The sequence below is a fragment of the Macaca mulatta genome, chromosome X, assembly GCF_049350105.2.
Source record: "Macaca mulatta isolate MMU2019108-1 chromosome X, T2T-MMU8v2.0, whole genome shotgun sequence".
Classification (NCBI taxonomy): Eukaryota; Metazoa; Chordata; class Mammalia; order Primates; family Cercopithecidae; genus Macaca; species Macaca mulatta.
The window spans coordinates 85,231,241-85,303,329 of record NC_133426.1 but is presented as its reverse complement, the minus strand read 5'-3'; the positions used below and the strand labels follow the sequence as shown (position 1 = coordinate 85,303,329).

General features: G+C 37.4%; 1 protein-coding gene and 1 long non-coding RNA gene across 6 annotated transcripts; one reads left to right on the top strand and one right to left on the bottom strand.

Moving 5' to 3' along the window:
* The first annotated feature begins 43,469 nt into the window (after positions 1–43,469).
* On the top strand, positions 43,470–47,736 carry LOC144338778 (uncharacterized). The gene is made up of 2 exons (XR_013413157.1): positions 43,470–43,765; positions 44,195–47,736. It is a non-coding gene; the product is annotated as an uncharacterized LOC144338778 (long non-coding RNA).
* Positions 46,671–66,885, bottom strand: P2RY10 (P2Y receptor family member 10). 5 transcript variants are annotated; one of them, XM_077987841.1, is made up of 4 exons: positions 66,735–66,885; positions 66,435–66,512; positions 64,357–64,405; positions 46,671–49,479 (listed from the first exon to the last, which is right to left on the bottom strand). In XM_077987841.1, exons 2-4 carry the CDS (start codon positions 66,478–66,480, stop codon positions 48,447–48,449), a joined length of 1,128 nt encoding a protein of 375 aa, XP_077843967.1. In that variant the 5' UTR covers positions 66,481–66,512; positions 66,735–66,885; the 3' UTR covers positions 46,671–48,446.
* Positions 66,886–72,089: the final 5,204 nt, after the last annotated feature.

Below are 72,089 nucleotides of genomic sequence, written 5' to 3'. Positions count from 1 at the left end.
TCTGTCTAATGTTGACAGTGGGGAGTTGAAGTCTCCCATTATTATTGTGTGGGAGTCTAAGTCTCTTTGTAAGTCTTTAAGGACTTGCTTTCTGAATCTGGGTGCTCCTGTATTGGGTGCATATATATTTAGGAGAGTTAGCTCTTCCTGTTGAATTGATCCCTTTACCATTATGTAATGCCCTTCTTTGTCTCTTTTGATCTTTGATGGTTTAAAGTCTGTTTTATCAGAGACTAGGATTGCAACCCCTGCTTTTTTTTGTTCTCCATTTGCTTGGTAGACCTTCCTCCATCCCTTTATTTTGAGTCTATGTATGTCTCTGCATGTGAGATGGGTCTCCTGAATACAGCAAACTGATGGGTCTTGACTCTTTATCCAGTTTGCCAGTCTGTGTCTTTTAATTGGAGCTTTTAGTCCATTTACATTTAAGGTTAATATTGTTATGTGTGAACTTGATCCTGCCATTATGATATTAACTGGTTATTTTGCTCGTTAGTTGATGCAGTTTCTTCCTAGCCTAAGTGGTCTTTACATTGTGGCATGTTTTTGCAATGGCTGGTACCGGTTGTTCCTTTCCATGTTGAGTGCTTCCTTCAGGGTCTCTTGTAAGGCAGTCCTAGTGGTGACAAAATCTCTAAACGTTTGCTTATCTGTAAAGGATTTTATTTCTCCTTCACTTATGAAACTTAGTTTGGTTGGATATGAAATTCTGGGTTTAAAATTCTTTCCTTTAAGAATGTTGAATATTGGCCCCCACTCTCTTCTGGCTTGGAGAGTTTCTGCCGAGAGATCTGCTGTTAGTCTGATGGGCTTCCCTTTGTGGGTAACCCGACCTTTCTCTCTGGCTGCCCTTAAGATTTTTTCCTTCATTTCAACTTTGGTGAATCTGGCAATTATGTGTCTTGGAGTTGCTCTTCTCGAGGAGTATCTTTGTGGCATTCTCTGTATTTCATGAATTTGAATGCTGGCCTGCCCTACTAGTTTGGGAAAGTTCTCCTGGATGATATCCTGAAGAGTGTTTTCCAACTTGGTTCCATTTTCCCCCTCACTTTCAGGCACCCCAATCAGATGTAGATTTGATCTTTTTACGTAATCTCATAGTTCTTGCAGGCTTTGTTCATTTCTTTTTCTTCTTTTTTCTTTAGGTTTCTCTTCTCGCTTCATTTCATTCATTTGATCCTCAATCGCTGATACTCTTTCTTCCAGTTGATCGAGTCGGTTCTGAAACTTGTGCATTTGTCACGTATTTTGTGTGTCATGGTTTTCATCTCTGTCCGTTCATTTATGGCCTTCTCTGCATTAATTATTCTAGTTATCAATTATTCCACTTTTTTTTCAAGATTTTTAGTTTCTTTGTGCTGGGTACGTAATTCCTCCTTTAGCTCTGAGAAGTTTGATGGACTGGAGCCTTCTTCTCTCATCTCATCAAAGTCATTCTCCGTCCAGCTTTGATCCATTGCTGGCGATGAGCTGCGCTCCTTTGCAGGGGGTGATGCGCTCTTATTTTTTTAATTTCCAGCTTTTCTGCCCTGCTTTTTCTCCATCTTTGTGGTTTTATCTGCCTCTGGTCTTTGATGATGGTGACGTACTGATGGATTTTTGTTGTGGGTGTCCTTCCTGTTTGTTAGTTTTCCTTCTAACAGTCAGGACACTCAGCTGTAGGTCTGTTGGAGATTGCTTGAGGTCCACTCTAGACCCTGTTTGCCTGGGTGTCAGCAGCAGAAGCTGCAGAAGATAGAATATTGCTGAACAGCGAGTGTACCTGTCTGATTCTTGCTATGGAAACTTCCTCTCAGGGGTGTACTCCACCTTGTGAGGTGTGGGGTGTCAGTCTGGCCCTAGGAGGGGATGTCTCCCAGTTAGGCTACTCAGCGGTCAGGGACCCACTTGAGCAGGTAGTCTGTCCATTCTCAGATCTCAGCCTCCGTGTTGGGAGATCCACTGCTCACTTCAAAGCTGTCAGACAGAGTCGTTCGAGTCTGCAGAGGTTTCAGCTGCTTTTTGTTGTTATTGTTGTTGTTGTTGTTGTTTAGCTGTGCCCTGTCCCCAGAGGTGGAGTCTACAGAGACAGGCAGGACTCCTTGAGCTGCTGTGAGCTCCACCCAGTTCGAGCTTCCCAGCCGCTTTGTTTATCTACTTAAGCCTCATCAATGGTGGGCGCCCCTCCCCAAGCCTGGCTGCTGCCTTGCCTGGAGATTGCAGACTGCTGTGCTAGCAATGACGGAGGCTCCGTGGGCGTGGGACCCTCCCGGCCAGGTGTGGGACATAGTCTCCTGGTGTGCCCGTTTGCTAAGATCCTTAGTAGAGCACAGTATTGGGGTGGGAGTTACCTGATTTTCCAGGTGTTATGTGTCTCAGTTCCCCTGGCTAGGAAAAGGGATTCCCTTCCCCCTTGCGCTTGCCAGGTGAGGTGATGCCTCACCGTGCTGCAGCTCTCACTGGTCGGGCTGCAGCAGCTGACCAGCACCGATTGTCAGGCACTCCCCAGTGAGATAAACCCAGCACCTCAGTTGAAAATGTAGAAATCACCTGTCTTCTGTGTCGCTGGCGCTGGGAGTTGGAGACTGGATCTGTTCCTATTCGGCCATCTTACTCCCCCCCCCATATTTTACCTTTTAACATTTTATTTTATTCTAGATTCAGTAGATATGTGTGCATGTTTGTTATATTGGTATATTATGTATTGGTGGGGACTGGGACTCTAATGTATCCATTACCCAAATATATTGGTGGAGACTGGGATTCTAGTGTACCCATTACCAAATAGTGAACATTTTACCTGATAATCATTTTCAACACTTATCCCCTCCCATTATTCTTTCATTTTGGAGTCTCTAGTGTCTATTATTTTCATCTTAATGTCCATGTTTATCCATTGTTTAGCTCCCACTTCTAAGTGAGAACATGCAGTATTTAATTTTCAGTTTCCGGGTTAGTCCGGTCAATATTGATGAACAGTTAAATTTATTTCTTGTATTTGCTATTGAGAATAGTGCTGTGATTAACATATGAGTGTGGGTGTCTTTTTGGTAGAACAATTTCTTTTCCTGTGTGTATATTCCCAGTAGTTAGATTGTTGGGTTAAATGGCAATTCTATCTTTAGATCTTTGAGCAATTGACATACTGTTTTCTATGGACTTTGAACTAATTTACAATCCCAGCAACAATGTATAAACATTCTTGTTTTCTCTGCAGCCTTGCCAGTATCTGTTGTTTTTGACTTTTTAACACTAGCCGTTCTAACTAGTGTAAGATATCTCACTGTGATTTTAATTTGCATTTCTCTGATGATTAGCAATGTTGAGCATTTTTTCATGTGTTTCTCAGATGCTTGTATGTCTCCTTTTGAAAAAAAAAAAAAGTCAGTTCATGTTCTTTTCCTAGTTTTGAATGGGCTTTCTTTTCTTGTTGAGGTGTTTGAGTTTCTGGCAGATCTTGGATATTAGTCCTTAGCCATGGGCATAATTTGCATACATTTTCTGTTATTCTGTATGTTGTCTTTTTACTCGTGACTTTTTTGGTATGTAGCTTTTTAGTTTAATTAAGTTAAATTTGTCTATTTTTCATTGTTGTTGCATTTGCTTTTAGGGTCTTTATCACCAAATATTTGCCTAGGCCAATGTCCAGACGGTTTTTCCTAGATATTCTCATAAAATTTTATATTTTCAGGTCATATATTTAAGCATTTAGTTGACCTTGAGTTACTTTTTGAATTTGGTGGGAGATAGGGGTCTGGTTTAATTCTGCTGCATATGATTAATTTTCTCAGCACCGTTTGCTGAATACGGTGTCTTTTCCCTATTACTTATTTGTGTGAAATTTGTCAAGGATCACTTAGCTGTAGGTGTGTGGCTTTATTTCAGGATTCTTCATTCAGTACCATTCATCTATGTGTCTGTTTTTGTACCAGTACTGTGCTGTTTTAGTTACTACAGTATGGTAGTATAATTTGAGGTCAGGCAGTGTGCTGTCTCCAGATTTGTTCTTTTTACTTGAGATTGTTTTGGCTATTAGAGCTCTTTTTTGGTTTTATATGAGCTTAAGAACTTTTCCAATACTGTGAAAAATAAAAATAGTAATTGGTAATTTGATTGAGATTGTGTTGAATATATAGATTGTTTTGGGCAGTGAGGTCATTTCTATTATATTTATTTTTTCATTCCATGAGGATGAAATATTTCTTCCCTTAGTTTCTGTCATCTATAATTTCTTTCAGCAGTGTTTGGTAGCTGTCCTTGTAGAGATTTTTCACCTCATTGGTTATATGTATTCCTAGCAATTTGATTTTTTGTGTGTGCCAATTGTAAATAGTACTGAGTTCTTAATTTGATTTTCAGCTTGAAGATTATTGGTGAACAGAAAAGCACATTGATTTTGTATTCTGAAACTTTACTGAAATCCTTTATATGTTCCAGGAATCTTTTGGAGGAGTCTTCAGGGTTGTCTAGGCATATGATTATGTCATCAATGGACAGAGATAATTTGACTTTCTCTTTTCCAATTTGAATGCCTTTTATTTATTTTTCTTGCCTGACTGCTCTGTCTAGGACTTCCAGTATTATGTTGAATAGAATGCATTTTTTTCAAAATAACTAGCTAGTTGTATTCTAGAAAATAGTTCCATTTTCATCTTTATGGCATTATACTTTGGTTTACTTAATACTATTTTTTTTCATTTGTTTCAAAGAATAAAAAAGTAATTATTGCTGTTTTTAGTTTTCTAAAGTGCTTTATTTAGGAAAGATTGACATACAAAAAGTTGTATAGATTTAATGCATACCACTTAATGAAATGGGAGATAAATATAAACCCATGCAAACATCAACATAATCTATAATATAAACCTATCATCAACTCCAAAAGTTTTCTCTCATCCCCTTTATTACGGTATTATTATTACTATTTAGTGATAAGAATACATAGGATATATCCCCTTAGCAATTTTTTAAAATATAAAATATATTATTGTAAACTATAGGTACTATGCTGCAGTAGATCTCTAGGGCTTATCTATCTTGTATAACCAATACTGTGGTACCTTTAGCTTATACCTCTACATTATCTCATGCCCCCAGCACTTTGCTTTCATGAGTTTGGCTATTTTTGATTTATCATATAAGTGGTATTATGTGGGAGGATATTAGGCTAATTTCCTGCAGTTTTATCCATGTTATAACAAATGGCAGGAGTTTCTTATTTTCTAAAACTGAAAAATATTCTATTATAGGTATAGGCAGTATCCTATTTTCTTTATATATCACCTCATGAATGGACATTTATCTTGCTCCTCTGTCTTGGCTATTGTGAATTATGCTGCAGTGAACGTGGGAATGAAGTTTTTTGAGATTTTTAATTTAAATTCCTTTGGCTATGTACTTAGACTTGGGATTACTGAATCGTACTATAGTTCCATTTTAAATTTTTTTAAAAGGCTCTATTCTGTTTTTTATAGTAACTGCACAAATTTACTTTTTTACCAACAATGTACAAGGGTTAATTTTCTTTGCATCCTTGCCTACACTTTTTACCTTTTGTATGTTTTTTTTTTTTTAATAACAGCCATCCTAACAGGTGTGAAGTAATATCTTGTGATTTTGATTTGCATTTCCCTGATAATAAGTGATGTTGAGCACCATTTTATATACCCGTTGACCATTGGTATGTCTTCCTCGTATAACTATTGCTTAGTGATTTGGTATGTCTTCCTTGTATAAATATTGCTTAGATGATTTTTAATGTTTTTATAGTTTTGAGTTTTACATTTAAGTATTTAATCCAACTTGAGTTAATTTTTGTACAATGGATGAGGAAGAGGTCCATTTTTAGTTTTCTGCATATTTCCCAGCACCATTTATTAAATAGGGAATCCTTTCACCATTGCTTGATTTTGTCAAGTTTCTCAAAGATCAGGTGGTTGTAAACGTTTGGTTTAGAATTTGGAATGCGTAACTCCTCAAGGTTTGTTCTTCTTTGCCAATTTTTATTTTGGATATTCAGCATCCCTTACAATTACATATGAACTTTAGAATCTGCTTTTCCATTGCTACAAAAGAGGCCATTGAGATGTTGATAGGATGTGCATTGAATCTGTAGATTGCTTTCGGCACATTGCCATATTAACAATATAAGGTCTTTGAATCTGAGAACACAAGATGCTTTTCATTTGCTTATGTCTTATTGCTGTCATCACTGTTTTACAGCTTTCAATGTACAACTTCCGTACCTCCTTGGTTATGATTATTCCTAAGCATTTTATTATTTTTGTTGCTCTTGTAAATGAAATTTTTAAAATTTCTTTTTTGGATTATTACTAGTATATAGAAATACAAGTTACTTTTTGGTTTGATCTGGTATCCTGCAATTTTTCTTAATTCATTTAGTAGCTCTAATAGTCGTTTGTAGAATCATCAGAATTTTATATACACAAGATTATGTCACCTGCAAATGGATGTGCTTTCACTTCTTCTTTTCCAATTAATAAGTATCTTATTTATTTTCTTTGCCTAATTGTTCTAGATAGAACTTCTAGTACAATATTGAATAGAAGTTGGGAGAATAGGCATATTTGTCTTGCTTCTGACATTGCAGGGGAAAATTTCAGTCTTTCACCATTGAAGTATTTGTCAGCTTTGGGTTTATCATAAATGTCCTTTTTCATGTTTTGGAAGTTTCCTTTATTCCTAGTTTCTTGATTGTTTTTATTATAAAATGATGCTGAATTTTGTGAAATTTGCTTCAACTACTAAGAATCTTACAGTCCTCAAAAATAATATCTTTTCTAAAATTTTTAAAAATATTAAAAATATTATTTATATAAGCAAAATAAATATTTCAACTGTAGTTTCTCGCTTGGACCAGTACTATAGAAAGCATACTTGTCTTTATACATGTGACTATATGTATGTGGAATTAGGAAATTACAGTTATAGTTAATTTTATGTTTCAACACCACTAATTTGAATTTTCCAGATAGCTGAGAAATTATTTCTGGGTGTGTCCGTGAGGCTGTTTCTAGAGGAGATTAACGTTTGAATCAGTATACTCAGTGAAGAAGATACCCCCTCACCAATGTGGATGAGCATAATGCAATTCATTGAGAGCCGAATAGAGCAAAAAGAAAGGTGAAGAGGGGCAAACTTCTTGCTCTATTTTCATGAGCAGAGACATCCATCTTCTGCCCTGGGGCATAACAGACCCTGTTTCTTAGGCCTTCTGAATCCAAGACTTATATCAGCACTCCTCCCATAACTCCATTTTATGTTTCTCAGGGCTTCAGACTCAAATGAAATTACACCACTGATTTTCCTAGTCCTCTAGCTTAAATAGGGTGTATTGTAGAGTTCAATGGCCTCCATAATTGTGTAAACCAATTCCCATAACAAATTTTCTCTTACATATCAATATATATCCTATTGGTTATGTTTCTCTGAAGAACTTCGATTAATACAGATATTGATACTGAGAATGGTTCTATCAGAACAGAATTGTAAGTATCACCTTTTGAAATTTGGTTTTGGGGTTTCTGGAATTGACTGTCTTATCTGATTAGGTTTATGATGCAAATGACTATTTCCAGTGTTAAAGAGAGCATAACTTCAAATGTTTACAGAAATATGCAAAGTATCTGCATCTGACACTCCTGGTCAACCGCTTATGAGAAGCAAGGAGCTAGGTAATTCTGTATATGATAGTTTAGAACATTTTTTGCAAACTAAGAAATATAACTGCATTGGTTGCTTGGTTCTAATCATTCTAGGACAAAGTGAGGGAAAAAAATAATGAACTCAGGGGTTCAAATTCCAAACTTAAAAGCCACATACATGTCCTAACAGCTTCTAGGTGTGCCCTGAGGACAAGCCTTGTCTCCTATAGCCACAGGGCTGAAATTGCTGCAAATTGAAGTGCAAGACTCCATCCTGTAATTGGCTAATTTACAAGGCATGTTGAGTTCCCAGACTCATGAAATGTCTACAATTAAACAGAGGGCATAGAATGGGAATAATAAAATACAGTAAATTGGGATGGGATGTGTTGAAAGACTCTGACTAAATTAGGCACTTTGACCCCCTAAATTTTGATAAATCTTTTTGGCCAGTGAAGAGTTCTCTTCATCAAGGAAATAAAAGCTCCACCCCCGGTTGTAGCAGTCTTTACACCTACAGGGTTATTAGCTTTCCACATTTATCTGAGTGTATTTACCTTGCATTGCCTGACAAAATGGTAATGGCTTTTCACCGAAGCAGTTGTCATGAAATACAAAGCTGAATCTCCTTAGAATTCACTCTCATTACCTCTTCTTGCTCCTAGACTTATACGCTGGCTTATGTCCCAGCAGTCCCTAAAAGTGAGATACAAAGTGTGAGCCATTCAAAAGCGAACTGCAATTCAAAATAAATACTTAGGTTTTCTAATTTATATAAGCCAAAGTTAATGGAACATGTGTGGGAATTGACATTAAGCGTGTTCATAATGGTAGAAGGACATAAATTTGAATTTGATTGAATTTAGTGATATGAGCCCACCAAACAAAGATTCTGCATTTAATATTGTAGCTTGTGAGGTTACATTGGGCTCTATCAGTTTGTTAGGTTTGTCGGCTAAAATATGAATCAAAAGAGGGTCCACCATGAGCAAATTTAAAATACCCAAACTTCCTTGGTTAAATATAAAGAAAGGAATTCAAAGTCTTAGATTAAAACGTCTGAGTGGATTTATCATTTAAGACCTATTTAACCACTCCAGGGGGCAAGAGTCAGAAGATGTGTCTTTCATCAATGCTTTTAGATATAAATTTATGAGGAAAGCCTTAGCATCTTTGACAAGCTCCATAATCATTGTTCTCTGTAGGCCAGACCTTAGAGTGGAAACCACAACCGCTCCCAACAAAAACAACAACAGAAAACCTACATGCAAAAGCAGTCAATGGGTAGTCTTTGGGTAGCAAAGGCCAAGTGGTAGCAATCAACTGCCAAAGGCAAGGTCACCATAGATACTGTAATGAAAAGCAGAGTTAAAGTAGCAATCAAAATAATCTGACTCACACAGACTTGTGGCATTGGCTGATTTATCATGGTGTTCCTAGAAGAAAAATAGATAGAAAGCTTACTACATTCATACTTAATTTGCATAAACAAAAAAAGTTCCAGGTCAAATGAATAGGTATATCGTAAGTCATGTAAACAGAGTCATGGCCCCTCAATCAATTTCTGGAGTTAAGCCTATTTGCAGACCCTTAAGTGAAAGGGAGGCTAGATTTTCTTGCGGAAGATCCTTGGTGCACCACTGAAAATTTATGTTATTCATATCTCTCTCAGCGTTCCCCAAAGGGTAACTGTGCATTAGAAAAAAAGAAAAATAATCAGATTTTATTGAGACTACCGAATCCTGGTTCTGAACTTGCATTGATTCTAGGAGACCCTTAAAGGTAACTGTGACCATCCAGTTAGAGAACAGCTTACAGAGGCCAGAAAATCAATGGAGCCTTTAGTTCGGGTCTATCTTACAGTGGACCTGTTGGATCCCTTAACCCATTCTGCAGTTATTTCCTAATTCCAGAATGCTTAATTGGAATAGACATATTTAGCACGTAGCAAAATTTCCACATTGGTTTCTTGACCTATAAAGTAAGGGATAGTATGGTAGAAAAGGTCAAATGGAAGCCATTATCTAGGAAACTTCCTTTATCTAGGAAAAGAGTAAATTAAAAGCAATACTGCATTTCTCGAGGCATTGAAGATACTAGGGCTACCATGAAGGACTTGAAAGATGTAGGGGTGCTGATTTCCACCACATCCCCATTCAACACTTCTATTTGAATCTTAGAGGATAACTATAGATTACTGTAAGCTTAGCCAAGTGACGACTCTAATTGCAGGGGCTGCACCTGATGTGGTTTTATTGCTTGAGCAAGTAGACCCATCCTTGGTACCTGATATGCAGCTATTTAGCTGGTAAATACCTTTTCCTCCATCTTATTTATAAGGCCCACCAGAAGCAATATGCTTTTACCTAGCAAGGCCAAGAGTATACCTTCACTGTTCTACCTCAGAGGTGTATCAACTCTCCAACTATATATCATAATTTAGTTAAGAGCAATCTAGACTGTCTCTTTCCACAAAATACCATGCTGGTTATTTAGATTAATGTAATTATGCTGATTCAGACTTGTGGACAAGAATTCGTTTTTAGACACAATATATTTTGAAGGCATCACTCAAAACTGTAACTACAGAACCACTATGAGACATCACTGAAGGACACTGGTAAAGGTAAATTTTCCCAATGGGCAAAATGTTGGGTGCTGCACCCAGTTGTGCTTTTTGCTTAGAAATCAAAATGACTAGAAATGCAATTATATAACAATTTGTCACCTGTAGCCAATGGTTTGAGTGGATGATCAGGAAGCAGAAAGAAACATAATTGGAAAATTGGTGACCGAAAAATTTGAGAAGACATAGGGATAAATGTCTCTGAATGATCAAAAACTATGAAGATATTTGTGTCCTGTGTGAATGTTTCCAAAGGATGAATCCAGCAGAGAAGGATTCAACTAATCAAGTGGATAGAATGATGCATTCTTTAGATACCGGTAAGCTTGTTTTGCCAACCCTGTCATTGCTGAGTGGGCTCATGAAAAAGGAAGCCAGAAATGAAGGTTTGGGTTATCCTACCAGGTAAAGAATCACAAACAGCATAAGTGCTTGCCAAGGGTAAAGGTAATACAGGCTGGATAACAGAATAAGGTAGTTATAAGTACTAGCTACTACCATGTAACCAGTTACAGAAATAAGGACTGTAATTGCCATGAGCATGTTTTTCTCATTTTGTAATGAATGACATTCATGTATGGGTGTGAATGATAACACACACACACACACACATTTAACATATGAAAATATGTATTTTGAGCAATCTTTTTCTTTCCCTTATCACGTAACATAAAATGTATCCACTATATCAGTATTTAAGTATTGTTAACTTTACATTATAATATTTAAGTTACAGAAAATCAGGAAAAAAAAATACACATCACTGAAAGACTTTACCTCCACTCCAGGGGCAGGAATTAATGTACTTTTATCTGTAAACAGAACAGTTGTATTATGTTAAGCAGAATTATTTATTTACTATTGTCTTTATTTGGAGATTAATTATAGTTGAAGGAGCTGTGTATGCATGCCAAGTTGACAAGGGGTGGAATTCTGATGGTTAATTTTCCATGTCAACATCACTGGGGTAAGAGAATGCCCAGAGTGCTGGTAATAGATTATTTCTGGGTGTGTCTGTGAGGATGAATATTAGTCCATTTTCATGCTGTTGATAAAGGCATACCAGGGACTGGGCAATATACAAAATAAAGAGGTCTAGTGGACTTACAGTTCCATGTGGCTGGGGAGGCCTCACGATCATGTCAGAAGGTGAAAGGCATACCACATATGGTGCCGATGAGAAGAGAGTATGTGCAGAGAAACTCCCCTTTTAAAACCATCATATCTCTTGAGACTTATTGGCAATTACAAGAACAGCATGGGAAAGAACTGCTGCCATAATTCAATTACCTCCCATTGGGTCTCTCCCACAACATGTAGAAATTCAAGACGACATTTGATTGAGGACACAGCCAAACCATGTCATTCCATCCATGGCCCTTCCCAAATTTCATGTCCTCATATTTTGAAACCAATCATGCCTTCCCAAGAGTCCCCCAAAGTCTTAAGTCATTTTAACATTAACTCAAAAGTCCACAGTCCAAAGTCTTATCTGAGATAAAGAAAGTCACTTCAGTCTATGAGCCTGTAAAATCAAAAGCAAGTTAATTGCTTTCTAGATACAATGGGGGTACAGGCATCGGGTAAATACAGCCATTCCAAATTGGGGAAATTGGCCAGAAAAAAAAGGGGCCACAGGCCCCATGCAAGTGCAAAATTCAGTGGGGCAGTCAAATCTTAAAGTTGCAAAATGATCTCCTTTGACTCCATGTCTCACATCCAGGTCATGGTGATGCAAGAGGTGGGTTCCTATGACTTTGGACAGCTCAGCCTCTGTGGCTTTGCAGGGTTCAGCCTCCCTCCTGGCTGATTTTACAAACTGGCAGTGAGTATCTGCACCTTTTCCATGTGCACAGTACAAGCTGTCAGTGGATCTACCATTCTTGAGAGTGGAGGATGGTGGTCTTTTTACAGCTCCACTAGGTGGTCCCCCAGTAGGGACTCTGCGTGGGGGTTCTGACCCCACATTTTCCTTCCACACTGCCCAACCAGAGGTTATCCATGAGGGCCCTGCCCTTGAAGATAACTTCTGCCTGGAAATCTATGTGTTTCCATACATCTTCTGAAATTCAGGTGGAGGCTCCCAAACCCCAATTCTTGACTTCTCTGCACTCGCAGGCTCATCACCACATTGAAGGTGCTAAGGCTTGGGACTTGCACCCTCTGAAGCCATGGCCCAAGCTCTACACTGGCCCTTCTTAGGCATGGCTGGAGCAGCTGGGATGCAGGACACCAAGTCCCTAGGCTGCACACAGCACAGGGACTCTGGGCCCGGACCTCAAAACCATTTTTTCCTTCTAGGCCTCTGGGCTGCAGTTAAGACCTCTGAAATGCCCTGGAGATATTTTCCCCATTGTCTTGGTGATTAACATTTGGCTCCCTGTTAGTTATGCAAATTTCTGCAGTGGGCTTGAATTTGTCCTCAGAAAATGAGATTTTCTTTTTCTTTTTTTTTTCTTTTTTTTTTTTTTTTGAGATGGAGTCTCGCTCTGTCACCCAGGCTGGAGTGCAGTGGCCAGATCTCAGCTCACTGCAAGCTCCGCCTCCCGGGTTTACGCCATTCTCCTGCCTCAGCCTCCTGAGTAGCTGGGACTACAGGCGCCCGCCACCTCGCCCGGCTAGTTTTTTGTATTTTTTAGTGGAGACGGGGTTTCACCATGTTAGCCAGGATGGTCTCGATCTCCTGACCTCGTGATCCGCCCGTCTCGGCCTCCCAAAGTGCTGGGATTACAGGCTTGAGCCACCGCGCCCAGCCCTGAGATTTTCTTTTTCATCACATTGTCAGGCTGTAAATTTTCCAAAGTTTTTTGCTGGTTCCCTTTTTAAACTGAATGCTTTTAACAGCACCCAAGCCACTTATTGAATGCTTTGCTGGTTAGAAATTTCTTCCAAGAGATAACGCTAAATCATCTCTCTCAAGTTCAAAGTTCCACAAATCTCTAAGGCAGGGGGAAAATGCTGCCAGTCTCTTTGCTAAAACATAACAAGAGTCACCTTTGCTCCAGTTCCCAACAAGTTCCTCATCTCCATCTGAGACCACCTCAGTCTGGATTTCATTGTACATATCATTATCAGCACTTTTGTCAAAGCCATTCAACAAATCTTTAAGAAGGTCCAAATTTTTCTACATTTTGCTGACTTTTTCTGAGCCCTCCAAACTGTTCCAACCTGCTACCCAGTTCCAAAGTCACTTCCACATTTTCAGGTATCTTTTCAGCAGCACCCCATTCTACTAGTACCAATTTACTGTATTAGTCCTTTTACATATTGCTGATAAAGACATACCTGAGACTGGGCAATTTACAAAAGAAAAAGGTTTAATCAACTTACAGTTCCACATGGCTGGGGGGAACTCAAAATTATGGCAGAAGGTAAAAAGCATGTCTCAGATGGCAGCAGGTAAGGGAAGAAAACTTGTACAGGGAAAGTCCCCTTTTTAAAACCAACAGATCTCATGAGATGTATTCACTATCACAATTCCCACAACAAGTGGGAATTCAAGATGAGATTTTGGTAGAAACACAGTCAAACTATATTAGGATCTTTTGTAAGAAATTAAAATTTGAATCAGCAGACTGAATAAAGAAGATCTGCTCTCACCAATTTGGGTGGGCATCATCCAATCTGTTGAGGGCCTGAATAAAACAAAAAGGAGAAAGGGTGAATTCTTTATTTTCTTTAGCTGAGACATCCATCTACTCCAGCCCTCAGACATGACATCTGGTTTTTGAGACGGGCTCTGGAACTTAACACCAACACTCTGCCTGCCCATCTCCCTATCCCCACCCTGTTTTCAGGCCTGCAGCCTTTGAACTGAATTATACCACTGGCTTTTCTGGTTCTCCAGTTTGGAGACAGTATTTGATGGAGCTTCTCAACTTTGATAATTATGTGAATTATGAATCACGAATCTCCTCACATCTATCTATCTATCTATCTATCTATCTATCTATCTATCTATCCATCCATCCTACTGTTTCTGTTTCTCTGGAGACCTAATACAGTTGCATTACTTACAATGCATGTTTCTCTGATCATTAACATATTTCACCTCTGGAGACAAGACATCATCCTTCTAAAATGTCCCATCAAAAATACTTCACTGCTCTTATGCCAGGACAGTTTAAAGCAGTAGAGCCATCAAATCCCTTTAGACTTCACAAAATCCTTCACTAAATATACCACTGTTTTTTCTTTCTCTAATTAATTCCTAAGAACTGAAAGTTTAATACATGTTATAGGAACACAGGGGAATAGAAGGGTTATATACACTGGGTTTATGTGCCAGTGTTTGGGAATGTTGTCCCTTGTATATTTAGTAGAGAGACATTTACAGAGTGTTGAGAGCTTCCACTGAGCCTTGTTTAAAAAAAAAAAAACTGTGCATTTGGTGTTTTTAGATTGAGGCAGACTGGGTAGTACAGAAGGCATAGGGGGAGTTGAGCATGTGAAAATGCAGCATCATTCAGGATTCACCTCATACTTGAAAGTGAGTGCAAGTTTTCATTTTGATGGAGATGGAAGGAGGAGAAACTTCATACAAAATATTCTTCACGCCAAAACTTTCACTGATGCCTAGTTCCCACTTGTCTTTACAGCTTTCAGATGAGCTATTAATTAAAGTGCTCATGTGTGAAGAGTTTACAAAGGATTATACTAAAATATATTTTGACCAGTCTCTCTGATTAGTCTAGTGAGCAAAACACTGTTAATGAACCAGTTTTAAGCTTTGGAGAGAGAGAAGTAATTATAAATTTTCAAGTATCTACTTTAATATAATGTTTTATTATAAATTCTTCTTGTTTTTCTTTAATGTAGTTTATCTAATAAAGTGATTTTCTTTTCTTTTTTCTTAAAAAAATATTTTTTATAACAAATGTTATTCATTTACTGAGAAAACATTTTCCACACAAAAATGAGCAGGAAAAAAAACACAGAAAAAGACAAGAAAAGCAAGAATGAAGGAAGGAAGGAAGGAAGGAGAGATGGAGAGAGGGAGGGAAGGAAGGAAGGAAGGAAAGAAGGGGAAAAGGAAGGAAGGAGAAAGAAAAGGAGAGAGAGAGAAAGAAAGAGAGAAAGAAAGAAAGAAAGAAGAAAGAGAAAGAAAAGAAAGAAAAGAAAGAAATAATAAAAGAAAGAAAAGTATAAATCAACCATAATTTCATTGTCCTTACTGATATGTTTCAACTCTGTGTCTCCACACAAATCTCACATTGAATTGTAATTCTCCGATGTAGGAGGTGGGTACTGGTGAGCATAAATTGAATCATGAAGGTGGTTTCTAACAGTTTAACACTTTCCCTCTAGCGCTGTGTCAAGTAGAGTTCTCACGAGTTTTGATTGTTTAAAAGTGTGTAGCACCACCTTCTTCACTCTCTTTCTTCTGCTCAAGCCATCTACGACATGCCTGCTTCCCTTTTGCCTTCCACAATTATTTTAAGTTTCCTGAGACCTCCCCAGCCATGCTTTCTCTACAGCCTGTGAAATAGTGAGCCCATTAAACCCTTATTCTTTTTCAATTACCCATTCTCGGGTAGTTGTTTATAGCAATTCAATAACAGAATTATACAGAAAATCAGTATGAGGGAAGTGGGACATTGCTATAAAGATACCTAAAAATGTAGAAGCAGCTTTAGAACTGGGTAATGGGCAGAGGTTGGAACAGTTTGGAGGGCTCAGAAGAAGACAGGATGATGGGAGAAAGTTTGGGACTTCCTAGAGATTTATTAAATTGTTGTGACCAAAATGTTGATAGTGATATGGACAACGAAGTACAGGCTAAGGTGGTCTCAGATGAAGATGAGAACTGGAGTAAAGGTCACTCTTGCTATGCTTTAGCAAAGATGTTGGTAGCATTGTATCCCATCTTAGAGATCTGTGGAAGTTTGAACTTTAGAGAGATGATTCAGGATATCTGGCAGAAGAAATATTTAAGCAGCAAAGTATTCAAGATATGACCTGGCTGCTTGTAACAGCATAAGATCATATGTGTGAGCAAACAGATTATTTGAAACTGGAACTTATATTTAACATGGAAGTGGAACATAAAAGTTTAGAAAATTTGCAGCCTGAACAGGTGGCAGAAAATTCAACCCTATTTGCTGAAGAGGAATTCAAGCTGGCTGCAGAAATTTGCATAAGTAAAGAAGAGCCAAATGTTAATAGGTAAGACACAGGGGAAAATGTCTTGAAAGCATTTCAGAGACCTTTGTGGCAACCCTCCCATCTCAGACCTGGAGTCTAAGAGGAAAGAATCATTTTGCAGGCCTGACCCAGGGCCCTGCTTCCCTGTGCAACCTCAGGACACTGCTCCCTGTGTACTAGCCACTTCAGCTATAGCCATGGCTAAAAGGGCTTCAGAAATGTCTCAGATCACTGCTCCACTGTTCCAGAAGGTGCCAGCCATAAGTCTTGGCACCTTCCACATGTTGTTAAGTATGCGGGTGTGAATAGGACAAGAGTTGAGGCTTGGAAGCCTCTTCTTAGATTTAGGAAGATGTATGGAAACACCTGAATGTCCAGGCAGAAAAGTGCTGTAGGGATGAAGTGCTCATGGAAAACCTCTACTAACACAGTGAGGAGGGAAAATGTGAGGTTGGAGGAGGCCCTACACATAGTTGATACTGAGGCACTGCCTAGTGGAGCTGTCAGGAGAGGGCCACTATCCTCTAGACTGCAGAATAGTCAATTCACTGACAACTTGCCCCATGACCCTGGAAAAGCCACAGGCACTCAAGACCAGCTCATGAAAGCAGCTGTGGGGGCTGTACCCCACATAGCCACAGGGTTGGGGCTTCCCAAGGCTATAGGATCCCACCTTTTGCATCATTGTGGCCTAGATGTGAGTCATGAAGTCAAAGGAGATTATTCTGGAGCTTTGAGATTTAATGACTGCCCTGTTGGTTTTTGGACTTGCATGGGGTCTGTAGCCCCTCTGTTTTGGCCAATTTATCCTTTTTGGAATGCGAACATTTACCCACTGCCAGTACCCCCATTGTATCTTGGAAGAAACTAACTTATTTTTGACTTTACATGCTCGTAGGTGTAAGGGACTTGCCTTGTCTCAGATGAAACTTTGGACTTGGACTTTTGAGGTAATGCTGGAATGAGTTAAGACTATGAAGGACTGTTTGGAAGGCATGATTGTGTTTTGTAATATGAGAAGGATATAAGATTTGGGAAGGTCCAGGGACAAAATGATGTGGTTTAGCTTTGTGACCGTACCCAAAACTCATGGTGAATTATAATCCTCAGTGTTGGAGGTGGGGCCTGGTGGGAGGTGACTGGATGATCGGGATGGTTTATAATGGTTTAGCACCATCATCCTAATTCTGTTTTATAATTCTCATAAGATCTGGTTGTTTAAATGCTTGTAGCACTTCCCGCTTCGCTGTCTTCCTCCTCCATGTAGGACTTACCCGCTTCCCCCTTCATCTTCCTTCATGATTGTAAATTTCCTCCACAGGAAGCCTCCTCAGCCTTGTTTCCTGTGCAGTCTGTGAAAAATGTGAGCCAATAAAACCTTTCCTCTTTATAAATTACCCAGTTTCAGATAATTCTTTACAGCAAAGTGAGAATGGACTAATACACATGCTTTAATGGAAACCATTAACATTTGAAATAAAATGCTAATAAGGTTTTGCAATCTACTTCTCTTACTAACAGTATGCTGTGAACATCTCTCCTTTGTGAATAATCATTTATAATCCCATTTTATTTGACTGCAAAGCATTCATTCTTTTGATTGTGTAGATCACAAGTTATGTTACAATTTAAGTTGTCACCAATATTATGTTATAGTAAACTACACTGTGATAAGCATTCTTGTAGCTAAATATGTTTGTATCCTTGATTATTTCTTCAAGTTAAATTCCTAAAAGTTGAAATGCAGGGTCATAAGTCAAAATAATGCTCCTTTTCTCAGAGATTTGAAAAGTAGAATTACTCTCCAAAGATTAGTATTTTCATAGTCCTTTACCTTTTATAAAATTCTGTTGCATGAACTCATGTAATCTTTACTAATATTATTAGAGATGGGTATTGTTACTATCCCCATTTTGCTGATGAAGAATTAGATTCAGGGAAGCTAAGTCAAATAAAACCAAGGTTAAAGAACCACTAATGACTAGACTCAATTTATATGACTCCAAATACTATGTTCTTTCCATGACACCACAGTCGGTGTTTACTAGTTTTCACATTTTGGGTTGCCTCAAAATGAAGCACATGATACCTAATCATGTACATATCTTACTGATAGAGTCTAGCAGATGCTTTCTTGTTCTCAACTTGACAGTAATCTTTGTTTGGTCATTAAAGCCTTTAAAAGAACAACTTTAATGTGGTTATAGCAATTATGATTGTATACTAATTTAGACTGTCAGCAGTTTCATCACTTTCATATTTTCCTTTTTAAAAACCTTGGCCAATTCTAGATGTCCCCATATAAGTATCTCATTATTTTTATGTACTTTTTTTATTTCTAGAATGTAACTTTTATACTCTATTTTCTTCTTAGTCTTTGTTCCATGGCGCTTTTGTGTGTATATCTGTTTTACCGTTTTTCTCTGATTTGCTTTCTGACTCTTTCTATCTCATTAGGTATATCCGTTTCTGTCTCTCTTTTACTCTCTCTTTCACACACCTATGGATGCACACACAAACACATTCCCACAAAACTCTATCACCACAAAAGAGATGTTCTTTTTAAAGCTTTAATAACCAAAGTTTAATAAGTCAAAAGCAAGAAAGCATCTGGTGGACTGTATTAGTAAGACATGGACATGATTAAGCATTATGTGATGCATTTTAAGACAACTCAAAATGTGAAAATCAATAACCACCGACTGTTGTGTCATGGAAAAATAGTATTTAGAGTCAGATAACCTAAGTATGTTCCCTTAGTGGCTCTCTAACCTTGAGTTTACTTCACTGAGTTTCTCTGAGCTTATTCTCTAATCAGTGAAATGGACATAATAAAAATACCTAACTCTAAAAATTTTAGTAGGGATTGAATGAATTTGTGTGACATCTCTTTATATACAGGAAAGTGCTATAAAATAACAGTTTTTGTGTTTATCATTCCTTAGTACAAATAAAGTGTTCAGATTCTCTGAAATGAAACCTGACTCTATCATCTGCCAGCTATACGACCTTAGACAAATTGTTTAAACTCTCGGAATCTCAGTTTTGTCATGTAAAAATTGGAGACAATATCATCTATTTCATATGATTTTTTTCAAGGTTAAATACATACTTCTCTGCCAAATGTCTGGCATATAATCAGTGTTCAGTAAATATTTGCTGTTTTGTTATTGTCATCCAGGATTGTGCCAGGTTATCATTTTACATTTGTCAGAACACTTGTTGGAACCTGATTGCACTTTGCTCTTGTAATTTTCCAGCACACAGGCAACTTCTGGTGGAATAGCATCAGTCACTCATAGAAACTCAGAATAACACATAATTACGTAAATTCCTATTTCTCCTTTAAGATCTACGGCTTGTCTCTTTTTATTACATCAAATTTTCTCACAGTTTGTGTCTTCCATCTTTCTTATTGCATCTCCAGTGTCTACTAAATAATACCACTCAGTTAATATTTGCTGTTGACAATTGTATGATTTGAGGGATAACATAAAGGGCACACATTGCTCAAGCATTTTAAATTACATATTTTAGACTTTTAATGAATCATTGACATCTCCCTCATTGTCTTTTAAACTATAAATATTCAGTGCATTCATGACAAGATGTCAGAGACTTCATCATAGACTCATGTGTCTGAAAAGAATATGAAACTTGTTTCCTTGAGGATAAGCTTTGCAAAACTCCAAGAATAATAATTAACAATTAATAAGCGTATATTTCTAGACATGTCATTGCTAAAAAAGTGCCTTTCTTAAAGGGACCAATGTACAGTTCAACAGTGCTTGTTTCCCTGAACAGTCACTACAACCACATATTACCATTTCCTTTACTCTTTGCCATTTTATAGAAGAAATATATCTAATATTTCCATTAATTTATATTTATTTGATATTGACATTGGATTTTTTGTGTTTTTGAATACCTTTATTGTTTTTAGTGAAATATGAGGTTATGTATTTTGTCTATTTTTTCATGGGGATATTCATCTTTTGTCTTATTCATTTATAATAACTCTTTGTTTTCTAAAGGTAACATTTTTCTGTTGTATAGATTGCAAACACTTTCCCCCAGTTTGGTACTTGCTTTTTGATTTTATTTATTGTGCACTTTGACATATATTTTTACTATTTTTATGTAATGAAAAGTTTAGCCATTCAATGGCCTACTATTCCTCTTAAAATCCAAACTTTTTAATAATAGTTACAAGACAATTCATAATCTAGCTCATACTTACGTCTCCAAATTTATCACATACCACTTTCCATACCTCACTATTATCTGTGATCATGGTCTTTTCGTGTTACATGGACATGCTAGCTCAATTATCTCCTCAGAGTCTTTGCATGTGCTATCTCTTCTGCTGAACAGCTTTTGCCCAAGTCTTTGTGACTGACATCTTCACATTATTCAAGTCTCAACATAAATGTCACTTCATCAACTCTTTCATTGATCACCTACTCTTAAGTTAGTTTCCTGTATTTTATTTCACATAACTCAATTTGTTTCCTTTATCACACTCTATATAGTTAATAACTAGCTTTTCCTCTACTATTTTCATTCTATGAGGGCAGAAATTATTTTGTCTTGTTCACCTGTATATACCTAGTATCAAGAAAGCACCTAGCAAATAGTAAAAGTTCAATAGAGATCCATTAAATGAATAAGTAACTATTTCACTTTGTATTTTATATTATGAATCTATTTTATATAATTGGCTTATATTATATATATAACTTTGTATACTCATACAAAATCCAACTTGCATTTTACATTAATCAACATTGTAACGTAAGTGTTTTCTTACTTAATTAAAATATTCATAAAGCAATTTTAATGGCTTTACAACATTTTATCAGATAGATAAAGCATAGTTTGTATAATCATTCTTTTGACATTTGTCATTTACACAGCTTGCAGTTGTTTGCACTAGAATAAACCTTTATGTGAAAACCAGTTTTTGTCAAATGTAACTTACTAAGATATTCCTCAAAGTGCAATTACTAAGTTAATGTGAGTGAACATCTTTAAAGTTCTTGACATATTTTGTCAAACTGCTTTCCTGGAAAGGAGTTATCTTTTTTCCTTGCACTAAAATATTAGCAAGACTAATCTCCTATGCATTGTGAGTACACGAAACCACTTCTACACATTATTCACAGAAAGCTGAACTTTGGGAAGGTGGGACATTCAAAATTCCCACTGCTGGGTATTCCTTTGTCACACAGTCTCCAAAAACTGTTTTAAATGTCTATATATCCTGAATGGTAATCTATGATGCCTTCAGGAGGCATGAACACATTATCATAAATTATGTTATTAAATTGAAGTCCATGGATCAAAACCTTGAGGTATGAGGCATAAACCAGTTAAGTTTTGATAAGGACATGTATAGGGGAGAATGTAGGATAGAAAACATATAGATCTTAATGAATTGATTCAAAGGCAGAGATTGTCTTTTTTCACTTTATGCCCTTGGCGATCTAGAAAAGTGCCTTTCATTCATTGCAAGTATAGAGTGAATAATAAAACAAATTAGAGCCCTTTCATACTCATTATTTAACCTTCACAACAGTCTTGAAAAAAAAAATACTGGTAGCTTCTATTAATATATGAGAAAACTGAGGCTCAGAAAGTCCCAGGGAAATAACATAAAATAACTTGCTTGAGGTCAAACCACAAGTAGAAAAACCAGGACTTGAAGCCTGTCCGTTTGACTTGAAAGCCAAGCTTCTACTTCACTATGCTGATTACCTGAGTGAGTGAAGAAAAGAATGACAGGACAGAGACTGCCATGACAGCAGGGGAAAGAAACAAAGCCTCTGTTCGCCCATATTGGGGAAGTGAAACAATCTCTAAAGCCAGTAGAAATCAAGAAAAAGTGAGGGAAAACTAAGACTGACTTCTTCCCACAGTCTCTCGTTACCTCTCTGCTTTTTTTGTACATCATTTACAAACGTATTATTATTATGACGTGCTTTCCTTATGGTTTGTGTGTTTTCCATCATAGGGAGAACTTGGCCACCCTTATTTGGTCTGTGGCTGGGAGGAATGTGTGTCCAAGACATCTTTAGCTATATGTCAAAAATCCAAGTATAGCCACACTGTGTATCAGGAACTAGTGACTCATTGCTGTGGCTTGTAGATGACATAGAAAGCAACTCAGTATTACTTGTTTAAGTAAGTTTGATTTTCCAAAGAAAAACATAGGCTAAATTCCTCTCCCTAAAACACTTTATGTGTTTTGGAGAGCAAGAAGAAATATTTTTTAATGCAACAAAATTAGGACTTTTATATTTCTCGGTGGTCCACTAATTATATGATGAAAGTCTTTAAAGTTACCCATCTAAAAGACACAGTTTTTAGTTTTAAAAATATGCTAGACATCCCCAAAATACAGTATTGGCCCATGTTTTAAACTTTGTTTAAATTTTGTCTGTCTGTCTGTCTCTCTCTCTCTCTCTCTCTCTATATATATATATATATATATATAAAATATATATATACACATATATGTATAAAACACATATATATGCACATTACACACACGTGCATATATATGTATAAAACACACACATATATATGCACGCATAGGTGCTATATATCTAAATAGATATAGTTATAGATATATATACAGTCTTCTGACCTGGACAGCGACTGTTGATAGAAACTGTTAGCAAATATTTCTTCTTTCTCAAATTTGGATGAGACTGATCATGTACGTTGAAAACTAAAAATTACCTTCTATTGGTCAAGTATATATATGTTGCCAAGTTGCTGAAGGCATTCTAAAGGTCATTTGTTCTGGAACTTAATGGTAGAATCCATCATTGGATTCCATTCCTGATCAAATGATGAAAATGTATGATCCATATGTACTTTCTGTCCTCTTGGACCGCTTGATAATAACTAGGATGGGAAAGCCAGATAATTCTTGTTGCTTTATTAATCCATCCCTCACAGATTGACACGTGATTGAATTTTTCCCTTAAAGTTACTTTTATTTTCAGTTTGGGAAGAAGGCAAAAGAAGGATTGATATTGCAGGTTAATTTATAAATGAGAAAACATTATGTTGAGCAGTTCTTACATTCCTGAATTTACACTAAATTTATGCTTAGATTATGCGATGAATTTACTGCTTACATATGGTAATGTTAAGAACTTAATGCATTGCTGAATTATATTTGTCAGTACTTTATTTAGCATTTTTGACTCTATATTTATACATGACATTATTTCTTGAGTTTCTAAATAAGAATAAAAACTGCTTTACAAAGTAAATTAAAAGTTTACTTCCATTTCTGGATTTTAGGAGTAATTATAAAGAACTGAAAATATGTGCTAATTGAAAATCTTAAATAATACATCAAATTAGTTGTCTTTGGTGGAAATGCATTTAATACTTTTTCAAAAATTTCCTTATGCATCTTAAAGAAAAGAAATACCAGTCATGAATTTTACATTCTGTCAAACTAAGCTTCTTAAACACAGTAGATGTTTTCATTATGTGAAAAGACCAAATCTAAGTTTTATTGGTGTACCTGAAAGTGATGGGGAGAATGGAACCAAGTCGGAAAACACTGCAGGATATTATCCAGGAGACCTTCCTCAACCTACCAAAGCAGGCCAACATTCAAATTCGGGAAATACAGAGAACACCACAAAGATACTCCTCTAGAAGAGCAACCCAAGGATACATAATTGTCAGATTCACCACGGTTGAAATGAAGGAAAAAATGTTAAGAGCAGTCAGAGAGAAAGGTCAGGTTACCCACAAAGGGAAACACATTGGACTAACAGTGGATCTCTAGGCAGAAACATTACAAGACAGAAGAGAGTGGGGGCCTATATTCAACATTCTTAAAGAAAAAAAATTTTCAACCCAGAATTTCAGATACAGCCACACTAAGCTTCACGAGTGAAGGAGAAATAAAATCCTTTACAGACAAGCAAATGCTGAGAGATTTTGTCACCACCAGGCCTGCCTTACAAGATCTACTGAAGGAAGCACTAAACATGGAAAAGAAAAATCGGTACCAGTCACTGCAAAAACATGCCAAATTGTAAAGACCATCGATGCTAGGAAGAAATTGCATCAACTAATGGGCAAAATAGCCAGCTAACATCATAATGACAGGATCAAAATCACACATAGCAATATTAACCTTAAATGTAAATGGGCTAAATGGACCAATTAAAAGACACACACAGGCAAATTTGACAGAGTCAAGACCCATCGGTGTGCTGTATTCAGGAAACCCATCTCATGTGCAGAGACACACATGCTCAAAATAAAGGGATGGAGGAACATCAACCAAGCAAATGGAAAGCAAAAGGAAGCAGGAGTTGCAATCCTAGGCTCTGATAAAACAGACTTTAAACCAACAAAGATCAAAAGAGACAAATAAGGCCATTGCATAATGGTAAAGGGATCAATTCAACAAGAAGAGCTAGCTATCCTAAATATATATGCATCCAATACAGGAGCACCCAGATTCATAAAGCAAGTCCTTAGAGACCTACAAAGTGACTTAGGCTCCCACACAGTAATAATTGGAGACTTTAACACCCCACTGTCAATATTAGACAGATCAATGAGACAGAAGGTTAACAGGGATGTCCAGGAGTTGAACTCAGCTCTGCACCAAGCAGACCTAAAAGACATCTATAGAACTCTCCAACCCAAATCAACAGAATATACATTCTTCTCAGCACCACATCACACTTATTCCAAAATTGACCACATAGTTGGAAGTAAAGCATTCCTCAGAGAATGTAAAATAACAGAAATCACAACAAACTATCTCTCGGACCACAGTGCAATATAATTAGAACTCAGGATTAAGAAACTCACTTAAAACTGCAAAAATACAAGGAAACTGAACAACTTGCTCCTGAATGACTACTGGGTAAATAGCAAAATGAAGGCAGAACCCATCAACTCGTCATTTACATCAGGTATAAAAAAAGATGTTATTTGAAACCATTGAGAACAAAGGCACAACGTACAAGAATCTCTGGGACACATTTAAAGCAGTGTGTAGAGGGAAATTTATAGCACTAAATTCCCACAAGGGAAAACAGGAAAGATTTAAAATCGACACACTAACATCACAATTAAAGGAACTAGAAAAACAAGAGCAAACAAATTCAAAAGCTAGCAAAACACAAGAAATAACTAATATCAGAGCAGAACTGAAGGAGATGGAGACACAGAAAACCCTTCAAAAAATCAATGAATCCAGGAGTTGGTTTTTTGAAAAGATCAACAAAGTTGATAGACTGCTAGCAAGACTAACAAAGAAGAAAAGAGAGAAGAATCAGATAGACACAATAAAAAATGATAAAGGTAATATCACCACCGACCTCACAGAAATACAAACTACCATCATAGGATACTATAAACACCTCTATGCAATAAACTAGAAAATCTAGAAGAAATGGATAAATTCCTGGACACACACACCCTTCCAAGACTAAACCAGGAAGAAATTGAATCTCTGAATAGACTAATAGAGGCTCTGAAATTGAAGCAATAATTAATAGCTTACCAACCAAAAAAAGTCCAGGACCAGATGGATTCACAGTCAAATTCTACCAGAGGTACAAAGAAGAGCTGCTACCATTCCCCCGAAACCATTTCAATCAACAGAAAAAGAGGGAATCCTTTCTGTCTCATTTTATGAGGCCAGCATCATCCTAATTCCAAGCCTGCCAGTGACAAAACAAAAAAAGAGAATTTAGACTAATATCCTTGATATACGTCAATGCAAAAATCCTTAATAAAATACTGGCAAACCAAACACAGCAGCACATCAAAAAGCTTATCCATCACAAGCAAGTTGGCTTCATTCCTGGGATTCAAGTCTGGTTCAAGATACATAAATCAATAAACATAATCCATCACATAAACAGAACCAACGACAAAAGTCTCTTGATGATCTCAACAGATGCAGAAAAGGCCTTCAACAAAATTCAACAGCCCTTCATGGTAAAAACTTTCAATAAACTAGGTATTTATGGAACGTATCTCAAATTAATAAGAGCAATTTATGACAATCCCACAGCCAATATCATACTGAATGGGCAAAAACTTAAGGCATTCCCTTTGAAAACAAGCACAAGACAGGATGCCCTCTCTCACCACTCCTATTCAACATAGTGTTGGAAGTTCTGGCCAGGAAAATCAGGCAAGAGAAAGAAAAAAAAAAAGGGTATTCAATTAGGAAAAGAGGAAGTCAAATTGTCCCTGTTTGCAAATGACATGATTGTATATTTAGAAAACCCTATCATCTCAGCCCCAAGTCTCCTTAAGCTGATAAGCAACTTCAGCAAAGTCTCAGGATACGAAATCAATGTGCAGAAATCACAAGCATTCCTGTACACCAATAAAAGACAAACAGAGAGCCAAATCATGAGTGAACTCCCATTCACAACTGCTACAAAGAGAATAAAATACCTAGGAATCCAACTTACAAGGGATGTGAAGAACCTCTTCTGGGAGAACTACAAACCACTGCTCAACGAAATAACAGAAGACTCAAACAAATTAAAGAACATTCCATGCTCATGGATAGGAAGAGCCAATATTGTGAAAATGGCCATACTGCACAAGGTAATTTATAGATGCAATGCCATCCCCATCAAGCTACCAATGACTTTCTTCACAGAATTGGAAAAGACTACTTTAAAGTTCATATGGAACCGAAAAGAACCTGCATGGCCAAGACAATGTTAAGAAAAAACAAAAAACAACAACAACAAAAAAAAAGCTGGAGGCATCACACTATCTGACTTCAAACTATACAACAAAGCTACAGTAACCAAACAGAATGGTACTGGTGCCAAAACAGATATATAGACCAATGGAACAGAACAGCAGCTTCAGAAATAACACCACACATCTACAACCATCAGATCTTTGACAAACCTGATGAAAACAAGAAATGGAGAAAGCATTCCCTATTTAATAAACGACGTTGAGAAAACTGGATAGCCATATGTAGAAAGCTGAAACTGGATCCCTTCCTTACACCTTATACAAAAGTTAATTCAAGATAAACTAAAGACTTAAATGTTAGACCAAAAACCATAAAAACCCTAGAAGAAAACCTAGGCAATTCCATTCCGGACGTAGGCATGGGCAAGCAATTTATGACGAAAACACCAAAAGCAATGGCAACAAAAGCCAAAATAGACAAATGGGATCTAATTAAACTAAAGAGCTTCTGCACAGCAAAAGAAACTACTATCAGAGTGAAGAGGCAACTTACAGAATAGGAGAAAATTTTTGCAATCTACCCATCTGAAGAGGGGCTAATATTTAGAATCTACAAACAACTTAAACAAATTTACAAGAAAAAACAAACAGTCCCATCAAAAAGTGGGCAAAGGATATGAACAGACACTTTTCAAAAGAAAACATTTATGCAGCCAACAGACACGTGAAAAGATGCTCGTCGTCACTGGCCATCAGAGAATGCAAATCAAAACCACAATGAGATACCATCTCACACCAGTTAGAATGGCAATCGTTTAAAAGTCAGGAAACAACAGATGCTGGAGAGGATGTGGAGAAATAGGAACACTTTTACACTGTTGGTGGGATTGTAAACTAGTTCAACCATTATGGAAAACAGTATGGCGATTCCTCAAGGATCTAGAACTAGAAGTACCATATGACCCAGCCATCCCATTACTGGGTATATACCCAAAGGATTATAAATCATGCTACTATAAAGACACATGCACACATATGTTTATTGCGGTACTATTTACAATAGCAAAGACCTAGAACCAACCCAAATGTCCATCAATGATAGACTGTATTAAGAAAATGTGGCACATATACACCATGGAATAATATGCAGCCATAAAAAGGATGAATTCTTGTCCTTTTCTGGGACATGGATGAAGCTGAAAACCATCATTCTGAGCAAACTATTGCAAGGACAGAAAACCAAACACCGCATGTTCTCACTCATAGGTGGGAATTGACCAATGAGAATACTTGGACACAGTGTGGGGAACATCACACCTGGGGGGGGGGCTGTCATGGGGTTGGGGAAGGGGGAGGGATAGCATTAGGAGAAATATCTAATGTAAATGACAATTTAATGGATGCAGTAAACCAACATGGCACATGTATACCTATGTAATAAACCTGCATGTTGTGCGCATGCACCCTAGAACTTAATGTATAATTAAAAAAGAAGAGATAACCAAAATCAGAGCAGAACTAAATAAAATTGAGACATCTAAAAACACACAAAGGATCAATAAAGTGAAAAGTTTGCTGTTTGAAAAAATAAACAAAATAGACCACTACCTATATTAACTAAGGACAAATGTGAAGATCCAAAAAGAACAATGATAAATGATAAATGTAAAATTACAAGTGATCCCACAGAGATGAAAGAGATCCCTAGAGACTGCTATGTACACTTCTGCACAAACTAGAAAATCTAGAAAACATAAAATAAATCTGTAAACACACAATGTCCTATCATTGAACCAGGAAGAAATTAAAACCCTAAAGAGACCAATAAAAACTTGCAAAATGTAATCAATCAAAATAATAATTAAAGAAACCTGACAACCAAAATAATCCCTGGACTAGACATATTCAAGCTGAAATCTACCAGATGTACAAAGACCTGGTACCAATCTTACTGGAACTAATCCAAAAGTAAAGGAGGAGGAATTCTTCTCTAACTCATTCTATGAAACCAGTATCATCCTGGTACCAAAACCAGGCAAGAACACACACATAAAAATAAAATGACAAACCAATATTTCTGATAAACGCAGACACAAAAATCCTCAAAAAATACTAGCAGAGCAAGTCCAGTATTGCAATAAATGGCTGATTGATACGGTTTGAATCTGTATCCCCATCCAAATCTCACATTGAATTGTAATGTACAATGTTGAAAGTGGGGCCTGGTGGGAGCAGATTAAATAATGGGGGCAGATTTTTCTTTTTTTTTTTATTATACTTTAGGTTCTAGGGTACATGTGCATAACGTGCATGTTTGTTACATATGTATACTTGTGCCATGTTGCTGTGCTGCACCCATCAACTCGTCAGCACCCATCAACTCGTCATTTACATCAGGTATAACTCCCAATGCAATCCCTCCCCCTTCCCCCCTCCCCATGATAGGCCCCAGTGTATGATGTTCCCCTTCCCGAGTCCAAGTGATCTCATTGTTCAGTTCGCACCTATGAGTGAGAACATGCGGTGTTGGGTTTTCTGTTCTTGTGATAGTTTGCTGAGAATGATGGTTTCCAGCTGCATCCATGTCCCTACAAAGGACACAAACTCATCCTTTTTGATGGCTGCATAGGATTTCATGGTGTATATGTGCCACATTTTCTTAATCCAATCTGTCACTGATGGACATTTGGGTTGATTCCAAGTCTTTGCCATTGTGAATAGTGCCGCAATAAACATACGTGTGCATGTGTCTTTATAGCAGCATGATTTATAATCCTTTGGGTATATATCCAGTAATGGGATGGCTGGGTCATACGGTAATTCCAATTCTAGATCCTTGAGGAATCACCATACGGTTTTCCATAATGGTTGAACTAGTTTACAATCCCACCAACAGTGTAAAAGTGTTCCTATTTCTCCACATCCTCTCCAGCACCTGTTGTTTCCTGGCTTTTAAATGATTGCCATTCTAACTGGTGTGAGATGGTATCTCAATGTGGTTTTGATTTGTGTATGCCCTGAATGGTATTACCTAGGTTTTCTTCTAGGGTTTTTATGGTATTAGGTCTAACCATAAATGTGTTCTCATCATCACTTTGGTGCTGTCCTTGCATTAGTGAGTAAATTCTCACTAGATCTGATTGTTAAAAAGTATGTGGCACTCTCTCTGTCTCTTACTCCTGTTTTTGCCATGTGATGTACCTGCTTCCACTTCACTTTCCACCATAAGTAAAAGCTCCCTGAGACATCCCCAGAAGCCAAGTGATGTTGGTACCATGCTTGTACATCATGAAGAACCATTAGACAGTTAAACTTCTTTTAATTATAAATTACCCATTCTCAGGTATTTCTTTATAGCAATGAAAGAATGGCCTATTACAGAAAATTGGTACCAGGAATGAAATATCGCTGTATTGCTATAAAGATATCTGAAAATGTGGAAGCAGCTTTAGAATTTGATAACAGGCAGAAGTTGGAAGAGTGGGTAGCTGAGAAGATGACAGGAGGATGAGGGAAAGCTTAGAACATCTGCATGACTGGGTAAGTGATTGTGACCAAAATGCTAATGGTGATATGGACAATGAAGTCGAGGCTGCAGAAGTCACAAATGAAAGTGAAAACCTTATTGGAAACTGAAGCAAAGATCGCTTTTGTTATTCCTTAGTAAAGAATTTGGTTGCATTGTGCCTCTACCCTAGGGATCTATGAAACTTTGAACTTGAGAGTGATGATTTATTGTATCTAGTGAAAGAAATTTCTAAGTAGCAAAACACTCAAGAATTAGCCTGGCTGCTTCTAACAGTCTATGCTCATATGCAGGAACAAATAAATGACTTAAATTTTGTCTAATATTAAAAAGGGAAACAGAGCATAAAAGTTTGAATACTTTGCAATGTGGCCATGTGGTAGAAAAAGAAAATGCTTCCTTGGGAGAGAAATTGAAGCAGGCTGTGGAGCTAGCACTCCACAGTTAATTTAGTTATTAAATAGATAAATTTTCATAACAAAATCAAGCCAAGTGCTAATATCCAAGACAATGAGGAAAAGGAATTGAAGGCATTTCAGAGACCTTGCAGCAGCCTTTCCCATCACAGGCCCTGAGGCCCAAGAGGAAAGATTGTCTTCATAGGCAACACTCAGGACCTGGCTGCCTTGCACAGTGTCAGGACACTGTTTCCCACATTCCAGCCATTCCGGCTTCAGCATCAGCTCGATCAGGCGCAGATACAGTTTGGGCTGCAGCTCCAGGGATTAAAGGTTGTCATAATCCTTGGAGGCTATCATGTGGTGTTAAGCCTATCACTGATGAACAGAGTGCAAGTGTGGATGAGTCTTGGGAATCTAAGTCTTGACAATCTACTGACAGCTTGCACCCTCAGCATGAAAAGTTGCAATGACTCAACAACTGTGTGAGCAGCCTCCAGGTCTGAACTCTGGAAAGCTACAGGTGCAGAGATGCCCAAGACTGTATAAGCCCACTGTTTGTACCAGTGTGCCCTGAAGGTGGGACATGAAGTCAAAGGAGATGATTTTGGAGCTTTAATATTTAATGAGTGCTCTGCTGGATTTAGGACTTGCATTGGGCCTTTAGCCCCTTTCTTTTGACTTTTTTCCTTTTGGAACGGGAGTATTTACTCAATGCCTGTACCTAAACTTGCCTTGGAAGTAACTGACTTGTTTTTGGTGTCACAGGCTCATAGGTGGGAGAGACTACCCTCGTCTCAGATGAGACAATGGATTTTGAGCTTTTGGGTTAATGCTAGAATGACTTAAGACTTTGGGAGACTATTGAAAATGCATGACTATATTTTGCAACATGAGAAGAACTTGAGATTTAGAGGGGCAGGAATGGAATTATATGGTTTGGATTTGTGTCTCCAATCAATTTTATTTTGAATTGCAGTCCTCAGTGCTGGAAGTAAGGCCTGGTGGGAGGTGACTGGATCACAGAGGTGATTTCTCATGGTTTGACGCCATTGCCTTTGGTGTTGTTCCCACAATAGTGAGTGTGTTGTAGTGAGACCTGGTCATTTAACAGTGTGTGGCATCTGCCCCCTCCCTCTCTCTTGTCCCTGTTCTGTCTATGTGACATGTCTGCTACCTCTTTGCCTTCTGCCATGATTATAAGTTTCCTGAGGCCTTCCCAGAAGTTAAGCAGATACCAGCATCATGATTGCTGAATGGTCTGCAGACCTGTGGAGCTAATTAAACCTCTTTTCTTTATACATTAGCTGGTCTTGGGTCTTCCTTTATATTAATGGCAATGCAAGAATGCTCTAATAGAGTAATTTACCACAAACAAGTAGGCTTTATTCCTGGATGCAAGGATGGTTTCACATAGGCAGGTCAATAACTGTGAATCATCACATAAACAGAATTAAAAACCAAAGTCATAAGATCTCCTCAATAGATTTAGAAAAACATTTAATAAAATCCATCATCCTTTATGTTAAATACACTAAAAAGGCTAAATGTTGAATGAAGATACCTCAAAATAAGAGCCATCTATGACAATCCCAAAACCAACATCATACTGGATGGGCAAAGTTGGAAGCATTCTACTAAGGAAATGAAATAAGACCAGTCTGTCCACTCTCACCACTCCTGTTGAATATAGTACTGGAACTCCTAATGAGAAAAATCAGCCAAGAGGAAGAAATAAAAGACATCCAAATTGGAAAAGAGGAAGTCAAACACCTTCTTTTCACTAATGATATGATTCTATGCCTAGAAAATCCTAATAATTTTGCCAAAAGTCTAGTAGACCTGATAAAAGAATTCAGTAAAGTTTTGAGGTTGAAAAATCAATGTACAAAAATCATTAGCATTTCTGTTCACCAATACCTTTGAAGCTGAGAAGCAAACCAAGAATGCAATCTCATTTGCAATAGTCAAATAATAATAAAATAGCTAGAAATACATTTAACCAAGAAGGTGAATGACCTCTACAAAGACAACTACAAATCACTACTGAAAGAAATCACAAATGGCACAAATGGAAAAACATTTGATGCTCATTAATTGGAAGAAGTAATACCATTAAAATATCCTAAAGGAATTAATACATTCAATAGTATTCCTAGAAAATTACAGGCATAATTTTTACATAATTAGAAAAAAACTTCTGAAATTAATATGAAATCAATAAAGAACTCACATAGTCAAAGAGTCCTAGGCAAAAGGAACAAAATCAGAGGCATCACGTTACCCAATTTTAAACTACTCTACGAGGTGACAGAAATCAAAACAGCATGGTGCTGGTACAAAAATGACATGTATACCAATGGAACAGAATAGAGAATCCAGAAGTTAACACACACACCCACACCAATTGATCTTTGACAAAGTTGACAAAAATAAACACTGGGGAAAGGACATCCTATTTAATAAATAGTGCAGAAGAATGAAACTGGACCTCTACCTTTTACCATATATAAAAACTAACTTAAGATAGGTTAAAGAATTTAATTTAAGGCCTCAAGCTATAAAAATGTTAGAAAAAAAAGTAGCAAATACTCTTTTGAACATTGTCCCAGACAAAGAATTTATGACTAATCCTCAAAAAGCAAATGCAGGAAAAACAAAAAACTGACAGTTGACACCTAATCAAAACAAAAAGCTCTATACAGCAAAACAAACAAACACACAAAAAACTATAAGCAGAGTAAACATATAATCAACAGAATGAGAGAAGATATTTACAAAGTATGAATTCATAAAAGAACTAATGTTGTGGTAAGTCAGGGACTGAATGGAGGGACCGGCTGGAGCCACAGCAGAGGAACATAAATTGTGAAGATTTCATGGACATTTATCACTTCCCTAATAATACTCTTATCATTTCTTATGCCTGTCTTACTTTAATCTCCTAATCCTCTAATCTTCATAAGGTGAGGATGTACATAACCTCAGGATCACTGTGATGATTGTGTTAACTGTACAAATTGATTGTAAAACATGTGTGTTTGAACAATATGAAACCAGTACACCTTGAAAAAGAACAGAATAACAGCGACTTTTAGGGAAGAAGGGAAGGCAACCATAAGGTCTGACTGCCTGCAGGATCAGGCAAAACTAGTCATATTTTTCTTCTTGCAGAGATCCTATAAACAGACACACGAGTAGGAGAGATATCACTGAATTCTTTTCCTAGCAAGGAATATTAAGACCCTAGGAAAAGAATTGCATTCCTGAAGGGGGAGGTCTATAAACAGCCACTCTGGGAGCGTCTGTCTTATGCAGTTGAGATAAGGACTGAAATATGCCCTGGTCTCCTGCAGTACCCTCAGGCTTATTAGGATTGGAAAACCCTGCCTTGGTAAATTTGAGTCAGACTGGTTCTCTGCTCTCAAATCCTATTTTTTGTTGCTTAAGATGTTTATCAAGACAATATGTGCACAGCTGAACATAGACCCTCATCAGGAGTTTTTGATTTTGCCCTTTGCCTTGTGATCTTTGCTTTGCCCTTTGCCTTGTGATATTTATTGGCCTCAGAAGCATGTGATCTTTGTTCTCCTTTTTGCCCTTTGAAGCATGTGATCTTTGTGACCTATTCCCTATTAATACACTCCCTCCCCTTTTGAAGTCCTTAATAAAAACCTGCTGGTTTTGTGGTTCAGGTGGGCATCACGGACCTACCGATATGTGATGTCACTCCCAGCAGCCCAGCTGTAAAATTCCTCTCTTTGTACTCTTTTTCTTTATTTCTCAGATCGGCCGACACTTAGGGAAAACAGAAAGAACCTATGTTGAAATATTGGGGGCAGGTTCCCCTGATAGACCAATATCAAGCATCTACAAGGAGCTTACATATATCAACAAGAAAACTATAAATAACCCCATTAAAAAGTAGGCCGAAGATTTAAGCAGACACTTCTCAAAAGAAGACATAAGAGCAACCAACACACATATCTAGTGTGTTGAGCATATCTAGATAATGCTCAACAGCACTAATCATCAGAGAATTGTAAGTCAAAATTACAATAAGATTTCATCTCACACCAGTCAGAATGGCTATAATTAAAAGTTCAAAAACAATATATGCTGGCATGGATGTTGTGAATAGGGAACACATATACTGTGGGTGGAAATGTAAATTATTACAACCACTATAGAAAACAATACCTAGATATCTCAAAGAGCTAAACACAGAAGTATCATTCAACCCACCACTACAGGATATATGCCCACAGGAAAATAAATTATTCTAATGAAAAGACACCTGCACTCCCATGTTTATTGCAGCACTATTAACAACAGCAAAGACATAGAATTAAGCTAAGTGCTCATCAATAGTGGATTGGATAAAGAAACTGTATATGGAATACTGCACAGCCACAAAAAAGAACAAAAGCATATCATCCTCAGCAACATGGATGCAGCTGGAGGCCATTAATTTAAGTGAATTTAATCAGAAACAGAAAACCAAATACTGCATATTCTCACTTACAAATGGGAGCTAATCATTCAGTTCACATGGACATAAAGATTAGGTCAGTTGAAACTGGAGACTTGAAAAGCGAGGAGAGAGAGAGAGTAGGGCAATGGCTGAAAAATTACCTATTGAATGCTATGTTCACTGTTTGGGTGATAAGATGAACAGAAGCCCAAACTTCAGCATCATTCGGTATACCCACATGACAAACCAGCACATTTACTTCCTGAATCCCCTGAATCTGAAATTTAAAATGAAAATTAAATTTAAAAAATAAATAAATTCTAGACCAGACTGTAACTCAAAAGAAAAATTTTTATGTGGTCAATTATTCAAGTTTTCTATTCTTGCTTTATTTTTATAATTCTTTGAAATAGAAAACCATCCATTTCAATTAGATTTTCAAATTCATTGGCATTAGATTTATCATAGTATTTTTAAAATTTTATCTCATGTTGTTTATTCTGTGTCATGTTTAATTTCTAATATTTACATTTTTGGTAATTCTAATTTTGGTTATGTAATGTCATATGCATAATTCCTGCTTTTTACATCTGAGCCTTTATTACCTAGTATATAATCAACTTTTATAAACATTTCATGGATGTTGCAAAACATATACTCCCATTTTATGTAATTTAATGTGTACAAACAATTTCTTTTGCCTTATTGGATTTTTAAGTGTATCCAAAAATCTTTATTTGTTCTGAAGCAATTGCAGTTTTCTTTATTTACCTCATTGCCTACTCATGCTTTAAAATATTTACCATTTTCTGATTAAAAATAGTATGCTTACATTTTGAAAACCCAGAAAAATTTAAAGTAGAAAATAATAATTATCTATAATGAGGTCTTTTCAAAAGTTACAAATTTTAACATTTAAGTGTATTTTTCTAGTTTTTATAAATACAAATATGTGTACTTATGGCTGAGGCCATCCATACTATATTTATTCACATTTATTCCCAACTTTGCAATCATATAACAGATTAAAATAAGCATTTATAAAGAGGAACGTAATAAAATGAGGGTTCAGAATTTTTAGTTTATTTTTTTAAAAATTGTGTTGTAAATTGACAAGTTATAGTTGTGCTTGTTTTTAAAAGATTCAGAATGTTGGAAAATATAAAAAAATGCAACACAAGTATCACAACATTTTTTTTTTTTTTTTAGCATACAAGAGGAAATTTTTATTCATTTGTTTTGTGGGAGATCTCAACTTTGTAAACTTACCTTTTTGATCTAGGTGGCCGTTATCTGCAAAGTGCAGGTTTGAGAAAATCAATTCAAATCTGTCCCTTCGGATTGCATCTCTAACCAGGTTCTGATTGGTGTCAGAGATTTCCCAATATATTCCCCTTCTAGGATGCATCATAAATCCACTCAAAAGTAGGACACCAAACACACACCTCATTTCCTGAACTGTGACTTCCAAGCTACATTTTTCTGAGAAGCATAATTATTGGTTTCATTGACAATTAAGTTGAATGTTTCATCATCAAAAAAAGATTCAAAAAGCTCTACTGGGTTCAACTTTTCACTCTTGAGATTCAAAAGTCCAGAATCCAGTGCTGACAAGCTTGGAAAGTTGGGTTTATGTCTCTTTTGGCCCAACGCTTTTCTGGGAAACAAGACAACTTTAACTTCTTTTGAGCAGGCTGGATCTCGGGCTCATTATCTTTTTCCACATCGGAGTCACCAGAGAATGAGAGACCTTGGAGCAGTTCACTCACTCGAGGTTTGTCTTTTCTTTAATTAATTAATTTATTTATTTATTTATTTATTTATTTATTTATTTATTTTTATTATACTTTAAGTTCTAGGGTACATGTGCATAACATGCAGGTTTGTAACATATGTATACTTGTGCAATGTTGGCATGCTGCACCCATCAACTCGTCAGCACCGATCAACTCGTCATTTACATCAGGTATAACTCCCAATGCAATTCCTCCCCCCTTCCGCCTCCCCATGATAGGACCCGCTGTATGATGTTCCTCCTCCCGTGTCCAAGTGATCTCATTGTTCAGTTCCCACCTATGAGTGAGAACATACGGTGTTTGGTTTTCTGTTCTTGTGATAGTTTGCTAAGAATGATGGTTTCCAGCTGCATCCATGTCGCTACAAAGGACACAAACTCATCCTTTTTTATGGCTGCATAGGATTCCATGATGTATATGTGCCACATTTTCTTAATCCAATCTGTCACTGATGGACATTTGGGTTGATGCCAAGTCTTTGCTATTGTGAATAGTGCCACAATAAACATACGTGTGCATGTGTCTTTATAGCAGCATGATTTATAATCCTTTGGGTATATACCCAGTAATGGGATGGCTGGGTTATATGCTACTTCTAATCCTAGATCCTTGAGGAATCACCATACTGTTTTCCATAATGGTTGAACTAGTTTACAATCCCACCAACAGTGTAAAAGTGTTCCTATTTCTCCACATCCTCTCCAGCACCTGTGGTTTCCTGACTTTTAAATGATTGCCATTCTAACTGGTGTGAGATGGTATCTCATTGTGGTTTTGATTTGCATTCTCTGATGGCCAGTGATGATGAGCATTTTTTCATGTGTCTGTTGGTTGTATGAATGTCTTCCTTTGAGGAGTGTCTGTTCATATCCTTTGCCCACTTTTTGATGGTTTTTCTTTTTTTCCTGTTAATTTGTTTGAGTTCTTTGTAGGTTCTGGATATTAGCCCTTTGCAGATGAGTAGATTGCGAAAATTTTCTCCCATTCTGTAGGTTGCCTGTTCACTCTGATGGTAGTTTCTTTTGCTGTGCAGAAGCTCTTTAGTTTAATGAGATCCCATTTGTCAATTTTGGCTTTTGCTGCCGCTGCTTTTGGTGTTTTAGACATGAAGTCTTTGCCCATGCCTATGTCCTGAATGGTACTACCTAGGTTTTCTTCTAGGGTTTTTATGGTATTAGGTCTAACATTTAAGTCTCTAATCCATCTTGAATTAATTTTCGTATAAGGAGTAAGGAAAGGATCCAGTTTCAGCTTTCTACTTATGGCTAGCCAATTTTCCCAGCACCATTTATTAAATAGGGAATCCTTTCCCCATTTCTTGTTTCTCTCAGGTTTGTCAAAGGTCAGATGGCTGTAGATGTGTGGTATTATTTCTGAGGACTCTGTTCGATTCCATTGGTCTATATCTCTGTTTTGGTACCAGTACCATGCTGTTTTGGTTACTGTAGCCTTGTAGTATAGTTTGAAGTCAGGTAGCGTGATGCCTCCAGCTTTGTTCTTTTGACTTAGGATTGTCTTGGCAATGCGGGCTCTTTTTTGGTTCCATATGAACTTTAAAGCAGTTTTTTCCAAATTCTGTGAAGAAACTCATTGGTATCTTGGGCACTATGGCCATTTTCACGATACTGATTCTTCCTATCCATGAGCATGGTATGTTCTTCCATTTGTTTGTGTCCTCTTTTATTTCACTGAGCAGTGGTTTGTAGTTCTCCTTGAAGAGGTCCTTTACATCCCTAGTAAGTTGGATTCCTAGGTATTTCATTCTCTTTGAAGCAATTGTGAATGGAAGTTCATTCATGATTTGGCTCTCTGTCTGTTACTGGTGTATAAGAATATTTGTGATTTTTGCACATTAATTTTGTATACTGAGACTTTGTTCAAGTTGCTTATCAGCTTAAGGAGATTTTGGGCTGAGACAATGGGATTTTCTAAATATACAATCATGTCATCTGCAAAGAGGGACAATTTGACTTCTTCTTTTCCTAACTGAATGTCTTTTATTTCTTTCCCTTGCCTGATTGCCCTAGCCAGAACCTCCAACACTATGTTGAATAGGAGTGGTGAGAGAGGGCATCCCTTTCTTGTGCCAGTTTTCAAAGGGAATTTTTCCAGTTTTTGCCCATTCAGTATGATATTGGCTGTGGGTTTGTCATAAATAGCTCTTATTATTTTGAGATACGTTCCATCAATACTGAATTTATTGAGCGTTTTTAGCATGAAGGGCTGTTGAATTTTGTCAAAGGCCTTTTCTGCATCTATTGAGATAATCGTGTGGTTTTTGTCTTCAGTTCTGTTTACATGCTGGATTTCATTTATTGATTTGCGTATGTTGAACCAGCCTTGCCTCCCAGGGATGAAGCCCACTTGATCATGGTGGATAAGCTTTTCGATGTGCTGCTGGATCCGGTTTGCCAGTATTTTATTGAGGATTTTTGTGTCGATGTTCATCAGGGATATTGGTCTAAAATTCTCTTTTTTTGTTGTGTCTCTGCCAGGCTTTGGTATCAGGATGAGGTTGGCCTCATAAAATGAGTTAGGGAGGATTCCTTCTTTTTCTATTGATTGGAATAGTTTCAGAAGGAATGGTACCAACTCCTCCTTGTACCTCTGGTAGAATTCAGCTGTGAATCCATCTGGTCCTGGACTTTTTTTGCTTGGTAGGCTATTAATTATTGCCTCAATTTCAGAGCCTGCTATTGGTCTATTCAGGAATTCAGCTTCTTCTTGGTTTAGTCTTGGAAGAGTGTAAGTGTCCAGGAAATTATCCATTTCTTCTAGATTTTCTAGTTTATTTGCGTAGAAGTGTATATAGTATTCTCTGATGGTAGTTTGTATTTCTGTGGGGTCTGTGGTGATATTCCCTTTATCATTTTTTATTGCGTCTGTTTGATTCTTCTCTCTTTTCTTCTTTATTAGTCTTGCTAGTGGTCTATGAATTTTGTTGATCTTTTCAAAAAACCAACTCCTGTATTCATTGATTTTTTGGAGGGTTTTTTGTGTCTCTATCTCCTTCAGTTCTGCTCTGATCTTAGTGATTTCTTGCCTTCTGCTAGCTTTTGAATGTGTTTGCTCTTGCTTCTCTTGTTCTTTTAATTGTGATGTAAGAGTGTCAATTTTAGAACGTTCCAGCTTTCTCTTGTGGGCATTTAGTGCTATAAATTTTCCTCTACACACTGCTTTAAATGTGTCCCAGAGATTCCGGTATGTTGTATCTTTGTTCTTATTGGTTACAAAGAACATCCTTATTTCTGCCTTCATTTCGTTATGTACCCAGTAGTCCTTCAGGAGCAGGTTATTCAGTTTCCATGTAGTTGAGCGGTTTTGATTGAGTTTCTTAGTCCTGAGTTCTAGTTTGATTGCACTGTGGTCTGAGAGACAGTTTGTTATAATTTCTGTTCTTGTACATTTGCTGAGGAGTGCTTTACTTCCAATTACATGGTCAATTTTGGAATAAGTGTGATGTGGTGCTGAGAAGAATGTATATTCTGTTGATTTGGTTTGGAGAGTTCTGTAGGTGTCTATTAGGTCTGCTTGCTGCAGAGATGAGTTCAATTCCTGGATATCCGTGTTATCTTTCTGTCTTGTTGATCTGTCTAATGTTGACAGTGGGGTGTTGAAGTCTCCCATTATTATTGTATGGGAGTCTAAGTCTCTTTGTAAGTCTTTAAGGACTTGCTTTATGAATCTGGGTGCTCCTGTGTTGGGTGCATATATATTTAGGATAGTTAGCTCTTCCTGTTGAATTGATCCCTTTACCATTATGTAATGGCCTTCTTTGTCTCTTTTGATCTTTGATGGTTTAAAGTCTGTTTTATCAGAGACTAGGATTGCAACTCCTGCTTTTTTTTTTTTTTTCCATTTGTTTGGTAGATCTTACCCCATCCCTTTATTTTTAGTCTATGTATGTCTCTGCATGTGAGATGGGTCTCTTGAGTACAGCAAATTGATGGGTCTTGACTCTTTATCCAATTTGCCAGTCTGTGTCTTTTAATTGGAGCATTTAGTCCATTTACATTTGGGTTAATATTGTTATGTGTGAACTTTATCCTGCCATTATGATATTAACTGGTAATTTTGCTCATTAGTTGATGCAGTTTCTTCCTAGATTCAATGGTCTTTACATTTTGGCATGTTTTTGCAATGGCTGGTACCGGTTGTTCCTTTCCATGTTTAGTGCTTTCTTCAGGGTCTCTTGTAAGGCAGGCCTGGTGGTGACAAAATCTCTAAGCATTTGCTTATCTGTAAAGGATTTTATTTCTCCTTCACTTATGAAACTTAGTTTGGCTGCATATGAAATTCTGGGTTTAAAACTCTTTCCCTTTAGAATGTTGAATATTGGCCGCCACTCTCTTCTGGCTTGTAGAGTTTCTGCCGAGAAATCTGCTGTTAGTCTGATGGGCTTCCCTTTGAGGGTAACCCGATTTTTGTCTCTGGCTGCCCTTAAGATTTTTTCCTTCATTTCAACTTTGGTGAATCTGGCAATTATGTGTCTTGGAGTTGCTCTTCTCGAGGATTATCTTTGTGGCATTCTCTGTATTTCCTGAATTTTAATGTTGGCCTGCCCTACTAGGTTGGGGAAGTTCTCCTGGATGATATACTGAAGAGTGTTTTCCAACTTGGTTCCATTTTCTCCCTCACTTTCAGGCACCCCAATCAGATGTAGATTTGGTCTTTTTACATAATCCCATACTTCTTGCAGGCTTTGTTCATTTCTTTTTCTTCTTTTTTCTTTAGGTTTCTCTTCTCACTTCATTTCAATCATTTGATCCTCAATCGCTGATACTCTTTCTTCCAGTTGATCGAGTCAGTTACTGAAACTTGTGCATTTGTCATGTGTTTCTCGTGTCATGGTTTTCATCATTGTCAGTTCGTTTATGGCCTTCTCTGCATTAATTATTCTAGTTATCAATTCTTCCACTCTTTTTTCAAGATTTTTAGTTTCTTTGCACTGGGTATGTAATTCCTCCTTTAGCTCTGAGAAGTTTGATGGACTGGAGCCTTCTTGTCTCATCTCGTCAAAGTCATTCTCCGTCCAGCTTTGATCCGTTGCTGGCAATGAGCTGCGTTCCTTTGCAGGGGGAGATGCGCTCTTATTTTTTGAATTTCCAGCTTTTCTGCCCTGCTTTTTCCCCATCTTTGTGGTTTTATCTGCCTCTGGTCTTTGATGATGGTGACGTACTGATGGGTTTTTGGTGTGGGTGTCCTTCCTGTTTGTTAGTTTTCCTTCTAACAGTCAGGACCCTCAGCTGTAGGTCTGTTGGAGATTGCTTGAGGTCCTCTCCAGACCCTGTTTGCCTGGGTATCAGCAGCAGAGGCTGCAGAAGATAGAATATTGCTGAACAGTGAGTGTACCTGTCTGATTCTTGCTATGGAAGCTTCCTCTCAGGGGTGTACTCCACCATGTGAGGTGTGGGGTGTTGGTCTGCCCCTTACTGGGGATGTCTCCCAGTTAGGCTACTCAGGGGTCAGGGACCCACTTGAGCAGGCAGTCTCTCTGTTCTCAGATCTCAACCTCCATGTTGGGAGATCCACTGCTCTCTTCAAATCTGTCAGACAGAGTTGCTTGTGTCTGCAGAGGTTTCAGCTGCATTTTTGTTGTTGTTGTTTTTGTTGTTGTTTAGCTGTGCCCTGTCCCCAGAGGTGTAGTGTACAGAGACATGCAGGACTCCTTGAGCTGCTGTGAGCTCCACCCAGTTTGAGCTTCCCAGCCGCTTTGTTTACCTACTTAAGCCTCAGTAATGGCGGACTCCCCTTCCCCAGCCTTGCTGCTGCCTTGCCTGGAGATTGCAGACTGTTGTGCTAGCAGTGAGGGAGGCTCCATGGGCGTGGGACCCTCCCAGCCAGGTGTGGGATATAGTCTCCTGGTGTGCCCGTTTGCTAAGGTCCTTGGTAGAGCGCAGTATTGGGGTGGGAGTTACCTGATTTTCCAGGTGTTGTGTGTCTCAGTTCCCCTGGCTAGGAAAAGGGATTCCCTTCCCCCTTGCGCTTCCCAGGTGAGGCGATGCCTCACTCTGCTTCAGCCCTTGCTGGTGGGGCTGCAGCAGCTGACCAGCACTGATTGTCAGGCACTCCCTAGTGAGATAAACCCAGCACCTCAGTTGAAAATGCAGAAATCACCTGTCTTCTGTGTGGCTCGTGCTGGCAGTTGGAGACTGGAGCGGTTCCTATTCTGCCATCTTGCTCTGCCCCTTCACAACATTTTAATTGCATAGTTGTTTTGAATACAAGGGAAGAGCATCTTAAAAATATGAACATTTCCCATGAAATTCATTGTATTATAGTAATATATAGGCCAGTAATACCGTGTTAAACATGTGAGTTCTTAATTTTGATTTTTAGAGTTAAAAATCCTGAACTTGGCTGAGCACGGGGCTCACACCTGTAATCCCATCACTTTGGGATGCCGAGGCGTGTGGATTACCTGAGGTCAGGAGTTCGAGACCAGCCTGGCCAACATGGTGAAACCCCATCTCTGCTAAAAATACAAAAATTAGTTGGCCATCGTGGCAGGCACCTATAATCCCAGCTGCTTGGGAGGCTGAGGTATAAGAATCGCTTGAACCTGGGAGGCGGAGGTTGCAGTGAGTCAAATCATTCCACTGCACTTCAGCCTAGGCAACAGAGTGAGACTGTGAAAAAAAAAAAATCTGACCTTGTCATTTATTAGCTGTATATTCTCGAACAAGTTACTGAACCTATCTGTACTTGTTTTTCATCTGGAAATTGGAGTTAATTACAGTATCTACCTCATGGAGTTGTTTTTAAAAAAATCAATATGACCATCTGGCCAGGCGTGGTGGCCCATGCCTGTAATCCCAGTACTTTGGGAGGCTGAGGTGGGCAGATCACCTGAGTTCAGCAGTTTGAGACCAGCCTGGTCAACAAAGTGAGACCCTGTCTCTACTGAAAATAAAAAAAAAAAAAGAAAGTAGACAGGTGTGGTGGTGCTTGCCTGTAGTTCCAGCTACTTGGGAGTCTGAGGCAGGAGAATTGCTTGAGCCTGGGAGGTAGAGGTTGTAGTGAGACAAGATCGTGCCACTGCATCCAGCCTCCAGCATGGGCGACAGAGCAAGACTCTGTCAAAAAAAAAAAAAAGGAAAAGAAAAGAAAAGAAAAGAAAAGAAAAGAAAAGAAAAGAAAAGAAAAGAAAGAAAGGAAAGCAAGCAAGCAAGCAAGCAAGCAAGAAAGAAAGAAAGAAAGAAAGAAAGAAGAAAGAAAAGAAAAGAAAAGAAAGAAAAAAAAGAAAATTAAATATGATGATCCATGTAAAGTTCCCCTCACATGGTTGGATTGAATAAATGATAGCTATTCCTGTTGTACGTTTCTTATTATTCATGTGTATGTCTGTGAAATTATCTAGATAGTCGAAATCTCAGAATGAATGAGTAAACAATAGTGTTTACTTGCCAACAAACTTTTGCCCCTGTTATTATGTCATATCATTGTTTCTATATAAGATCTGTATAAGCTTTTTTATCTCCACAATTTTTGTGATCCATCTTGCCTCACCCCACCACAGAAAAGTACAAATTATATACCTGACATTCAAGGTCCTCCATATTCTTAATATCTAACTTTTACAGTCTTGTTAATTACTGCTCCTTTCTATATTTCTAGCCAAGCTCTCGTATTCAGTTCTAGGCACTCCTTAGCTTTTTTTCTCTTTCCACCCTTAACACAGAAGGGTTTCCAATAAGAAGGCTTACTCTTCCTCTATATTTATTGCTGATATGGTTTAAATGTTTCATCCTCCTTAAAACTCATGCTGAAATGTGACCTCTAATAGTGCAGGTGGGCCTATGGGGAAGTGTTTGGTTCATGGGAGCAGATCCCTCATGAATGACTTGGTTCTGTCTTCAAGGTAATGAGTGAGTTCTCACTCTACAATTTCACGCAAGATGTTTGTTTAAAAGAGTGTGGCACTTTTTCTTCACTCTCTCTTGCTCCCTCTCTCACCATGTCACATGCCTGCCTTCCATTCACCTTCCATTATAATTATAAGCTTCCTGAGGGCCTCACAGGAAGCAGAAGCTGGTACTACTAGTACAGTCTTCAGAACACATATTTTATAAGGGTAATTCATTTGATCAGCGGCAAATGTTATACCTATACTCTGTGGTAGTATTTAAAGCTTTTGTATTTTTAATTTTTGTGGGTACATAGTAGGTGTATATATTTCTGGGTTTTATGAGATGTTTTGATACAGACATGCAATATGAAATAAGCACAGCATAGAGAATGGGGAAATTCATCCCTGAAGCCTTTATTCTTTGAGTTACAAACAATCTAATAACAGTGCTTTTTTTTTTTTTTTCTTCCTCTGTCACCCAGGCTGAAGCACAGTCAGTGGCACAATCTCAGCTAACTGCAACCTCCATGTCCTGGGTTCAAGTGATTCTCCTGCCTAAACCTCCCAAGTAGCTGGGACTACAGGTGCGCACCACCATGTCCAGCTAACCAATAACACTCTAAGCTATTTTAAAATGTAAAGAGAAACAGCATATCCAGTCATGCATAAATGGCATTTAAGGTCATATAAATTACTGCAAAGATTATATTTCTCCCATTTTTGCTGAATTCCTTCCCATTTTTACCAAAACTATCAGAAGTTTAAACAGTCTTTCATCAGTGTTATGAGATACTGAATGGGTTCTATGTGGATTTTGATAAGTGCCTTGCAGAGATTTGGGGGCAATGTTTAGCTTCAGTGTTGACTTTTTGAAAAACTAATTCAAGGATGTATGTTTTGATGTCTTGTTTGTCTCAAATTATGTGCTTGTGACAAGCATAGGAATAACTGTTAAAATTGTTGTTTATTGTAATACCTTAAAGCAATTTCACTGATTTCTTGCACTGCTATGTCATCAGCTGAAGCCCTGTCACATTTTCCTTTGGCATTATGTAAGACATCCCCTTTAAAGTTAAAGAACCAATTGTCGATTGCTTGAATGTTTTTATGTTTTTCTCTCTCACCACATTAGAGATTCACATGTCAAAAAAATCTCAAAGATTCCACTTAAATGGTAGTCAAAATAAAAAGCATGCTGTTTAATTTGCCCACTATTCCATAAATCCTGTGCTTGAAGAACTACCTTTTGTCAACCACCTGAAAGCAGGGAATATGAAGTGTGACTCTTGAGAATTGTGGTTCCATTTCTCCACAGACATAGCAGGATGTGTAGTTCCAAAAGGGTTTCTTCCAAAGTCATATCCTCAGAGTAGGACTGTCTATGTAGTCATTCCAATAATGTTGCCATTAACTACAAGCACATCTGAAAACCCTCCTAAGGAAGTGCCATTAGATTCGGATTAATAAAATACAAGGAAAACCAGTTTAATTACTTTGTAAATGCATAACTCTTTATTTTCCCAGTGAGAGATCTTTTTAAAAAAATTCTCCTTTTTTTGCTATTCATTCTTCCATAGTCACTCTGTTCAAATGAATACTCTCAGAACTACTACTTCCTTTCTACTCCCTTCACACCAAATGTCTATACTATTTATATTGCAGACATAAAAGATAAGAGTGATGAAGCGAGCTTCATAAAATTCAACCTGATAAGCTGAGGGATTGTTTGTATTCAAATTTTTTAAAATGGTGCTGAAACAACACCCATAGCATTTGAAAAAAATAAGATAAAAAGATTGTCAGAAAGAGGACATATACTTTTCTCATATTTATGATGGATAATACTTTCTGCTTCTAATGCAGATATTGTCAATTATGCTCACAGAAATCTTCTTAAAAGTTTCTAAAAAACAAATTCGTTTACAATTTTATATAGTTATATTTAGGAAAAGTGAGCTTAGGTGAACTCCACACAAATTTCCAGGTTTTATAGACTGTTTATCACCCTATAGAGTTTCTTTTTTCACCTACTTATGCGGTTTGTAGGACTTTTAGCATGCCTTAAAATATACATTTATTTTTAGAAATAATGAACTACTTGAGTTTCCTATACTCCTTATCATCAGGATTCTCTACCTTGGAACGGTATTAGGACAACGCATCTCTTTACCACTTAAGACCTTGCAATCTGAAGCTTGACGTGCCAAATCCACAACCCACAGATTTTTTGGAGAATTCCAGGTAAACCATGTTGAAATGGACTTGATCTCATGTGGCTTAGCTTTAGTGTGTGTCTTCATCATTGAAGGGTAATTTAGTATAGACCTGATAAATGTAACAACAAAAAGAAGGGAATAACATAAGCATATATGGTGTATTACACTGGACCAATTTTGGCTAACCACTGTTGATCCTGAGGCAAATTGCTTAACCTCTCTGAAGTTCCATTTATTCATTTGTATTGGCAATTTCCACAGGTTTATTAGGAGGGCAAGATGAGATATTATGTGTGCAATAGTGGGAAGGGGATGAGAGATAGAAGACTACAAATGTGATGCAGTGTATACTGCTCGGGTAATGGCTGCACCAAAATCTCACAAATCACCACTAAAGAACTTAATGTAACCAAATACCACCTGTACCCCAATAACTTATGAAAAAAAAGAAACTACCTAACAAAATGACAACCCAGAGCACAATAGGCACCCAACACATTTTCAAGGAATGAATGAATTTCCGTGCCTTTTCTTTAGTAACAGGCTTGTGGTCCTGAAATTTATGTACATGTTGCTTGAATTCTTCACACTGTCTTGCCTGTTAGAAAAATTTATCGTTAGAAGGACTAGACATTTTTACTCTCACTCAGAATTTAAGGTCTTTATATGAAAGCTATTTTTTTTACATGCTAGGACAAACTCACATATTTACTGTGCATTATTAACAATAACTTACTTATTGAAAAAAATTTAAGGTAAAAAATTCAACTTTTATTTACATCTGTAAAAATTTGATCTAGATTTCTTAAATAAGAAAGTGGCTTGAATTTCAAAGCAGAATCAGGTAAATCTATTTTCTCTTCCTCTCTCACATTTTTCACACTCTGCCTTCACCATCACACCTCTGTTGACTGTGAATATCACACAAAAAGTACTTATTTCTGTTCTTCACAAGGTTCAATTAAAGAAATTGGTTTTCAACTCTGGCCTTTGGGAAAAATACAAGGAATGTAGGTAAACAAAGTCATAATTAAAGAGATATCTTAATTTTAGCCAATCATTGATGAACCACTCTCCTTGCTCATGAGGCGGGAGCGGGTCACAGAACTGCCATGGCGGGAGAGTTGGTCACGAAACTCTGAAGCCATAAAGTAATAAAGAATTGGATCCAGAAGGCAGCAGAGACTTGCAAGGCACAGGCAAAAGGGGTGGAAATACAGTGCAATTCGGACAATGGGACAACTGCTAATGATGGTTTCCTTTACCATGGTGTAAAAAATAAAGTTAATATGATAGGGAGTGAAGCAGATGAAGAAGACTGCAGCACACATGAACACCATCCGCAGTGCTTTCTGCCTCTCACTGATCCCTTGGAAAGCCATTGGTGGCTGTCTCAAGGATATAGTAGTTTTCCAGGTACACCATGCAATGATGATCACGGGGATCACAAATCCTGCAAGCTCAGCAACTGTAATCATCCCGACCAATGCAACTGCATTCATTTGCTTGTATCCAAGATCAGCAAAGCAGGACTTGTTGTTGTTTAAGTCTGTGCTTCTCAGGATGGGAAATGGCAAACAGGCAGTCCCCACAATGATCCAAATGGCAGCACTGATGCCCACATCGTACCTACGCTTCCAGTCTCTGGCCCTGAAGGGCTTGAGGAGAAAAAAGCACCTTTGAAGACTGATGCACGTCAGGAAACAAATGCTGGCATACATGTTGAGATACTTCAAGTAGAAGCAGAGCAGGCAAAGTCCTCTCTGGAAAGGCCAGTGGTGGCTGATGTAATAGTAAATCCGGAGGGGTAAAGATAGTACGTGAGCAAGGTCAGCCACAGAGAGGTTGATCATGAAAATGATGGCTTTATTTTTCTTGCTGATGAAGCGGCACAGAACCCACAAGGCTGCACTGTTAGCCAGAAGACCAGGAATGAATATGAGGATATAGGTGGTTGCATAAAGGGAGTATTGAAATTTCACATTAGTGACATTACAGTTAATCTCAGCAGTGCTGGTACTGTTGCTACCCATCTTGAATATTTCAGTATATTTGTCAAGGTAAGCCATGGATTTATGGTTCCTGCCCAAAGTAAAACAAAATAAAGAATATAATGGTTAATTAGTCCTTTAGTTAACACCGAGATCTCTCTTGGTGAAGAGGCACAGACTATTAGAATTAGAAGAGACCTGTTTACATATAAAGAATTAGAGGCTCAAGGAAAATACAGTACTGATCCAAAGTCACCCAATGTAACAGTTTAGAAACCATAAAATTGTCCCACAACTGCCCCCCACCGGAGATTCTCTAAGTTGTATTTTGCAGGTAAAAATGTCTTGAAATATTAAATCTTTTATTCTGATCACAGCAAAAACAGCGTATAATTCGAGTATATTTATTTTGCCTCCAAATTTGTTTTGTCCAAAGCCCTGGTTAGATTAAATACTGCTCACTCCCAATTGCCATAGTAGAAATTTAGCCTCACATTTTAGGTTCCCATGCCTGTCCTTTGTCTGCCATTTTGCTCATTGGGTCCTGGCTTCTTATCTTGGAGCCCCAGCACTTGAAAAATGGTCCTGCCTCCTTAATCCTGCATTGTCAGTGTCCTGGCTGATTTTCAAGACCTGAGAGTGTGACCTCATTATTCTATCATAATAACTTGTGACTCTAGGTTATCCTGCAGTTTGTCTTTCTCCCTAGGCTTGGGTATCCAAATTTACATAAAAAGTTTTAATAATACATGAACTTAGAAGCTGAAATAGAGTATTTTCCTTTGTATAGTCTTGGAGGGGAAAACGCCAATTCTACCTCTAAGTAGAATCCTGTACTTGTGTGGTAACATTCACATGACAAATTATCCAACAGTCACAATGAACACTGCTTTGGACACTAGCAAAAGAAGGACTTTGAAACCATTTTTGAAGACAGTTTAAAATGTAATGCTTTCTTTATTCATTAAAGTAATCGTTATGAAGAGATTCTTTCGTTTTTGGACTTCCTTAATCATATTTTATGATTTAGTATGGTTTTTATTATGTGTTATATTAAGGTATAGAGAGAGTAGAGTAATCTTTAGAGATTATCAGAGGCTGGACATGGAATTATGCTGATCGCCTGCAGATAAGAATGGTAAGAGAGCCACAGACTACTCATTTTGCTTTAACTATCTTGTAGAATTTCAGACTGGGGAGGACCTTTGGAAATCATCAAATTCACTCTCCACATAATACAGAAAGAAGCAAGGCCCAGAGAGAGGAGTTTATTATGGCCACACAGCTGTTAATGGAAGATCTGAGACTTGAAATGGAAGGACAAGGGGCCTTGCCTCCATTTACACCCTTCCCCTCATCTTTATTCTTCTCCCCATGACAAAGTTCACAAACATACCTTCTGTGCATATTGCAGTAATGTTTACTGTATTTCGAGCTAGAAGTGGAAAAAAACCAATGTACTGAGGTTGTTTCTCAGAAGAGGAAGGGTTTCTGTTGTTTATTGTTTTTATTTTGTTTTGTTTGAAGTAAGTTTACAAAAAACAAAAGAATAACCTGGTTTTAGATTCTCCCCATAAGTAACAGATTGTCTTCCTATGTCATGTTACGTCCTGCTCCAGAAAATAGAGTTGTGCTAACAAAAACATAACCTCAAGTGATGAATTCACAGATAAAGGAGTGTGGATGTTATGAGCTGCTCTTACTGTAAATTATTCTTTTGCTTTTCCCCCTGTTTTATTCCTTCTCCCTATTTGTCCTCTTATTTGTGATACGTCTTAAATAGTCATGCAGTCATCTTGCTTATGTATGTGTTACTTAGAATGGAGGGTGGAAGGGACTCTCACAAGTGGAAAGGCAGGAAATAATTATCGTATTGTGACCATCAAGGATGTATCCCACAATCTGTAATGGAAGTTTTCAAGTGTATTATTTAATTTAATTTAATTTTCACAACTGTCCTAAAATGTAGGAACTATTATCACCCTATGATCTAGATGAAAAAACTGAGCTTCACAGGCAGTAGCAAAGCTAGAAAAAGGGTAAAGATAGGATTTACCATCATTCCTGGCTTGTTCTGAAGCCTGTGGTATTTCCACTATGCCACTTTCCTCTCCCTGACTAGGAGGGACTACTTAGTAGAATTCGGCTATCTTAACTATTACTCCACATGCCTTTGCATGCTCATAGCTTAGCTCCCACTTATAAGTGAGAATACCTGGTTTTTGGTTTTCCACTCTTGTGTTACTTCACTTAGAATAATGGCCTCCAACTCCATCCATGTTGCTACAAAAGACATTATTTCAATTTCACTGTGACATGTGAAGAGCATATTGTGGCAGAACCATTCTAATCCCATAGTAGGAACCACCTACTTTGATTTTAGTGTTGGCACTGCTTCTACTATCAACTATTGTCCACACACAGGCTGTGAGAGAGCAAAGAAAGATCCATCAGTGCATTACAATTTCAGGAACTAAGAACTGTTCATAACCATACTCCCCTGCAGTCATACTTCCACTTTTGCACTTAAAAGAAATGGCTGTTTGTTTTAGCTTCACTGGGTGTAGAAAGTTTCACTTACAAAACAGGCACGTTCTGTTCACATCTTCCTGCTAAACAGCAGAGCCCAATTACACCAGAACAGCAAGCTAGAGGTCAAGTTCACACCTTTTTTTTTCTTTTCTTTTTTTAAATGTGGGTTCTTATGTCTCTGCAATTCACAGTTCATTGTGAGCTTAGAGATTTGCATGGCTTGTTTCCAAAAACCTCTTTTTTGCTTCAGGCTAAAGGGAAGGTAAGAAGGGTTTTTTTTCCCCCCGCCCCAGATCTTCTTAGTGACCATTAGATGTAAAATCCCCATGATGAGGAGAGGCAGAAGGTATTTATTTGGGGTTGAGCAGAAACATAGACTCTCTTGGAGAGAACATTTAGCTTGCTGTGGACAATTGTATCATTTCTGAAATATAAGAAAGAAGAAGCTAAGGAGCGACTAACAAGAAAATCCTGGATGGAAGGACTAAAATCAGAGTATACTCCTCTCTGTTCCCTCACTCCATCTCTCTCTCTTAACGTCTCTCTCTCTCTCTCTCTCTCTCTCTCTGTGTGTGTGTGTGTGTGTGTGTGTGTGTGTGTGTGTGTGTGTGTGTGTCTTTCTCTTCCTCTCTCTGTCTATCTACGAGTCTGGCTCTATTGTTGCCTATTTGAGGGCAGTTTGCTCCCTTTGTGCTGCCAATTTGTCTCCCCTCCAATCTGGACATATTCTTGGTTCCTCTCTCATAGGGATGTGGGATTGGTGATTCATTCCTGAGTCTGTGCTTCCCTTTTCAGTCAGTGCCCTCACTCCCCTCCCAGACACTCAAGCTGGAAATTAGGGAGTAATTCTGACCTTTGCCACTATATTTCCTCCCATAGACAATAAAAAACCCAGAAAACCCAGGTAATTCTTCCTTCCATGTAAAATCATCTCTAATCTATCTCCACCTCTACTGTCACCATCCTAATACAGGCTGCTGTCATCAACCCTATTGACTATTGCAACAGCTCCCTTACTAAACTGTTTGCATTCCAGTCCTTCCCCAAAAGTTCATTCTCCATACCATGTTTAACATTAAGTATAACTACCACTTATTTCGGGTTGCCTTTTATTTACAGGTTAAACACCTTATTCATTATCTCATTCATCCTCGCAGGAGCCCTATGATTATTTCCACATTGCAAATGAGAAAATTGAGACTCAAAGAGGTTAAGTAAGTTGTGCTGACATCACAAAATTCACATGTCTGGTTCCTTTTAACCTCAGTCTGTGGGTCTGAGAGACCTTAACCACCCACTCGATCTAGGTAATCCTATACATCATTACACACTCTCACACTCTCTGCTCTTTCTCTTTGTAGTATCAACATTTGCAATTTGGGTTTTTTTTTTATTTGTTTATTGGTTATTACTCTCAGTGTGCTGTTAAGTTCATCAGTGCCACAAAAAGATCTCCTTTGTTCATCACCATATGGCCAGGACCTAGCCTAGTAAGCATTCAAAGAACCTATAAAAAGTATAATTGAACTGAACTGCTTACACAGTAGTTCAAAGTTTCTGTTTAGAAGTATTAAGCACAAATTAAAAACCTTGATATATCAACTAATACATTTCTGATGCCTACTATTTCCCTAAAATGTTTTCTTCTGACTTGGGCTGCTCCTATCAATATTCCCTGCACCTATTCTTTTGACCTCAGTAAAGCAATACCTGTAGAGGCCTGAGAAAAGAGAAAATAAATCATTTAGAAATCACAGGTGGTCAGACATACCCTATGGGTAGAAACCAGCACAATCCAAGATCTCAGGGTATCATCAACACTATTATCTGGACCTCAGGTAAAGGACAGTTTTATGATTTGCTTTCATAGTTATCTCAACCTTTTATTTTGGTTGGTTGTCATTCTGTGAAGGAAATCAGAAAATGACTTGCTATCCACCTACACATGGGACCTGAAATGGGAGTGAGGAGGCTGCATCATATAGTCACTAAAACTCTCTACACTTGAAAAGAAAACATAAAGGGAAATAATTCTATTTACTTTTTTCCATGGCTTTTTGAGGACTTTGGCTGCTTTAAAGCCCACACTCAATCAGCATATATTCAATAAGCCTCATCCTATTAACTATTTGCTAGATTCTATGGAGAATATAGAATCATCCACAATGATCTGTGTCCCTGAGAAACTTCTTGTCTTTTAAAGGTGAAGGAAATAAAAATATTTTACCTTAAAATATATTTACTTAAAATATTTTGAAATGATTGCCTCAGGGCTCACAGACTGAGGTGGGGAAAATTTGCATCTGCAAAGAATCTCCACTAATGTAGCTATGCCTCTCCCATTCTATGCTTTTCTCAGATCCAGGAGAGATTGAGTCTGACATCTTTAAAAGTCAGGAAAGAAACATTTACCATCTATTCTCTCTGACAGAGGTTTCATCTACAACAAGGCCAACTCTGTCACCAAGCCTCTCACTCTCTTCCTCCAATAACTTGTCTTGCCACTAAAAACTGTTTTTGAAAATACTCTGAGTCTACATCTATTCTGTAATTTCAAGATAGTATATAAGCTTTTCTTACCTATCGGGAAATTGAGTCTTCATTCTGAAGGCTCCTGTGTATATACTTTAAATAAATTTGTATTCTTTATCTCATATTAATCAATCTGCCTCATGCCAGTGATTTTGTAGCAAACCTTGAGAAGGCTAAAAGCCTATATCCCCACAGGGGTAACATTTAAAAATCTCTAACATCACAATCAGTGAATAGCAACAATTGAAGTGAATGGCACAGGTGATGAGAATCCCTCATGTTGGCACAGCATCATTCCTATGAATTAAGTAGGAGAGATACCAGTCCGATTTTAGCTGCTAAAGATAATATATAGGATTTAAATAGAACAATGGATAACTCAGGAAAAGTGAGGTAAATTTTAACTTTATCTCTTCCCTCACCACCATCTTTATTTTTCTCTCCAACCCTGTTCCCGTTTTCTGCCACGATGGAGAGAAAAATGAAGATGGTGGTTGGGGAAGAGATAAAGTTAATCTCACTTTGTCTGAAGTATCCATTGTTCTTTCTAAATCCTAGCAACCTTTCAAAGCTGAGGTCAAGTTCCATCTCTTCAAAAATTCTCCATAAACATGACCGTTTTTACTGGTTATTATCAATATATTTCATCTGAATCTTAACAGTTTGTGATTTCATCCAAGTAGAAGTTCTGCTATGTGGGTGTCCTATATGCTAATGGCAAAGGATGATGGAGTGGAATGGGAAATACCAGAGAAAAATAATACATGGTTGTTGCCTTCAATAAATTTACAGTCACATGGGATAGTCATAAGTTAACTAACCATAACAGATTTCAGAAACATTTCATGAAAGAGGTAACAAAGACATTTCTGTGGAAGCAGAAGTAAAGTCTGCATAGAACAGAAAGACTGGAAGTCAATTTTTTAATAAGTAGTTTGAGGAATGGGTAGGATTTTGGAGAAGAAACGATGAGAAAGATTTCCAGCGATGGATAAATAACATCCAAGGGTCACAAAATATAAAAATGAATGATATATTGAAAGAAATAATAATAATTCTATCCCAGATGGTGAATAGGATAACATAGTGGAGAGGGTGGAATGGGAGGTATGAGTCAAGAAAGGTAGTAGAAGGGAAAAGAGACTATAAAGGTAGATGGGATTAGGTCATGAAAGATTTTTAATGCACTTCACGAGGAATCATTGAAGGATTCTGTAAAGAGATGCGATATCACCATACTTGTGTTTTAGAAAGGTCGGGCTGCTGGCGGGGTGTGGTGGCTCACACCTATAAACCCAACACATTAGGATGCCCAGGTGGGTGGATCGCTTGAGCTCAGGAGTTTGAGACCAGCCTGGGTAACATGGCGAAACTTCATCTCTACAAAAAAATATAAAAATTAGTTGGGTGCGGTGGCACGTCTATGTGGTCCCAGCCACTCGGGAGGCTGAGGTGGGAGGATTGCTTGAGCCAGGGAGGCAGATGTTGCAGTGAGTTGAGATTGCACCACTACACTCCAGCCTGGGTGACAGAGAAAAACCCTGTCTCAAAAATAAATAATACTTTAAAAATGAATAAATAAAAAATAGAAAGGTCACGCTGGCAACCATGTGGAAGATAAATTGAAGAAATGGGACACAGGGAATCCAAATCGCTTTGGGAGTATATAGGAAGACCAACAGTTGAGGTTTGCCTGTGACTGAGGGTTTTTTTGGGACATAGTATTTTCAGTGCTAAACCTGTGACAGTCCAAAGCAAAGGGAATAGTTGGTCACCTTATTATATTAGAATTTAAAGTAAAAATCAGATATGGAATTGAGCAATTTTCAAGACTGCTTGAGGAGTCAAAGATGATTTCATTTATAAAACATGTTAAAAAAAGGTATCGCAGTTTTGCACTTTTCCAAAGCAACTTCATATGCAGCAAATAAGAGCATTCACTTCTGCTGATAATCTGAATAATCCAGCATATAAACAGAACCAAAGACAAGAACCACATGATTATCTCAATAGATGCAGAAAAGGCTTTTGACAAAATTCAACAGCCCTTCATGCTAAAAACGCTCAATAAATTCGATATTGATGGAAGGTACCTCAAAATAATAAGAGCTATTTATGACAAACCCACAGCCAATATCATACTGAATGGGCAAAAACTGAAAGCATTCCCTTTGAAAACTGGCACAAGACAGGGATGCCCTCTCTCACCACTCCTATTCAACATTGTGTTGGAAGTTCTGGCTAGGGCAATCAGGCAAGAGAAAGAAATCAAGGGTATTCAGTTAGGAAAAGAAGAAGTCAAATTGTCGCTGTTTGCAGATGACATGATTGTATATTTAGAAAACCCCATTGTCTCAGCCCAAAATCTCCTTAAGCTGATAAGCAACTTCAGCAAAGTCTCAGGATACAAAATCAATGTGCAAAAATCACAAGCATTTTTATACACCAGTAACAGACAAACAGAGAGCCAAATCAGGAATGAACTTCCATTCACAATTGCTTCAAAGAGAATCAAATACCTAGGAATCCAACTTACAAGGGATGTAAAGGACCTCTTCAAGGAGAACTACAAACCACTGCTCAGTGAAATAAAAGAGGACACAAACAAATGGAAGAACATACCATGCTCATGGATAGGAAGAATCAATATCATGAAAATGGCCATACTGCCCAAGGTTATTTATAGATTCAATGCCATCCCTATCAAGCTACCAATGAGTTTCTTCACAGAATTGGAAAAAACTGCTTTAAAGTTCATATGGAACCAAAAAAGAGCCCGCATCTCCAAGATAATCCTAAGTCAAAAGAACAAAGCTGGAGGCATCACGCTACCTGACTTCAAACTATACTACAAGGCTACAGTAACCAAAACAGCATGGTACTGGTACCAAAACAGAGATATAGACCAATGGAACAGAACAGAGTCCTCAGAAATAATACCACACATCTACAGCCATGTGATCTTTGACAAACCTGAGAGAAACAAGAAATGGGGAAAGGATTCCCTATTTAATAAATGGTGCTGGGAAAATTGGCTAGCCATAAGTAGAAAGCTGAAACTGGATCTTTTCCTTACTCCTTATACGAAAATTAATTCAAGATGGATTAGAGACTTAAATGTTAGACCTAATACCATAAAAACCGTAGAGGAAAACCTAGGTAGTGACATTCAGGACATAGGCATGGGCAAAGACTTCATGTCTAAAACACCAAAAGCAACGGCAGCAAAAGCCAAAATTGACAAATGGGATCTCATTAAACTAAAGAGCTTCTGCTCAGCAAAAGAAACTACCATCAGAGTGAACAGGCAACCTACAGAATGGGAGAAAATTTTTGCAATCTACTCATCTGACAAAGGGCTAATATCCAGAACCTACAAAGAACTCAAACAAATTTACAAGAAAAAAACAAACAACCCCATCAAAAAGTGGGCAAAGGATATGAACAGACAGTTCTCAAAAGAAGACATTCATACAGCCAACAGACACATGAAAAAATGGTCATCATCACTGGCCATCAGAGAAATGCAAATCAAAACCACAATGAGATACCATCTCACACCAGTTAGAATGGCGATCATTAAAAAGTCAGGAAACAACAGGTGCTGGAGAGGATGTGGAGAAATAGGAACACTTTTACACTGTTGGTGGGATTGTAAACTAGTTCAACCATTATGGAAAACAGTATGACGATTCCTCAAGGATCTAGAACTAGATGTACCATATGACCCAGCCATCCCATTACTGGGGATATACCCAAAGGATTATAAATCATGCTGCTATAAAGACACATGCACACGTATGTTTATTGCAGCACTATTCACAATAGCAAAGACTTGGAATCAACCCAAATGTCCATCAGTGACAGACTGGATTAAGAAAATGTGGCACATATACACCGTGGAATCCTATGCAGCCATAAAAATGGATGAGTTTGTGTCCTTTGTAGGGACATGGATGCAGCTGGAAACCATCCTTCTCAGCAAACTATCACAAGAACAGAAAACCAAACACCGCATGTTCTCACTCATAGGTGCGAACTGAACAATGAGATCACTTGGACTCGGGAAGGGGAACATCACACACTGGGGCCTATCATGGGGAGGGGGGAGGGGGGAGGGATTGCATTGGGAGTTATACCTGATGTAAATGACGAGTTGATGGGTGCTGACGAGTTGATGGGTGCAGCACAGCAACATGGCACAAGTATACATATGTAACAAACATGCACGTTATGCACATGTACCCTAGAACTTAAAGTATAATAATAAAAAATAATAAGTAAAAATCAAAACAAAACAAAACAAACAAACAAAAAAATCCATTCACCTATTTCTTATTCCAGTATTTTTCAATGTTGTACTATCTGCCAACCCTCAATTCCTAACTCTTCAAATGGTTTTCTTTCTCTAACATAATGACTGAGCTTCACTACAAATTGTGCTATACTAACTTGCACCATACATTTCCAGAAACCTTCAATATCTAAATGTTTCAATTTCTCCTAGTCTCACATAGCATCACCCCTCACCTTGTTTTCTCCTGTGTCTAACCCAGATTAAATAGTTGGCCAAATTATCCACTCTTACACAAGAATACTCAACTTCTTTGTTCTTCATTCTTCTGCTGCACGAGCCTGGCAAGGTCCTAATCCCAGGTTAAGTCCACAACACATTTTCTTTCTTACTATCCAAGTGTCTCAATTATCCCATTAAAATACTATTGTGTATTTGAAATGGCACAAGTAGAAATTAATGATCTCCAGTCTAAGATTATTTTCCTCTACTCTCTTTTTGCATGAACCTGATTAGTATCTTCTCCTATTCTCATGGTGGCTAATCAGCTCCTTTACTATTCTGCTAAAGCTTCTTCTTCTTTCTCCTGCTCCCAATCCTCCACTTTTCTCAGAAGACTATTTGTTTTGCCCTTAGCTCAGAGAGTAAATTGAGATTATTAGGTGAGAAGAAATCAGCTTCATCTATTGTCCTTTCCCAACACACATAATTTTCTTTATAGCTGCAATCTTCTTACTTCCCAACACAGCTGTCCTTCCTGTTACTCAAGATGAATTATCACACTCTTCTTACCTCCCTCAGGATTCTCTTTCATTGATTGTTCCCTTTCACTCCTAGAAAATCGTGGTTTTCTACACTCTTAGCTAGATCTTTGTCATCAAGTTTCTCCAACTCCCAAAGTAATTTTCTTGTCTACGCACCTTATTCTAGCTCTTTGTTGCCTTCCTGCCCTTCTATCAATAGTTGTTTACACCAGTTTTTTTCTTTTCCTCACCCTATATCCATTCCTTAATGCACTTCAAGGTGGAATACATATCCCCACAGCCTCACTTCAGTCAGTACTTCTGTGGTTGTGAATTAACCAGAAAGAGGTGAGAATAGAATTCCCAGTGCCTCCAATGCCAGTCTTACAGATATAATTACTCTTGGTACCTCTGGTTTGAAGTGCTCTGTCCAGGGTACATGCTTCCTATTCCAAAGGTCATCACCATTAAAAGAGATGCCTTTTCACTTGAAAGAAGGGTCTGTTGGTGAGTGCCAAATCCTGAAGGGAATGACCAGCATAGAGTTTGAATCTAATAAGAAAAGCAGAAAAATCACCCACCATCTCTGAAATAACAGGATTCACTTACAAAGTGTGTCTCTAAATACTATACAGCCATAAAAAGAATGAGATCATTTCCTTTGCAGGGACATGGATGGAGTTGGAAGTCATTATCCTCAGCAATCTAATGCAGGAATTGAAAACCAAACACCATATGTTCTCACTTATAAATGGGAGCTGAATTATGAGAACACATGGACACATGGTGAGAAACAACAAACATTGGAGTCTGTTGGGGGCTGTTTGGTGACAGAGAGCATCAGGAAGAATAGCTAATGGATGCTAGGCTGAATAATTAGGTGATGGGATGATTTCAGCAAATGACCATGACACACATTTACCTCTGTCACAACCCTGCACATCCTGCACATGTATCCCTAGACTTAAAATAAAAGTTGAAGAAAAAAAAAATGGAAAGAAAAACAAAGATCAAAGTTGTCTCTAAAGATATTCCTGATAATAAAAATGGCACAATGTTATGACTAAAACTTCATCATATTCCTTTTTTACCTGGAGCCCAATTCAGAGGTCAATACTTTACTTCTGTCTCAATATCACATCTCAACTCCCATTTTTTCCTTACATCAGGCAACCCTACTCTCACTCCCCTCTTCTTCAAACTCCTACTGAATTTGTAGGCTGCACTGTGAGAAGGTAAGACTACAGAGCATAGGCACATATTAACAGAACCTTAGGCATTTTTGCTTGTAAAGTCTCTCCCATGAACCACTCTCCCAAACTACAGCCATAATCTTTCTCCTTTCTGCTACTGAAGAAAATGTGGTCAAAGCAAGAATAATAACGTTTTGGTCTAAGAAATCTGAACACCTAAGAGCTTAAAAGCAGGCAATCCAGCTTTCCCTTAAGCTTAATTAGGAATTTGGTCACTGAAAACTTTATTTTGTGGAAATAACTAAATGTTTTCTCACAATACAAATGTGTGGCAGGTCTTTAAATGTGATTCATTGGAGCTGAGTCCAAAACCTTACTAGATACTAGTACCATCTACCCCAAAGCAGCTGCTCTTTCCAACCAACTAGCTCAGCGTTGTGCTTTTCACAAAGTTACAGCCAAAGTGAGCTTATATTATTATGGCATCAGAATTTATATTAGTTTTCTAAGTCCCAGTGAAGAAATTTCCACATCCTGTCAGTAACTAGCTAAGTGCTATTCACATGTTACCTCTAATCTTTGTAAGAATTCTGAGTTAATTATTACTATAATCCTTTACAGATTAGAAAATGGAGTCTCAGCAGGAGTAAGTGACTTTCTGCAAGTCAGAGTTATTACGATTTTAACTGTAATAAGGCTTTTCATAAGCACAGAAAGCTGAAGTTATTTTTAACTGAATAACTTATTATATGGACAGAAACATATTTGAAAGTGGTATTTCTGTGGATAAGACTGTTCCTCGGAGATTAAAAAAAAAAAAGCTATTGTTTTCGGTTCTAGTTCTAGCAGTTTTATGTATACACACTATGCATATAAGGCAAATTGCCGCCCACAAGGTGTCAGGATAGGGTTATATCAAAACTAACGTTCTTTATGGAGTTGTGCTTATGAATTCAAATTATAACAAATCTGCAGATAGAAGTACTGGAAGAATTTCTTTACAACAGGAATGATCTGAGTAGGACAAGACTTGCTGTAAGATAGAGAAGACTCAAAAGCAGTAGAATTTTTAGAAAAGTGTACTGGATTTGTAGCTAAGATACTTGGATATTGGTAATATTTAAATACTCTTTGTGCTGCTCTGATATGCTCTTTCCCTTCTGTGAGTTTCAATTCCTCATTATTAAAATAATATGATTTAAACTAGATGACCTTTAACTCCCTTCTAGCTCTCATTTGGCATGATTTCATGAGCATTCCCCCTCCGAACCCTGCCCCTAACTAATACCATCACCACTGCGATGCTGCCACTTATGCAGCTGGTACCAACTCCATAAATCTTCGCTCTCAATCTTCCCCGTCTTTTCACCACTCATCAGTAAGTCACTGGCACCACTAAGTAAACATGTTTATCAAATTTACTTCTCCATTTTACTTGATGCTGAGGCCTGTCTGTGGGCTTGTCATCCTGGGAGGAGAAGAAATAATTAAACAGAAAAAAAAGTTGCTGATGGGGGCCCCTCCCACTCTCTAGAGGACAACTTTTAAATGTCATCTGGGAACTTAACTTGCTTTGCCTCATCTTACATTTTTCTTTTATTTTTAACCACTAAATTTCACATGAATTATCCAAAACTATCTGATCTCCATGACCCCGGTGTTCTTCATTCAGCCGCTTACAACCAGAACCAAAGGGTAGCAGCTAGAATTGGAAACTCTGCTGTTTCCTGAATAAATCTATATCAACTCCAAATAAGCCTGTTTGACATACAAAACACACAAATTTGGACACATTCTGCAAGTATAGACATTTTCCTCTGTTAGGGGAAGTGAAAATTATTTTTATCCTTAAAATGAATTAAAGCAATTATGACCACTACCAAGCAACAACTTAAAGTTTGAATCTGAACTTTTACGCATGAATCTGCATTGGATTTTCAATCATTTAGGAAGGTGGCCTAATTAGATATCATTTTTGCAGTTGTTGCAGCATTTTATGGGTGGAAATAATCATGTTCTTTGGGAAGACCTGGTATCATATCATGTCTCAGTTGTTGGCTCTCTGGCCTGAAACAATTCACTTCATATCCCCGGGCTTCAGTTTCCTCTTTTGTAAAATTAGAATAGTTTCTGCCACATAATTTGTTTTAAACATTAAAGAAAAATGTGTGTGAAAATAATAATCTGAGTAAACAGAAAACCCCCAGAATGGGAGAAAATATTTGCAGACTATGCATCTGACAAAGGACTAGAAACTAGAATCTACAAGGAACTCAAACAAGTCAGCAATAGAAAAAGAAATAATCTCATTATAAAGTGCTCAAAGGACATAAATAGAGATTCCTCAAAAGAAGATATACAAATGGCCAACAAACATGAAAAAATGCTCGACATCACTAATCATCAGATAAATGCAAATTAAATCCAGAATAAAACAGCACCTTACTGCAAATGGCTATTATTAAAAAGTCAAGAAAAATAGATGCTGGTATGTATGTGGATAAAAGAAAATGCTTCTACCCTGCTGGTGGGAATGTAAATTAATACAATTTCTATAGAAAACAGTATGGAGATTCCTTAAAGAGCTACAAGTAAATCTACCATTTGATACAGCAATCCTACTAATCACAATTGCAAAGATGTGTAATGAATCTATGTGCCAATTGACTAACGAGTGGATAAAGTAAACGTGGTATATATATACTATGGAATACTCCTCTGCCATAAAAAGGATCGCAGTAATGTATTTTGCAGTAACTTGGATGGAGCTGGAGTCCACTATTCTAAGTAAAATAACACAAGAGTGAAAAATAATAATAAAAAAAAGATGTTCCCACTTATAAGTGACAGATAAGCTACGATTATGCAAAGGTATACAGAGTGATATAATGGAATCTAGAGACTCAGAAGGGGGAGTGTGAGACAGGCTAGGCATATAAGTATTACACATTGGGTACAATGTACACTACTTGGGTGATGGGTACACTAAAAATCTCAGAATTTACTGCTATATAATTTATCCATGCAACAGAATAAACACTTGTAGTTCAAGAAAATACTGAAATAAAAATTAAAAAAAGAAAATGTGTGTAAAAGTACCTATTTTCATGTCTGATACCCAGTAAGCATTAAATAAATGTGAGTTCATTTCCTATTTATTTGTACACAGAGTCATCTCCAAGGGCCTTTGGTTGGATCCTATACATTTCTTAATTTAGAAAACCCCCTAAGAAGTGTAGTTGTAGCAGAGGACTAGAATATCTAGAGCGGTAATTTTTAAAGTGAAAGGGTAGAAAATAAGTGTTACTTGAAAAAACATATTCCTTATTATAACAAATGTATTTGGAAAACAAAATAAAAAATGTCATTATTTTTTCTACAATAAAAACTGTGAAAGTACAGATCTACAAAATCTTCTTAGCTGTTGGGCATTTAGTACTTGGAAAATGTCAATGTGCTGGAGCAGATTTTTCTACAAGTCCAGGGTCTGGTTCCTAGGAAGGCAAGTTCACAGTAACCTTGTAGTGAAATGTTTATGTTTCTCAAAGGGAACCTTGGTTTTAAAAGATTGAGAAATGCTGATTGAGTGTCATTGTCACTGTGGAAATCAGATTTCAGAAAGTTTTATCTTTTTTCTTGCATTTTCTCATTTTTTAAAAAGGGAAATTGCTTACAAAGCATTTGCCTGTGGTCTAAAAGTTGAAGCTCTCATGATGACATTACCTGAAAGAAATATAATGCCAATTGGGAAAGGATACTCAGTTCTCTTGGAGATCTGAACTACACTTCCAGAATGTCCTCTCTAGATAGATTTCCCTATTAAGATTCCATTATTCACCACTCCATAACATCTAACTCTTCGTAAGTATCTAACAGTCTAAATCAAATCATTGGATTACTAGGAAGGAAATTAGAAACCATCTATTCCAAGCCCTTTCCCATTATAATAGACGAGATTATTGAGACCCACAGAAATGAAATAACTCACCAAAAGCCACACCAGTCATTGGCAGAACTTGAACTATAACATAGACTTCTGACTCCTTGTGTATTGATATATCTATTTTATCACTCTACCTGTGATGTATATGAATTGATACTAGGAGAAAACTTCCCCACAAAATATACTGATCTGAAGAATAAATAAACCTTTTTGCCAAAAGCTTTTAAAATAAATCATAGACCCCCAGGAAGCCATTGCCATGACTTTGAGAACTTTTAGAAAGTCTCATTTTACTATAAACAGCTCTGTTCTCTTTGCTTGAGCCATTACAGAGAGCTATAGTATAGATAGGCTGGCCCCTTTTTTTTTTTTTTTTTTTTTTTTTTTTTTTTTTTTTTTTTTTTGAGACAGAGTCTTGCTCTGTCTCCCAGGCTGGAGCACAATGGCAGAATCTCAGCTCACTGCAACCTTCACCTCCCGGGTTCAAGCGATTCTCCTGCCTCATCCTGCCCAGTAGCTGGGATTATAGGCGCCTGCCACCGCGCCCAGCTAATTTTTGTATTTTTTAGTAGAGATGGGGTTTTGCCATGTTGACCAGGCTGGTCTCGAATTCCTGACCTCAGGTGATCCACCTGTCTCGGCCTCCCAAAGTGCTGGAATTACAACGTGAGCCACCAAGCCCAGCAGGCTGGCCTGTCTTTTGAAACCTCAACTCACTTACTTCAAACTAAAACAACCCAGAAATGTGTTTATTCATTTGGTGTCTTCAGATTTGAGTAGTCTGTACAACTTGAACTCTACAACTTTCCCAGTTGAGCCCCAAAATAAACTGCATTTGGCCAGAGAATCTGTGTTCAACAGGAACTATTGCAAAAACAATTGAACCAAATGTGTGATCTGATTCTGACTACAGTTTACACCATTTTCCACCTCAGTATACCTGCATGTCATCTACTTTCATAAGTGATTAATTTTACTGTGCTGCAATTGCTAAGAGATAGATTCTCCAATTAATAGACATCATAATGACTCCACACATCCATTTGAACAACTGAAATAAAAATATTCTCACTTTCAGGATTCTTGGAACTGAGCCTACTCCCCTGGAAAGCACAGCCAAATCTGGTATCATTCCATCTGGACTTATCCTGGTTCCAATTGATTTGGCACAGTCTCCCTTCAGGGATTCCTTAGCTGAAAGTCTCCTTTTGATTTAGTTATCTTATCTCAGAAGGAGAGAGGTGCTAGTATTCAGAGTAATAGCAATAATAACTGAAAAAAATGAGTGCCTCACTCATGGGCTCTGCTATCCAGTAAGGCTGAACTTCAGTCAAAAAGTAGCTTTCAAAGGATCAAGGAACCACTCTGACCAGACTCTGAAGTCATCTGGGATATTTTCTCCTTTCCTATGACAGGGTCACAAATAAATTTACAGTATTCTCTGGGAGATGCAAGCTGCTGTAGGGGAAAGGGAACATGAATTTAAAGACACAGGTCCTAGACCCACCTATACCACTAACAAGCTGAGTGAACCAAAGTGTCTTCACTGTCTCTCAGTTACCCTGACTGTATTGTGAGGGATTTGGATCTCTACAGGCCCTTTCAGCCCCCAGAATCTATTATCCTACTTTCTACTATTTGTCTCAGTATCTCTGAAAGCTAAATTTTCCAAAGCAAGGATTTTATACCTAAAAATTTTTCTTCATTATGCAGCTAGATAAATTATACACCATAAAAAATTAAATTTACTTTTATTGGCTGAATATGTCAAGTTCTCCCAATGAGTCTCACTGAATATACTCTTCTTACCACTTTGTGCCATCTTCTCTGGTCCCACTCTATAAAGAGCGCTCATAAAGAGTGAGCTGCATCACAGACTCCATGCTCCTGGCATAATGAAGAAGACTGATGGCATTAACGTTAACTCTGGACTCTGTTCAAATTCAACGGTAATTATCTTTGCTCCTGTTGTAAGACGTCTGAGATGAGAAACCAGTGGCAATTTTAATACAGACACTGGCCGCACATACACCTCTGTTCTGATCTTTATGATCACACCAATCTTCCCACATGAAACCACCAATCCCCAGGTGCTAGGCATTAACTTACCCTGGAGTTTAGCTGGGATAAGTACTCTTGTTTCTTTGCAGGGAGCAAAGGGTAAAAAGCTTTACTCTGGCGGCATGGATCCTGCTGATAACTGACACATTTGTTGTTGAAAGAGGAAGTTGAGTTTATCTGGTGTCTCACCACAGAAACCTTATTTGCACAAATGAAAGGTAAGTCCCTTGAGCAAATGACGTTACTCAAACTTTTTTTTTATTTCATTGGTGCAGAGAAATTAAAATAGCGGGGAGTCAAAGGCTATGCGTACTAACACAATGGCTGTATAACAGCCTTCCTCACCCTATCTCCTTCCTTGAAAACCAGCATATCTAGATATTCACTGATTCCAGTAGGTTCCATGGTAAGATGAAATTTTCAGGCAAATCTAAACATTGTTTACCTAGTAACAGGAAAGCTGCAGCTTGTGCGAGCCTGAGGGGCAAAGGCTGAGGAAACCTAAAAAATACAAGTCAAAATTAAAAACAGTAGAAGTATCATAGCTTAAGATGTTCCCTCCATTTGGAGTGCCCCTCTCCCAACCCCTTTGTCTCTAGACTCACAATTTAACACATAGTTTCATTATTTTTGTGTATTTACTATCCGTTTACTGGACTGCACACTGCTTGAGGGCAAAGATCATGTCTGATTCATAGCTGTATTCCCAACTTGTCCAGCACAAGGCATTTTCACGAACTGTTATTGAATGAATACATCTGGGAATTAATGAATAAACAAATGTTCAAAGAATACATGAATAAGTAAATGAACATTATTGATTACAGGGTCTCCCTCCAGTGTACTAAAATTCTGGTATTTATGTGCAACATATATGAGGCCTTTGAAATTGTGTGAATACAGGAAGATCATACACTTGAGGACTGTAGTGTCAACTAAGTTTGAGAGTAGTTTTGAGAAACAAGGTTTAAAATGCAGCACAAACCCCTGTTGGCATGTAAGGGAAAGATAAGCTGTCAGCATTGGAAACTAAGAGCTTGGGATGATTGACGGAAATGTCATAACTTGTAAAGACTGGCAAAGGGAGAGGGTACTCATCCTGGCTGATGTATGTCAAATGAAACAAGTTTAGCCTTGCAATCCGCTTCTTAATTTTGATTTCAAATGTTTATTCAGCTCCTATCTTTTGTTAATTTAGGTTTCTGACTTGGAATCTCTACTGAAAAGAGAATACACTGACAGACCAACACACATCTCAGTCCATTTGGAAGTTCTGTTCCCCACTATGGTTAGTGTGAGCCAGTTTTCCTAGGGTAAGATTCTTCTATGAACAAACAAAAAAGTTCCAGACCTGTTGAGCTTTGAAGGCAAACCCTGGGATCCAGAAATAAAAGAAATCATTTTCTTACAATTGGCTACCATCACCACATCCCAGCTTTATTTCACAGACAAAACCTTCACATTGAGAGTAGGAAGCCTGCCAGATTACTTCATTTCTGTCTTGCACGCAAGTAGCTTCTTCTGTCACTGACTCTAAAAAGGGAAGAAAAATAAAACCAGAAGTCAGTGTCTCAATTGAAATGAAGAAAAATTTTAACTTAGGTAAATTTTAAGTGTTAATTATTGATATGGTTTGGCTCTGTATGCCCTCCCAAATCTCATCTTGAATTGTACTCCCATAATTCCCACGTGTTGTGGGAAGGAGGTGATGGCAGATCTTTAGAACCATGGGGGCAGTTTCCTCCATACTGTTCTCCTGGAATTTAATAAGTCTCATGAAATCTGATAGTTTTATAAGAGGTTTTTGCTTTTGCATCTTTCTCATTTTCTCTTGCCATCGCCATGTAAGAAGTGCATTTTGCCTCCCACCATGATTTTGAGGCCTCCCCAGCCATGTGGGACTGTTACGTTCAATTAAATCTATTTTTCTTGCCAGTCTCAGGTATGTCTTTATCAGCAGCATGAAAACAAACTAATACAATTATAATGAATAAATCTGTGGAGAAACAAAGCAAGCTGATAACCTAACAGTCATCTCCAATTAACTTTTAGAAGAAAGTCTTTTTGTTACTAGATATGACTTATGGTCTACAAATCATTGTAAACTAAAACCAAGTAATAAGTACCCTAATTATAAGATTTTTAAAAGTAGTGCAGTTGTACTATTTTACCAATAGTTCTAAATTCTTCCCTTATTCTTATGTATGTCATCAAAGTTTACTTTAAATGATGAATTATGTTTTCCATAGGCTGGGAAAAGTTTATGATTTGGTGCTTCAAAAGCTTTTAATTCTCTCTAACAGTATCAATAAATGAGGAGTGATAGCTATTGTTGAAGATGTTATTTATTACCATATATTGTGTTTCCTAGGTAACCCTAGAGCTCTATATGATTTAGTATGAGGAGAAGCTAGGTGTTTTCCTAAGCAAATGATTAAATTTTATTTTTATGAATACTGACTTTATAATTGGTCATGTGTCTCTTTTTACAAAGTCAGATTAAAAATCTTGAACCAACATAGAATCTACTGGTAGCAACTGTGGAGATTTTTTATGGTGTGCTTTGTGGGATTCATTTTTATTATATCTCAATTTTTATGTCTTTGCCAATTTTTTAATTATTATTTTTATCCACTTTAATTTATATTATCTTCTTATAACATTCTTCCTTTGAAACAACTTTCAGTCCTTTCTAGAACATTAGTGGAATCCAAAAAGGAAAAATAAAGGACAGAGTGAACTGTGAACCTCAATTATTTTCAAATTAGAACTAGTGAAATTAAATTGCTTTAGACAAAATACCTTCAAGAGATTTCCATGTCTGATTATGTATCTACAGAGTATTCCTATGCAGTTTTGAAAACTAATCATTTAACAAATACTTAATGAACTACAACAATGAGAAATCTCTCCAAAGCTGTGGGGGAAGGCTGGGATTGGGAAGCAAAAACTACATTTCCTATCCTCCAAGAGTCTACAGTTTATGTGACAAGTTAATTATTCATAAAATAGTTAGAAAATATAGCATAGTATATAATTTACTGTGAAATTGTGTGGAAATTAAGAAGATAAATTAACCATGGGCTGAGTCTGTTGGAGAAGGTTTTCTGGTCCTTTCTTGATGGGCAAGTTTTGCTTTAAGCAGTGTTTCCCAAAGAATAAAATGTCCTAGTGGAGACCTACCAAGGTTTTTGTATTTTAGGTGGTACAAAGAAAAGCTTAAACAATTTAAAGCTATACATTTATTTTACATATTTAAAATATAATAAAATTAGCCATACAAATATATGATTTCTTAGATAATATTTCTTAAGAGGAGGCTAAAGTAGGTAACTAAATTTTAAATACTGTGATTATTCACAAAAAAAGTACACAAAACCCCCACAAAACTGTAGAGGGTATGCCAATAACAAAATCTGTGGAGAAATATTTGAGTATCTGCAGTTTAGAAAATTTAAAGAGAGTAGAGAAGGCAAGGGATTCCAGGAGAGAGAAGGAATATTGCCAAGGACATGAATGAAGAACAAACATGTAGAATAAACATGTACTGTTTGTGTGAAAGTGAGGACAAGATTTTGTCTGACCCATACGGCATGCTGGAAACAGAGGGAAAGAAGCTTGGAGGATGGAGATCTACAAAAACATCTTAGAGTATAGAAGCCATGGAATACAGGAAGTAATTGAAAGAATATAAACAGATCAGAGGAGAGAAAATAAAATTATTAGTTATTGAGTACTTTCCATGTCCTATCACCATTCTAGGCAATTTGCGCACGTCATCTAATTTAATTCATCAAACAATCCTATGGAGTAGGGACTAATATTATCACCCATTTTCTGCATTAATGAATTGAAGCACGGAGAAATTAATTAACTTCTCAAATATTGTAAACAAGGAAGTGGGAGAGGCAAGATTCAAACTCACATGTGCCTCGCTCAACAGCCTGCTTCATTTCTACCATTCTTTGAATGATCACGGAGACAATAGTATACAGAATGGATTGCAGGAGGGGACAAAACAGGAGGTGAAGCTCTCTTTTAGAGGATAGACCATTATATTTGAGGTAATTAGAGCCTAGATAGGGACAATGATTGTAAGAATGAAGATAGAGGATAGTTTCAAAAAAATATTTTTTTCAAAGAGCTCTTAAAGCTGTAATCAGTAAAATGAAAGAGGAAATGAATTTTCACAAATAGGAATAAATAAATCTTTCAAGGGGTTCAACTTTTGCATATTTTCCATTAAGACTTTTTTTGAGTCATATGATGAAGTGTATCTTCTTTCAGTGAGAAAAACATACTTTGTAGCTGGAAAAGAGGTTCTTTTTTCTGAAACCCAGAGACTTGTTTTGGAGGCAAGTTTACCACTTGGCTAGTTCTTGGGGGCCCCTGTGAAGAATCTATAGTCCTGACAAGGAAAATGATTCACATAATATGAATTTTTAATGAACTGTGTTTCAGAAAATTTTCATAAGAAAAGATTGTTTTCAGTCAAATAACTGGCCATTTGGGTCAATGTGCTATGTATTAACCAGAAAAATGAGATTTCAATAAATTCTAGGTGATCTCTTTGGTGCCCATTTAGTCTAAGCCATAAGCAATGATCAAGAGGCCAAGTAATGAGGCAAAGAATGGCATCTCTTGTCTCAGTTTCATACTTCAGGCATTGTGCTATGAGACTTATTAATTTTCATATGTGTCACCAGGATTGATCATTGGGAAAATAGTGGAATAGGTGAAGACTATATTTGCACGCTATCTTTCCTTAGTAGCCTTTATGTCCAGCATTCTTCTCAAGGATATGGTATGCTTCCAGACCCTCTGGGTTCCTGTTCTTACAAAATAAAGTGATCAGAGTAGGCTCTTCATAGTAAAACAGAAAAAAGTATTTAGGAAGAGGGCACTACAAACACAGAAGATTAGATTCTAACTGTCTGCAATTTTAGGCACTGACAAGCAATGAAAGATTATCCAAATCAGCATTCCTCAAATAAGTAAACCTTTTGGGCTCAGAGCAATTTACACCCCTAAAAATTATTTAGGATCTCAGAGAGCTTTTGTTTATGTGGGTTATATCTATTGATATTTACCATATTAAGCATTGAGGTCAATTTTTTTAAAAAACTTCATGTATTCATTAAAATAATACATTTGTTAAATGTTAATAAAAATAACTTATTTTACAAAATATAACAAATTTACCAAAATAAAAGAAGAGTGACACTGTTTTACATTTTTTGCTAACTTCTTTAATATCTGACTGAACACAAATAGTTGGATTCTCATATCTTGTTTTTCATTCATTCTGTTATAATACGTTGTTTTAGTTGTAATGTTGGGAATAATCTGGCCTCACATGTGTATGTAGATAAAAAAAAGGGAGGAGTGTTTTAATAGCCTTTT

What these genes read in the sequence shown, in the direction of transcription:
- P2RY10 (XM_077987841.1), bottom strand. Translation starts at nt 66,480, where the DNA reads ATGAGCGCTCTTTATAGAGTGGGACCAGAGAAGATGGCACAAAGTG. An exon ending in AGAGAAGATGGCACAAAGTG is followed by an intron (nt 64,406 to 66,434) that starts GTAAGAAGAGTA and finishes TATTTCTTTCAG; the next exon opens with GTAATGTCATCATGAGAGCT. An exon ending in AGACCACAGGCAAATGCTTT is followed by an intron (nt 49,480 to 64,356) that starts GTAAGCAATTTC and finishes TACTTTGGGCAG; the next exon opens with GAACCATAAATCCATGGCTT.